Source organism: Pogoniulus pusillus, chromosome 15 (assembly GCF_015220805.1).
Source record: "Pogoniulus pusillus isolate bPogPus1 chromosome 15, bPogPus1.pri, whole genome shotgun sequence".
NCBI classification, from domain to species: Eukaryota; Metazoa; Chordata; class Aves; order Piciformes; family Lybiidae; genus Pogoniulus; species Pogoniulus pusillus.
In genome coordinates this window covers 1507529-1578047 of record NC_087278.1, presented here as the reverse complement: position 1 = coordinate 1578047, position 70519 = coordinate 1507529, and the positions used below count along the sequence as shown (strand labels likewise).

The 70519-nt window shown below is 48.1% G+C and overlaps 2 protein-coding genes across 2 annotated transcripts; both read right to left on the bottom strand.

The window, feature by feature from the left end:
* Positions 1-19538: 19538 nt before the first annotated feature.
* EPYC (epiphycan) lies at positions 19539-33365 on the bottom strand. The gene is made up of 6 exons (XM_064154770.1): positions 33198-33365; positions 25734-25887; positions 24145-24303; positions 22865-23067; positions 21110-21205; positions 19539-19763 (listed from the first exon to the last, which is right to left on the bottom strand). Exons 1-6 carry the CDS (start codon positions 33363-33365, stop codon positions 19593-19595), a joined length of 951 nt encoding a protein of 316 aa, XP_064010840.1. The 3' UTR covers positions 19539-19592.
* Positions 33366-51631: 18266 nt separating this feature from the next.
* Positions 51632-55073, bottom strand: KERA (keratocan). The gene is made up of 2 exons (XM_064154769.1): positions 54185-55073; positions 51632-52897 (listed from the first exon to the last, which is right to left on the bottom strand). The coding sequence occupies exons 1-2, from the start codon at positions 55071-55073 to the stop codon at positions 52725-52727; spliced, it is 1062 nt and encodes a 353-aa protein (XP_064010839.1). The 3' UTR covers positions 51632-52724.
* Between the last annotated feature and the right edge of the window lie 15446 nt (positions 55074-70519).

Genomic DNA, 70519 nt, shown 5'->3' with positions numbered 1-70519 from the left:
TCCTACCTAACTCCAGCTCCAGAAGCTCTGCTCTTTGAGGGTGAGCTTAGGAAGTTGCAAAACAAAATGGACAATCAAAACCTATCCTACCTAACTCCAGCTCCAGAAGCTCTGCTCTCTGAGGGCTGGTTAAGGAAGGGATGCTAGAACATAGACCAAGGAGGATTATTCATCTCTCTTTCTGGAAGACAAACACTTTGGAGATGAGAGAGTTAAAAGGTTTTTTTTTTAACCTTAAATAGTACTTTGATGAGGTTTACACTTCTTTTTCTTGGTTAACTCACAAAGTTCTCTTCCTAAGTCAAACACAGGCAAGGGAAAGGTCCTGCAACCTGGCCTGGGGCAATTCCAAGCACAAAAATAGGCTGGGTAAGGAGCAGCCTGGAGGAGAAGGGCTTGGGGGTGTCAGTTGGTGATAAACTCAACAGAAGGATGGGAACAGAGTGGCTGAGAGCAGACAGGCAGTGAGGGACCTGAGGGTTCAGGTCTCTGCTCACTGCTGCCTGGCACAGGACAAGCAGCAATGGATGGAAGCTGCATCACAGGAGGTTCCAGCTCAGCACAAGGGCAACTTCTTGCCTGGAAGGGTCCCAGAGCCCTGGCACAGGCTGCCCAGAGAGGCTGTGGAGTCTCCTTCTGTGGAGACTTCCCAGCCCTGTCTGGCTGTGTTGCTGTGTGCCCTGAGCTGGATTGTGTGGTCCTGCTGTGGCAGGGGGTTGGACTGGATGATCTCCTTGTGTCCCTTCCAACCCCTGACATCTGTGAGCCTGTGAATGAAGCTGAAGATGAAACAAGTTTTGCAGTAACCTTCAGATGAGTAGAAACTCTACTTTTTCAAGGTGAAACTTCCTCTATCTAGGTGTGGGGTGATAAGAAGCCTCTGACAATGGCAAACTAGACAATGCAGCCAGCCAGAAGCCCCTGTGAGTCCTGCACAGAACTCTTTCAGCCAAGGATTTTTAATATTGAACATAAAGGAGGACTTCCCAGCACTAATTTTCATTAGAGTGGATAATAGGAGCAAATCTAAGCTGGGGAAATGCACACTGACTTATTGCATTCAAAATCCAGCTGCATAAAGCAGCCCTGGAACCTATCAGCTGGAAATAGGTTTTCAGCATCAGATAAAATTTTCTTTAGCTGGAAATAATTCCTCTTTTTGAATTATATCTGTGTATGTATAGAGATATACAGACTTAAGTAGCATAGAATCACAGAATGCAGCAGGTTGGCAGAGAGCTCCAAGCTCAGCCAGCCCAACCTAGCACCCAGCCCTGCCCAACCAACCAGACCATGGCACTAAGGTTGTTTGGGGCTCTGAGCAATCTGCTCTAGTTGAGAATGTCTCAGCTGGCTCCAGGAGGGAGAGGCTGGCCTAGATGACCCTGAAAGATGCCTCCCAACCAAAGCCACTCCATGAGACTATGATGTAGCCAGGTGGGGTTGGGCTCTGCTGCCAGGCAGACAGCAACAGAAGAAAGGGACACAGCCTGAAGCTGTGCCAGGGCAGGTTCAGACTGGCTGTTTGGAGGAGGTTGTTGTCAGAGAGAGTGATTGGCATTGGAATGGGCTGCCCAGGGAGGTGGTGGAGTGGCTGTGGCTGGAGGTGTTGCAGCCAAGGCTGGCTGGGGCACTTAGTGCCATGGTCTGGTTGGTTGGGCAGGGCTGGGTGCTAGGTTGGGCTGGCTGAGCTTGGAGCTCTCTGCCAGCCTGCTGCATTCTGTGAGTCTGTGATGTTGTGAGTCTATGACTCTATCATTCTCTGACTCTATGACTCTGTGACTCTACAATTTTGGTGGCAACTGCACAAATTATGCCTAAGTTGGGCTGTGGGATGCTGTTAGGGAAAAGAAGGAGCAACATCAGAGGAGGCTGCTGCAGCTGTAGGTGCTGCCTGTTCAACTGGAAAGTGTAATGTGTTAAAGAGGGCTTATGAAAATCAGATTAAGAGGCTTTTGAAGTCAGGCAGCTTTCCAGAGGTGCAAAGAATCATGGCCCTCTGTGTGTCAAAGTAATCAGCTCTTGCTTACAGGGTCTGGTTACAGACTCTTGTAAGAAACATTCCACTTTGCTTCCCAACTCAGCTAATTACTTTAAAGCTCTAGATTAGTGGAAAATAATTATTCTAATCATAGGATCATACAATCAAGCAGGTTGGAAGAGAGCTCCAAGTTCATCCAGCCCAACCTAGCACCCAGCCCTGGACAACCAACCAGACCATGGCACTAAGTGCCCCAGCCAGGCTTGGCTGCAACACCTCCAGCCATGGACACTCCACCACCTCCCTGGGCAGCCCATTCCAATGCCAATCACTCTCTCTGACAAAAACTTCCTCCTGACATCCAGCCTAGACCTGCCCTGGCACAGCTTCAGGCTCTGTCCCCTTCTTCTGTCCCTATGTGCCTGGCAGCAGAGCCCAACCCCACCTGGCTACAGCCTCCCTGCAGGCAGCTGCAGGCAGCAATCAGCTCTGCCCTGAGCCTCCTCTGCTGCAGGCTGCACCCCCCCAGCTCCCTCAGCCTCTCCTCACAGGGCTGTGCTCCAGGCCCCTCATCAGCCTTGCTGCCCTTCTCCAAACACCTTCCAGCACCTCAGCATCTCTCTGCAATGGAGGAGCCCAGAACTGGACACAGCACTGCAGGGGTGGCCTGAGCAGTGCTGAGCACAGGGGCACAAGAACCTCCCTGCTCCTGCTGCCCACACTGCCCCTGAGCCAGCCCAGGATGCCATTGGCTCTGCTGCCCACCTGGGCACTGCTGCCTCCTCTGCAGCTCCTCTCTGCCAGCACCCCCAGCTCCCTCTCTGCCTGCCTGCTCTCAGCCACTCTGGCCCCAGCCTGCAGTGCTGCTTGGGGTTGTTGTGACCTTAGTGCTTGCTTGCTTGAGCTTTGCTGGAGGTGCAAAGCAGTCATCAATAGGGAATCGAATGCATTGTCAGGGTATGAAAACTCACTTAAGGAACCCCAAAATAACCAACCTCTGAAATAACCAAACAATGGGAGCAATGTGAAGCTGTTTGAAGTCCTGATAAAGCTCACATCTAATTCCAAGCAGATAAGATTTGAGGCCTGCAATCTTTCACAGTCAGGGGCTAGATAGGGAATGAAAAAGGTGTCAGCATCTCTGCAGATTAGTGCTGCAGGTCTCCTCTGGGCAGAATTCTGATCCCTGATTTAAGTGTTGAGGACACTTTATATTAAAAAGAGCAAAAGAATCAGGAGAGGTGGAAAAGAGTAAAAAGAGGAAAAGGATCAGGAGAGGTAGAGAAGAGTAAAAAGAACAAAAGGATCAGGAGAGGTAGAGAAGAGTAAGAAGAACAAAAGGATCAGGAGAGGTAGAGAAGAGTAAAAAGAGGAAAATAATCAGGAGAGGTAGAGAAGAGTAAAAAGAACAAAAGAATCAGGAGAGGTAGAGAAGAATAAAAAGAGGAAAAGAATCAGGAGAGGTAGAAAAGAGTAGAAAGAACAAAAGGATCAGGAGAGGTGGAAAAGAGCAGCCCAGGAGTCTTGTCCAGGGGAAAGGAATCCAAGCAGGGCAAAGCACTGGGGAATGCTGCCTGTGGCTGACATCTCTCCTGCTGCAGCTGAGGCAGAAGCAAAGCAAAATGCTGACTCCTGATGGGGATCCAAAGCCTAGCTTTTCCACCTCCTGTTTTCCTAGAGTCATAGAATGGTTTGGCTTGGAAGGGACCTTAAATATCATCCAGTTCAACCATCCCTAGCACAGGGACACTTTCCAGGTTGTTGAAGGTCTCATCCATCCTGGCCTTGAACACCTCCAGGGGTGGCACATCCACAGCCTCCCCGGGCAACCTGTGCCAGTGTCTCACCAGCCTCGCTGGGGAGAATCCTTTTCATTCCTTGCTGCCCAGGGAGACTGCCTGCAGAGCTGTCCTGTGGAGGGAGATAAAGCCAGGAGAGGCCAGAGGCAAGCACTGCTCCTGCTTCACAGCAAGAGTGATTGGCATTGGAATGGGCTGCCCAGGGGGCGGCGGAGTCCCCATCCCCGGAGGTGTTTAAGAGCAGGCTGCGTGGGGCACTCAGTGAAGGAGAAGGGTTAGGGGACTGGATGATCTTGGAGGTCTTTTCCAACCTGGTTAATTCTGTGACTGAGCTCATGCTAAAACAAAAAGCAGCTTGGATCAGTCCAAGTTTGTAGGAGTGATGCAAAGCAGCACCTTTACAGGGCAGTCTATGATGCTGCCTCCTCTCTGGGCAGTCTGGACTTGCTCTGAGCCCCTCAGCCAAGCATAACTTCTGCAGGACACTTCTCTAGGTCTCAGCTCAGCTCCTTCTTAAATCCTAGACTCTGTCACCTTCTGCTGCTGAAGCAGGAGACTAAATCCACTTTTTCAGTTCAGCTGAAGCTGGAAGAGAGCAAATTTAGACTGGAGATTAGGAGGAAACTCTTTCCAGTGAGGGTGTTGAGACACTGGAACTGGGAGGTCACTGCCAGGAGTGGGGGGGATGGAGCAGAGCTGGAGGTGGGGAGAGTGAGGCTGGAGGTGAGGAGGAAGTTGTTGAGCAGGAGAGTGGTGAGAGGCTGGAATGGGTTGCCCAGGGAGGTGGTTGAGGCCCCATGGCTGGAGGTGTTTGAGGCCAGGCTGGCTGAGGCTGTGTGCAGCCTGCTCTAGGGTAGGGTGTCCCTGGGCATGGCAGGGGGTTGGAACTGGCTGCTCCCTGTGGTTCCTCCCAGCCCTGACTGATTCTATCATTCTAGGTCATTGCTGCCTCCTCCCTGGAGATGTTCAAGGCCAGGTGAAGCAGCCTGGGCTAGTGGGAGGTGTCCCTGCTAGCTCCATGTGGGTTGAGACTAGATGATCTCCAAGATCTCTTCCAACCCAACCCAATCTCTGAATCTATGAGCTGCAAAATCATGCAGCACTGGGGGCACATAGTGAGATGTCTGCCAGGGCCATGGGATCACCTCCCAGAGCCTGAGCTTGCCTCTCTGCCTGGCTGGCTCATCTGGGCATGCAACTCTGGCACTTAGCTTCACCAGATCCCAAATACACATCCAGAGCAGAAAACACAGCTCTGCCTTAGGTGCAATCCTTGGACCCCCAAATCATCTTCCCAAGGGAGAAAGTGCTGATGAGCACTTCTGAAGTCTTAAAATAGGCCTGGTCAGGACACCAAAGGGTCCTGTGGTGGTGATTTCTTCTGCAGCTGAACCAAAGCCCAGCCTGTGGCTGTCAGGGAGGGAAGAAAGGGATAATTATTGCAGACAGACAATAACAGGGATGACATAAAGAGCTTTAAATACTCACAGTGCTTTTCTTGCTTTTATGGAGAAGAGGAGCCTGAGAGGTGACCTCAGCAATGCTTGAAAGAGAACAGTGCAGAGGCACAGAGATGCTGCAGGGAATGGAACAGCTCTGTGAGGAGCAGAGCCTGAGGGAGCTGGGGCTGGGAGCTGGGAGAGGAGGAGCTGAGAGGGGACCTCAGCAATGGTTATCAGTGTGTGCAGGTGAGTGCCAGGAGCTGGAGCCAGGCTCTGCTGGGTGATGCCAGTGCCAGGAGCTGGAGCCAAGCTCTGCTGGGTGATGCCCAATGCCAGGAGCTGGAGCCAGGCTCTGCTGGAGGATGCCAGTGCCAGGAGCTGCAGCCAGGCTCTGCTGGGGGATGCCAGTGCCAGGAGCTGGAGCCAGGCTCTGCTGGGGGATGCCAGTGCCAGCACAAGGGGCACTGGGTGGGAGCTGAGGCAGAGGAAGTCTCATGGAAACATGAGGAGGAATTTTTCCCTGTGAGGGTGCCAGAGCCCTGGCACAGGCTGCCCAGGGGGGCTGTGGAGTCTCCCTCTCTGCAGATATCCCAACCCCACCTGGCTGTGTTGCTGTGTGATCTGCTCTGGGTGCTCCTGCTCTGGCAGGGGGCTTGGACTGGCTGAGCTTTGGAGCTCCCTTCCAGCCCCTGACACTCTGTGGTTCTGTCTCCAGCTGTCCCCTACTTGTTCAGGATAAACACAACTCTGAAGTGCAGCTTTTAGTGGCTTGCTAGAACTGGAGGTCTTGGTGGCTCATGGGCACTGTGGTGCTAACTTGGACCTTGAACTAGCACTATTCATTTCATAGAGTCACAGAATCAGTCAGGGCTGGAAGGCACCACAAGGCTCAGCCAGTTCCAAGCCCCCTGCCATCCCCAGGGACACCTCACACCAGAGCAGGCTGCACACAGCCTCAGCCAGCCTGGCCTCAAACACCTCCAGGGATCAGGCTTCCACCACCTCCCTGGGCAGCCCCTGCCAGGCTCTCACCACCCTCATGCTGAACAACTTCTTCCTAACCTCCAGGCTGACTCTTCCCATTCCCAGCTTTGTTCCATTTCCCCACTCCTATCACTCCCTGACAGTCTCAGAAGTCCCTCCCCAGCTTTCTTGCAGCCCCCTTCAGATCCTGCAGAACCACCAGTTTTTACCTAACCACCCTAAGGACATCTCAAACTCTTTGTTCCTCTTCACAATGGCCTCTTGACAGCTCCTAAGCTAATTAGGCTGCAGCAAAAGCACAGCCAAAGGTGTTTTTGCTCAGCTTTACCTTGCTTTCTGCAGCCTCTCCCTCATTACTCCCTCCAGATTCAGGATGGTGCAGTGACATTAGCTTTGATTCCCTCGGATTTGTTTCTCCTTATACATTCCAATATTTGCTTAGCTTGTGCAAACAGCTCTGCTATTTGCCTCGAGCATTCCTCATCCTAAATGGAAATGGCCTGCTGCCTCTGTAGCCCACAGGCAAAGCTTTGCCAGGCGTTAGCTCCTGGGCCAGGCAAAGCCACGCAGCTGACCTGAGAGGTGACCTCAAGCCTTTCCTAGAGGGCAGAGCAACTTGTGTGGGTCTGGAGGTTTCGGTGCTTTGCCATTCAGGTGCTTTCTGCAGGGCTCTCTGCTTCTGGGGAAGAGCCATGGGCAGGCATGCAATGGAAATGATTCTGCCTCTGGGTTTGCTGAGCAGATGAAACCAGGAAAGAGCATCTGAAGGGGGCTGTGAGAAAGCTGGGGAGGGACTTTCTAGGCTGTCAGGGAGTGATAGGAGTTGGGGGAATGGAACAAAGCTGGAAATGGGGAGATTCAGACTGGATGTGAGGAAGAAGTTGTTCAGCAGGAGGGTGGTGAGAGCCTGGCAGGGGTTGCCCAGGGAGGTGGTGGAAGCCTGATCCCTGGAGGTGTTTCAGGCCAGGCTGGATGAGGCTGTGTGCAGCCTGCTCTAGTGTGAGGTGTCCCTGGGCATGGCAGGGGGCTTGGAACTGGCTGATCCTTGTGGTGCCTTCCAGCCCTGACTGATTCTATGACTCCATGAAACACAGGGGAAAGTCTGGTCCCATAAAGCCTCCAGCTGATCCTGGTCCAGAGGTGACCCTGGGCACGGCAGAGAGGGTGGAGGATGATCTCTGAGGTGTCCTGATCCAGGGTAGGATGTCCTGATCTAGTGTGAGGGGTTCCTGCCCATGGCAGGGGAGTTGGAACTAGATGATCCTTGTGGTCCCTTCCAACCCTCGCTGATTCTATGATTCCACTCTTTGACTCTATGATCTCTGAGTGTCCCTGGGCATGGCAGGGAGGATGGAGGAGATGATCTCTGAGTGTCTCTGGGCATGGCAGGGAGGATGGAGGAGATGATCTCTGAGTGTCTCTGGGCATGGCAGGGAGGATGGAGGAGATGATCTCTGAGGTGTCCCTGGGCATGGCAGGGAGGATGGAGGAGATGATCTCTGAGTGTCTCTAGGCATGGCAGGGAGGATGGAGGAGATGATCTCTGAGTGTCTCTGGGCATGGCAGGGAGGATGGAGGAGATGATCTCTGAGTGTCTCTAGGCATGGCAGGGAGGATGGAGGAGATGATCTCTGAGGTGTCCCTGGGCATGGCAGGGAGGATGGAGGAGATGATCTCTGAAGTGTCCCTGGGCATGGCTGGGAGGATGGAGGAGATGATCTCTGAGTGTCCCTGAGTCACGGCAGGGAGGATGGAGGAGATGATCTCTGAGGTGTCCCTGGGCATGGCAGGGAGGATGGAGGAGATGATCACTGAGTGTCTCTGGGCATGGCAGGGAGGAGATGATCCCTTCCAGCCTGAGCCATTCTTCCACTGTGTGTGTGTTTGCTGCTCTGTGCTCTTGCTCTGGCTGTGGAGATGGTAGTGGAAACCGCAGAGCCCCTTGACCCAGACTTCAATTACTCTGCCTCCTCGCAGGGGCACTTTGTAAATCACAGCGATCACAGGGCTGGACTTCTGGAAAATGAGTGTCCTCAGGGGATATGTCTGGAAGAGAGACATTAGTCCTGGGAGCTTGGCAGGGAGATTAGAGATTCCTAATCCTCAGGGCTGATGTTAAACAGAGGACCTTCAAGACACCATCTATCTATCTACAAAAGCCCAAAGACAGGCTCAGCGATTGGACTTCAGGCTCCCAAAGCTTAAAACCTCCATCTGCACTGGAAGGGGAGGGGGAGGCAGCCAAAAGGCAACCTCCTGAGCGCTCATTAAAGGCTGCTGAGGCACAAAGAATGCAGTCAGATAGCTTTAAGGCAAAGCACAACAACAGAAACATTATTTTAGGGTGAAAGGCAGCAGCTTAGGCTAAGACAAAGCAACAAAGCCTTTAAGCTTTGGGCAGACACAGATGATCCCTGATTCATTTTGGGGCTGTCTGCCCTTTTTTGTTTGTTCCAGTTATAAACTGGGCTGTCTTCTTCTTACTCCATTTCAGGCCAGGGGAATCATTCCCTCACGCAGAGCTTTTCCTGCTGTCTGGTTGGGGGGTTTTGTTTTGCTCCCCCTCTTTCCCTGTCTGCAGAAAGCTCTGATGAAGTCATCATGTAAAACAAAGCAGCAAACCCTCAGATCGAGTCCCCTAATCACCAGCTCATAAAGAATTGCATTTTCACTGCCAGACACTCCCTTCTTTTGTGACATTCCCTTTTTTCCCCACCCCATCTCCCTGCCCATCGTTTGTCAGGGTCAGCTGCAGTCGAGATACGAAGTGGTGCAAAGCAGTGGAGCTGAAAGCTCTTAATTGCAAATGGGATGAAACAAGGGAGGGGGTTAAGCAGTGGTGGCTGCTGCCATTTCTCTCCTGTGTCACTGTGAGAGCTCTTGGTTGTACGGTGAGGTGCAGGAGCTGGGTCTGGGCAGGCACACTGATGGGTCAAACACTGGATCACAGAATCACAGTCACAGAGTCACAGAATCACAGTCACAGAGTGTCAGGGGCTGGAAGGGAGCTCCAAAGCTCAGCCAGTCCAAGCCCCCTGCCAGAGCAGGAGCACCCAGAGCAGATCACACAGCAACACAGCCAGGGGGGGTTGGGATATCTGCAGAGAGGGAGACTCCACAGCCCCCCTGGGCAGCCTGTGCCAGGGCTCTGGCACCCTCACAGGGAAAAATTCCTCCTCATGTTTCCATGCAACTTCCTCTGCCTCAGCTCCCACCCAGTGCCCCTTGTGCTGGCACTGGCATCACCCAGCAGAGCCTGGCTCCAGCTCCTGGCACTGGCATCACCCAGCAGAGCCTGGCTCCAGCTCCTGGCACTGGCATCACCCAGCAGAGCCTGGCTCCAGCTCCTGCCACTCACCTGCACACATTGAGAGCCATTGCTGAGGTCCCCTCTCAGCTCCTCCTCTCCCAGCACACAGCCCCAGCTCCCTCAGGCTCTGCTCCTAACAGAGCTGTGCCATTCCCTGCAGCATCTCTGTGGTTCTTTGCCAAGACATCTGAGATGTACAAGTTCAGTCTTTCCTGCCCTTATCTGTTCCCTTATTCTCCCTTCTTGTCATCAGTGACCTTTCAGTCTCTCTGAAGTGGCTGTGAAGCCTCCTTCCTTTCATGTGAGGTTTTCAGATAGGTCTGATCAATCTCAGCAGCTGATCCAAATGCAGGACTGCTTTGTCTTGTTTGGCTCCTTCCTTCCCACACAGACTGGAGAGCCTGTGCCTCTCCTCACAGGGCTGTGCTCCAGGCCCCTCCCCACCCTTGCTGCCCTGCTCCAAACACCTTCCAGCACCTCAGCATCTCTCTGCAATGGAGGAGCCCAGAACTGGACACAGCACTGCAGGGGTGGCCTGAGCAGTGCTGAGCACAGGGGCACAAGAACCTCCCTGCTCCTGCTGCCCACACTGCTGCTGAGCCAGCCCAGGATGCCATTGGCTCTGCTGCCCACCTGGGCACTGCTGCCTCCTCTGCAGCTCCTCTCTGCCAGCACCCCCAGCCCCCTCTCTGCCACTCTGGCCCCAAGAAATTCATGCAGAGAGTGGTCAGGGACTGGAATGAGCTGCCCAAGGAGGTAGTGAAGTCACCTACCCTGGCTGTGTTTCAGGGTGGTTTGGATGTGGTGCTCAGGGCTATGGTCAAGGTGAATCTTGCAGAGTAGGGTTCTAGGTTGGGCTTGGTGATCCTGAGGGGCTTTGGCAGCCTGCATGGGTCTGTGAGTCTGTCAGCATTGTGCTTTCTTAGCAGGCAGCTGCTTTATCTGCCTTGTTGCCACAATTTGAAGGCCTTTTTCCACGAAAAACCCAACCCAACCCAAGCATTTTTTCCCCTCATTGTCCATCCACAGTCCAACTTTCAACCTTGGCTGGTTTTTTCCCTTACTGTTTCAAGCTGCACATTCCAGTGGCAGCTGGGATTTTATTCCTTGATGCAGGCAGGTGAAGCAAGCAAAACCTGTGGCACAACAGCACATAAATAACCTGGAGAGGTGCTTCAGAGGTCTCTGAAGGCATGGTGGAACTAATGAGCTACTAATGCTCTCTGCTTTGCTGAGGCCTCTGTATCTGTCTCAGGGATCAATACACCACAGCAACAAGAAAAAGGAAGAAGGAATCTTAATGATGAGACCAAAAATCAATTGCTTCTCTCTCAGGCTTGGTCTGTAGCAGGGAGATCAATGGAGATGCTCCAAAAGGTAGACAGGGGAACTCTGAAAGAAAGCATAGCCAAAACAAAGCACTCAACACTCACTTTGCTTCTTGCCTGGAGGGTCCCAGAGCCCTGGCACAGGCTGCCCAGGGAGGTTGTGGAGTCTCCTTCTCTGGAGCCTCTCAAGGCTGTCTGGATGTGTTCCTCTGTGACCTGAGCTAGATTGTGTGGTCCTGCTCTGGTGGGGGGCGGGGTGGCGGGGGGGGGTGTTGGACTTGAGGATCTCCTTGGGTCTCTCTCAATCCAGCTCAGGGCACACAGCAACACATCCAGACAGGCCTGCAAAGACTCCAGAGAAGGAGACTCCACAGCCTCTCTGGGCAACCTGTGCCAGGGCTCTGGGACCCTTCCAGTCAAGTTCCCCTTGTGCTGAGCTGGAACCTCCTGTGCTGCAGCTTCCATCCACTGCTGCTTGTCCTGTGCCAGGCAGCAGTGAGCAGAGAATGTCCCCCCCTTCTCCTGACCCCTACAATCTTGAGCCAGATTGTATGGTCCTGCTCTGGCAGGGAGGTTAGACTTGATGAGCTCTTAGTGCCATGGTCTGGTTGGTTGGCCAGGGCTGGGTGCTAGGTTGGACTGGATGAGCTTGGAGCTCTCTTCTGATCTGATTGATTCTATTCTGTTCTGTTCTGTTTATTCTATTCTATACTATTCTGTTCTACTCTATTCTATTCTATTCTATTCTATTCTATTCTATTCTATTCTACTCTACTCTATTCTATTCCATTCCTTTCTATTCTATTTTATTCTATTCTCATAGAATCATAGAATCAAGCAGGTTGGCAGAGAGCTCCAAGCTCAGCCAACCCAACCTAGCACCCAGCCCTGCCCAACCAACCAGACCATGGCACTCAGTGCCCCAGCCAGGCTTGGCTGCAACACCTCCAGGGATGCTGACTCCACCACCTCTATTCCATTCCATTCCATTCCATTCCATTCCATTCCATTCCATTCCATTCCATTCCATTCCATTCCATTCCACCCAGGGTTAGGCTCCTCAGCACCACACAGATCTAACTTCAGCGCCAGGGTTTGCTCTCAGGCGCTGCTGTGCACTGACACACGATGGCAGCAAAGGTCTGTGAGCTGCTCAACTCCACAGCCAGCAGAAACCCCAAACTTCTCTCAATTCATTGCTTCTATCTCGAGATAAGCTGCGCTTCTGCATCAGGAAGCGAGGCAGCTCTGGAGCTCAGCTCCACAGAGCAATGAGAGAGGCATGGCCGCTCCAGGGGGGTGTGACCTGGATCCTCTCAATTCTGGTCCTTAGCCTATGCAACTGCAACAGTTTGTGCAGCTGTAAATATGTGAAGGGGAAAAGTATTTTTGTCCCCCACTTCTGGTGGGGGGACTGAAGCTGAGGATTTCTCAAGCCAGCTGAGGTTTTTGTTAGTCAGATCATCAGGCAGGCAAGTTTCTCAGGGGTGCAGAGCACTCCTTTGGGTCTTGCCAGCATGGCAAAGAACAATTACTGCTGCAAGAGTATAAATAGAAGCATAGAATCCAGCAGGTTGGCAGAGAGCTCCAAGCTCATCCAGCCCAACCTAGCACCCAGCCCTGCCCAACCAACCAGACCATGGCACTAAGTGCCCCAGCCAGGCTTGGCTGCAACATCTCCAGGCACAGCAACTCCACCACCTCCCTGGGCAGTTTTGGTGTGATTTGATTTAACTTCAAGCTCTCTATTTCATGGTTGATTCAAGGACAGATTCTGCTTGCTAAAGAAAATGTTTTGTTTGGGTTTAATATTCCTATTAGTTTCCCAAAATCCAGAGAATTGACTAAAAAAAATAGGAAAGGGGGGGGGGGGGGGAAGTAGGGAAAAGAATAAAAATGAAGAGAAAAGGGGAAAATAGGGAATAGGGGAAAATGTAGGGAAAAGGAAATAAAGTAGGGAAAAGGGGGGAAATAGTAGGGAAAAGGAAAAAGATGTAGAGAAAAGGGGGGGGAGAGAAGTAGGGAAAAGGAAAAGATGTAGAGAAAAGGAAATAAAGTAGGAGAAAGGATAAAAAAATAGGGAAAAGGAACAAAAATGAAAAGAAAAGGAAAATGTAGGGGAAAGGGAAAAAAAAGTAGAGAAATTGAAAGATGTAGAGAAAAGCATAAAAAGCAGGGAAAAGGAACAAAAACGTAGGGAAAAGGGAAAAAAGGGAAAAGGAACAAAAATGTAAGGAAAAGGAAAAAATAGGGAAAAGGAAAAAATGTAGGGAAAAGGGAAAAAGGTAGAGAAGGAAAAAAGGTAGGGAAAAGGGAAAAAGTAGGGGAAAGAATAAAAATGTAGGGAAAAGGAACAAAAATGTAAGGAAAATGAATAAAAATGCAGAGAAAAGGGGGGAAAGGGAAAAGAAAAAAGTAGGGAAATGGGGGGAAATGTAGATAAAAGGAAATAAAGTAGGGAAAATGATAAAAAAGTAGGGGAAAGGAACAAAAATGTAGGGAAAGGGGAAAAAACAGGGAAAAGCAACAAAAATATAAGGAAAAGGGGAAAAAGTAGGAAAAAAGGAAAACTGTAAGGAAAAGGGGGGGAAAGTAGGGAAAAGGGGAAAAAAGTAGGAAAAAGGAAAAAAATGTAGGGGAAAGGGGAAAAAATATGGGGGAAAGGGTAAAAACAGTAGAGAAAACCAAAAAAAAAAGTATGGAAAAGGGAAAAAATTTAGGGAAAAGGAAAGCAGTAGGGAAAAGTTTAAAAAGTAGAGGAGGAAAAAAAGGTAGGAAAAAGGGAAAAAAGTAGAGGAAAGGGAAAAAAGTAGGGGAAAGAATAAAAATGTAGGGAAAAGGATAAAAAATTAAAGAAAAGGAAAAAGAAGTAGAGAAAAGGGGAAAAAAGGTAGAGAAAATGGGGAAAAAGGTAGAGAAAAGAGAAAAAAGTAGGTTAAAGGGAAAAAAGTAGGAAAAAGAAAAAAGTAGGAAAAAGGAAAAAGTAGAAAAAAGGAAAATAATGTAGGGAAAAGGAAAAAAATGTAGGGAAAGGGAAAAAATGTAGGGAAAAGGAAAAAAACACAGAGAAAAGGAAAAAATATAGGGAAAAGGAAAAAATGTAGGGAAAAGGAAAAAAAGTAAAGGAAAAAGGGGAAAAGAAGAAAAAAGGGAAAAGGGAAAAATGTAAGAAAAAAAAACAGGAAAAAGGAAATAAAATAGGGGAAAAAAGGTAGGAAAAAGCTGTGCCTCTGAGCTCAAAACAATTAAACAGAAGAGGATAAATATTGAATTGTGGCCATGAGGTTTCTTTTCCTTTACTGTGTTATGGTTTTATTCACCATATAACTTTAGAATTCATATATTGGACTTCAATAACAACATCAAAAGGAGGAGAAATATTCATTACTGGACACATTTTGTGGGCATTTATTGTGTTTTAACACCTAAAATCATTTTGCTTTAGAATTCATACATGAGACTTCAATAACTGAATTAAAAGGAGGGTAAATATTCCACAGTGGGCACATTTTATGGCTATTTATTGTGTTTTAACACCTAAAATCCTTTCACTTTAGAATTCATGCATGAGACCTGAATAACTAAATTAAAAGGAGGGTAAATATTCCATAGTGGGCACATTTTAAGCCTATTTATTGTGTTTCAACACCTAAAATCATTTCAATTTAGAATTCATACATTAGACCTGGATAACTACATTTAAAGGGGGATAAATGTTCAACAGTGGACACATTTTATTGGTATTTGTTGTGTTTTAACACCTAAAATCCTTTCCCTGTAGAATTCATGCATCAGATCTAAGGAATAGGTGGAAAAGGGATGAAAGAGTCAACAGTGGACCCATTTTATTGGCATTTATTGTGTTTTAGCACATCAAATCACTGCAATTTAGAATTCACACATGGGACCTCAATAGCAGAATAAGAAGGGGATAAATATCCAGTGGTGGACACATTTTATTTGTGTTTCCTGTGTTCTTGCTTATAGAACCATTTTACTTTGGCATTGATACTTTAGGCTTCAACAACACAATTGAAAGGAGGATAAATATTCAGTTGTGGACACATCTTCATTTTTATTCACTATGTTCTAGTGTCATTTCACATACAAAGCTCACAGGATGTTAGGGGTTGGAAGGGACCCAAGGAGATCACCCAGTCCAACCCCCAACTTCTTTCACTTTAGATTTAATATATCACACCTGAAGGACTAAATTAAAAGGGGATAAATATTCAGTTGTGGACACATCTTTCATTTTTCTTTCCTATATGATAGTGTTATGGAACATCTACAATTATTTCACTTCAGTATTCATCCCTTAGACCTGAATAACAACATCCAAAGGGGATAAATATTCCAGTTGTGGACACCTTTTATTTCTATTTACTGTGTTCTGATGTATAAAATCATTTTTCATAGAATCATAGAATCAACCAGGTTGGAAGAGACCTCCAAGATCATCCAGCCCAACCTAGCACCCAGCTCTATTCAGTCAACCAGACCATGGCATTTTACTGTAGAATTGATGCCTTAGACTTCAATAACACAATTAAAAGGGACTAAATATTCCATTATAGACACATCTCTCAATTTTATTTACTGTATTATAGTGCTTCTTAACATAGAAAATCATTTCACTGCAGAATTCAAACCTGAGACCTGAATAACTGAATTAAAAGGGGATAAATATTCAACAGTGGACACATTTATTGTGTTTTAACACCTAAAATCATTGCACTTTAGAATTCATACATCAGACCTAAGGAATAGGTGAAAAGGGGAATAAATATTCAGTAGTGGACACATTTTATTGGCATTTATTGTGTTTTAACACCTAAAATCCTTGCACTGCAGAATTCATACATGAGGCCTGAATAACTCAGTTAAAAGGGGGATAAATACTCAGTGTGGGCACATCTTTCATTTTTACTTGCTGAATTGAGGTGCTATGGAACCTATAAAATTATTTCACCTCATTATTCATCCCTTAGACCTGAATAACAACATCCAAAGGGGATTAATATTCAGTTGTGGACAACTTTTATCTATTTATTCTATTTATTTCTATTTATTCTATCAGAGAAAATAATTTCACTGCAGAATTCATACATCAGACCTGAATATCAAGATGCAAAGGGCATAAATAGTCCAATTGTGGACACATTTTGGTTGCATTTAATATGTTATAGGCTTATTTAATATGTCAGAGCTTTATTTTAGCATATAAAATCATTTCACTGCAGAATTCATACAGGAGACCTGAATATCAAGATGCAAAGGGCATAAATAGTCCAATTGTGGACACATTTTGGTTGCATTTAATATGTTATAGGCTTATTTAATATGTCAGAGCTTTATTTTAGCACATAAAATCATTTCACTGCAGAATTCATACATCAGACCTGAATATCAAGATGCAAAGGGGACAAATAGTCCAATTGTGGACACATTTTAGTTGCATTTAATATTCTAGAGCTTTATTTTAGCACATAAAATCATTTCACTGTAGAATTTATACAGGAGACCTGAATATCAAGATGCAAAGGGGATAATTAGTTAATTGTGGACACATTTTAGTTGCATTTAATATGATAGAGCTTTATTTTAGCACATAAAATCATTTCACTGTAGAATTCATACATCAGACCTGAATATCAAGATGCAAAGGGGACAAATAGTTAATTGTGGACACATTTTAGTTGCATTTAATATGATAGAGCTTTATTTTAGCATATAAAATCATTTCACTGTAGAACTCATACATCAGACCTGAATATCAAGATGCAAAGGGCATAAATAGTCCAATTGTGGACACATTTTAGCTGCATTTAATATGATAGAGCTTTATTTTAGCATATAAAATCATTTCACTGTAGAACTCATACATCAGACCTGAATATCAAGATGCAAAGGGCATAAATAGTCCAATTGTGGACACATTTTAGCTGCATTTAATATGTTAGAGCTTTATTTTAACATAGAAAATCATTTCACTGTAGAATTCATACATCAGACCTGAATATCAAGATGCAAAGGGGACAAATAGTCCAATTGTGGACACATTTTAGTTGCATTTAATATGATAGAGCTTTATTTTAGCACATAAAATCATTTCACTGTAGAATTTATACAGGAGACCTGAATATCAAGATGCAAAGGGGACAAATAGTTAATTATGGACACATTTTACTTGCATTTAATATGTTAGAGCTTTATTTTAGCATATAAAATCATTTCACTGTAGAATTCATACATCAGACCTGAATATCAAGATGCAAAGGGCATAAATAGTCCAATTGTGGACACATTTTAGCTGCATTTAATATGTTAGAGCTTTATTTTAACATAGAAAATCATTTCACTGTAGAATTCATACATCAGACCTGAATATCAAGATGCAAAGGGGACAAATAGTCCAATTGTGGACACATTTTAGCTGCATTTAATATGTTAGAGCTTTATTTTAGCACATAAAATCATTTCACTGTAGAATTCATACAGGAGATCTGAATATCAAGATGCAAAGGGCATAATTAGTTAATTGTGGACACATTTTAGTTGCATTTAATATGATAGAGCTTTATTTTAGCACATAAAATCATTTCGCTGTAGAATTCATACAGGAGACCTGAATATCAAGATGCAAAGGGGACAAATAGTCCAATTGTGGACACATTTTAGTTGCATTTAATATGATAGAGCTTTATTTTAGCACATAAAATCATTTCACTGTAGAATTCATACATCAGACCTGAATATCAAGATGCAAAGGGCATAAATAGTCCAATTGTGGACACATTTTAGTTGCATTTAATATGATAGAGCTTTATTTTAGCACATAAAATCATTTCACTGTAGAATTTATACAGGAGACCTGAATATCAAGATGCAAAGGGGACAAATAGTTAATTATGGACACATTTTACTTGCATTTAATATGTTAGAGCTTTATTTTAGCATATAAAATCATTTCACTGTAGAATTCATACATCAGACCTGAATATCAAGATGCAAAGGGCATAAATAGTCCAATTGTGGACACATTTTAGTTGCATTTAATATCTTATAGGCTTATTTAATATGTCATAGCTTTATTTTAACATAGAAAATCATTTCCCTTTGGAATTCATGGGCACTGTGGTAAAGGGTTGGACTTGATGATCTGTGAGGTCTCTTCCAACCTTGGTGATACTGTGATACTGTAATATCAAAATGCAAAGGGGATAAATAGTCAATTGTGGACACATTTTAGTTGCATTTAATATTTTACAGGCTTATGAAATATGTTATAGCTTTATTTTAACATAGAAAATCACTTCACTGAAGAATTACTCCATCAGACCTGACCAGCCAAACCAAAAGGGGATAAATATTGTAATGGTGAAGGCATCTTTCATTTTTATTGACTCTCTTATAGTTTTCTTTACCATGGAGAGTTATTTCACTCTAGAATTCCTTAGATCTGACTAATTCAGCTCAAAATTTGGCAGTAGCTTCAATCATTTAAAGCCCTCAGCACAGCTTATACAGCAAAATATTTCCCTTGGTAACCTCTGTGTGGCTTGGCGCAGGGTAAGAGGCTGGAGATGGCTTTCAGCATCTCCTTTCATGTTCTCCATGATCAGCTTCAGTATAGAACCATAGAATCACAGACTGGTTTAGGTTGGAAGGGACCTGGTCTGGTTGACTGGCTAGGGCTGGGTGCTAGGTCGGACTGGATGAGCTTGGAGGTCTCTTCCAACCTGGTTGTTTCTATGATTCTATGACCTCAAAGCTCAGCCAGTTCCAAGCCCTCTGCCATAGACAGGGACACTTCCCACTAGAACAGGCTGCTCAAGGCATCATTCAACCTATTGATAAATCCATTTCATCATTACTAAAAATACTTCCCAAATTAATAAGATTTGAAGGGGAAAGGGCGGGGGGGAGAAATCCCTTCAGTGTAGCAGGGAGTTCACCTGGCAATGCGTGCTTGTAGCCCAGACACAACCCTGTGCTGGGCTGCAGAAAGAGCAGTGTGGGCATAGGGCAAGGGAGGGGTTTCTGCCTCTTGGCTCTGCTCTCCTCAGACCCCACTTGCAGTCCTGGGGGCAGTTCTGGAGCCCCCAGCGCAAGCAGGACATGGAAGTGTTGGAGGCAGTGCAGAGGAGGCCACCAAGATGCTGAGAGGGCTGCAGCAGCTCTGCTGTGAGCACAGGCTGAGAGAGTTGGGGCTGTGCAGCCTGGAGAGGAGAAGGCTTCCAGGAGAGCTTGGAGTGGCCTTGCAGGGTCTGCAGGGGTCTGAAGGAGGGCTGGGGAGGGACTATTGACAAGGTCTGGTGATGAGAGGAGGAGGAGGAGGAATGGGTTTGAAGTGGCAGAGAGGAGATTGAAAGTGGATGTTAGGAAGAAGTTGTTTGCAGTGAGGGTGGTGAGAGACTGGCACAGGTTAAGGGTGCTGAGATCCTGCCGCAGGTTGAGGGTGGTGAGACACTGGCACAGATTGCCCAAGGAGGTTGTGGAACACAGAAGCACAGAATGTGATCAAAGATCACATTGGGTGCTTCTGTGCTCCACAACCTCCCTGGAGGTGTTCAGGACCAGGCTGGATGAAGCCTTAAGCAACCTGTTCTAGTGGGAGGTGTCCCTGCCTATGGCAGAGGGCTGGAACTGGTTGAGCTTTGATGTCCCTTCCAACCTAAACCATTCTCTTCTGTTCTATTCTACTTCTCTGGAAGGACTCTTCCAAGTGTTGTCTTCTGTGGAAGCTCAGCTGAGGTTGCCAACTGGCAGGCGAGGCAGACACATGTATGCATAGGGTGTGCTGCTCAGGTTGATGGGGTTGCCATCCAGCCTGATGTCTTCCAGAGCCCTACGGATGTAAGTCAAGTCCTTCCTTCTGCAGAAGGTGTCCTCATGCATCCTGTGGATGTTGTTGTTCTGAAAAGCAAGACCAAAGCTGTCAGAAGTGTTGCCAGAAGTCATTGGGTTTGTGGGTGTTATCCTCAGTGCCCAGTGAGGTGCTTGGTGCTGATCCAAGCTTAGAAACAGGGAAGGTTGGGAGACATCTCAGAGGTAGGATAGAATAGGTTGGAAGAATCATGGAATCACAGAATGGTTTAGGTTGGAAGGGACCTCAAGGCTCAGCCAGTTGCAAACCCCTGCTGTAGGCAGGGACACCTCCTACTAGAACAGGTCGCTCAGGGCCTCATCCAACCTGGCCTTGAACACCTCCAGGGAGGTTGTGGAGCACAGAAGCACCCAATGTGATCAAAGAACTGGAAGCTGTGTTTCTGAGTGTGATATTTGTTCTATAAAGATAAATTAAGCCAAGCCTTAGGTATAGAGTCATAGAATCAGTCAGAGTTGGAAGGGACCACAAGGACCAGGCAGTTCCAGGTGGGGGCCTCACCAGGGCAGAGTAGAGGAGGAGGAGAAGCTTCCATCCACTAGGAGCCCCCGGATCCATTTCCTCCTCTCTGCTCTCCAGCAACTCAGTTCTCAGGAAGAAAGAAGCCTGAGGGTGCTGGCAGAGAGGAGCTGCAGAGGAGGCAGCAGTGCCCAGGTGGGCAGCAGAGACAATGGCATCCTGGGCTGGCTCAGGAGCAGTGTGGGCAGCAGGACAAGGGAGGTTCTTGTGCCCCTGTGCTCAGCACTGCTCAGGACACCCCTGCAGTGCTGTGTCCAGTTCTGGGCTCCTGAATTGCAGAGAGATGCTGAGGTGCTGGAAGGTGTTTGGAGAAGGGCAGCAAGGCTGGGGAGGGGCCTGGAGCACAGCCCTGTGAGGAGAGGCTGAGGGAGCTGGGGGGGTGCAGGAGCCTGCAGCAGAGGAGGCTGTAGCCAGGTGGGGTTGGGCTCTGCTGCCAGGCAGCCAGCAACAGAAGAAGGGGACACAGCCTGAAGTTGTGGCAGGGCAAGTCTAGGCTGGATGTTAGGAGGAAGTTGTTGTCAGAGAGAGTGATTGGCATTGGAATGGGCTGCCCAGGGGAGGTGGTGCAGTGCCCATGGCTGGAGGTGTTGCAGCCAAGGCTGGCTGGGGCACTTAGTGCCATGGTCTGGTTGGTTGGGCAGGGCTGGGTGCTAGGTTGGGCTGGCTGAGCTTGGAGCTCTCTGCCAGCCTGCTGCATTCTGTGATTCTAGGATTCTAATCTCCACTTGAGCCTCCACCAGACAAAAGTGAGGACACTTCTGGAGAAGCAGAAGACACAAACCAAGAGAATAATTGACCCTTTCCAGTTTGGCTTCCTATGGAGTAAGATAAACAGAGCTGTTCCTTTGCAGCCTACCTGAAGGTGCAGAGCTTGGAGGCTTTCAGGGAGCGGCAGTGGAATGTGGTCCAGGTTGTTGTCAGTAATGTAGAGGTGCTGCAGGTGATGCAGATCCTAGAGGATGAAGGAAGAAGAAAAAAACAAGGCAGGGAAAATAGACCTTTTGGAACTCTTTAGCACTTCAGATTGAAATGTGGAACTGCAGCAAGGACCAGTGGATGCTAACACATTTTATATAGGATTAGTTTGGTTGGATATGACCTCATGGAGTCCAACCTACAACCCCAGCCCACCATGGCCATTAAACCATGCTCCAGAGTGCATGGCCACAGGTTTCTTGAACACTTCCAGGGATGGGGACTCCACCACCTCCCTGGGCAGCCTCTTCCAAACCCTAACCACTCTTGCACCAAAAGAATTTTCCCTCATCTCCAACCTAACCCTCCCCGGCACAATTTTGGCCCATTTGCTCTTGTTCTGTCATCTGCTAGTGGGGAGAAGAGCCCAATTCAATTCAAGAGAGATGTTCAGGTGCTGGAAGGTGTTTGGAGAAGGGCAGCAAGGCTGGGGAGGGGCCTGGAGCACAGCCCTGTGAGGAGAGGCTGAGGGAGCTGGGGGTGTGCAGCCTGCAGCAGAGGAGGCTCAGGGCAGAGCTCATTGCTGCCTGCAGCTGCCTGCAGGGAGGCTGTAGCCAGGTGGGGTTGGGCTCTGCTGCCAGGCAGCCAGGGACAGAAGAAGGGGGCACAGCCTCAAGCTGTGCCAGGGCAGGTCCAGGTTGGCTGTGAGGAGGAAGTTGTTGTCAGAGAGAGTGATTGGCATTGGAATGGGCTGCCCAGGGAGGTGGTGGAGTGCACATGGCTGGAGGTGTTGCAGCCAAGCCTGGCTGGGGCACTTAGTGCCATGGTCTGTTTGGTTGGGCAGGGCTGGGTGCTAGATTGGGCTGCCAACCTGCTGCATTCTATGATTCTATGAACCTCCACCTCACTGCAACCACCTCTTGAGGCATCCTGGTCCAGGGCTCTGTCACTCTTAAATTACAGATGTTCCTCCTCACATTGAGATGGAACTTCTGAGGTCCAGGTTTGTGCCTGTTCCCTGTGGTTTTAGACCACCCAACAGCCAGCACAGACATGATTCCTGTGATCTCAACTCCTGTAATGGATGAGCAGAGGACTGAAGCTGCTCTGCTGTGAGGAGAGACTGAAAGAGTTGGGGTTGTGCAGTCTAGGAGGAAAAGGCTCCCAGGTGACCTTATTGATGCCTCTCAGCATCTGAAGGAGGCTACAAGAAAGCTGAGGAGGAACTATTTAGGCTGTCAGGGAGTGATAGGAGTGGGGGGAATGGAACAAAGCTGGAAATGGGGAGAGTCAGATTGGGTGTTAGGAAGAAGTTGTTCAGCAGGAGAGTGGTGAGAGCCTGGCGGGGGTTGCCCAGGGAGGTGGTGGAAGCCTGATCCCTGGAGGTGTTTGAGGCCAGGCTGGCTGAGGCTGTGCACAGCCTGCTCTGGTGTGAGGTGTCCCTGGGCATGCCAGGGGGGTTGGAACTGGCTGAGCCTTTTGGTCCCTTCCAGCCCTGACTGGTTCTGTGATTCTGAGTCTGTGATTCATAGACTCATAGAATCAACCAGGTTGGAAGAGACCTCCAAGATCATCCAGTCCAACCAATTCTATGATTCCATGATTCTACTGCTTTAAAGGTCCTCTTGGGCTGCTCTTCTAAACCACATCCTTTGGAGGTAGGTTGAAAATCTTTTCCCACCAAACCCAGACTTACCTTAAATGCCTCATTAGGGATTCCTTTGTGCCCAAGCCTGTTCTTACTGACATCAATGAATTTTAAGGTGGGTGGTAGCTCAGGGAGCTGCCTTATCCTGTTGTCACGAAGCACCAGCTCCTCAAGTTGGGGCAGTCTCCAGAAGGCATCTTCATGGATCTCTGATATAAAGTTTGCAGTCAAATCAATCCTCTTCAAGTTGCCTGGCAGAGAAAGAAGATGCAGCAAGTGTGTGAGAATGTATTTCCTGAGGGGGTTAAAAGAAGAAAGAAGCCAATACGTGATTTAAATTCCAAGTGGAGTGTCTGGAGTGTGACCCAGTCCTGAGCCATGAGGTGGCAGCTCTGTGTGGGTAGGCAGCACAATAATCCATACTCACACACACAGAATGCCTCAGGTTGGAAGGGAACCTGAGACCAGCTCCTTCTCCTCTGGAGAGTGCACTCATCAAATGCAAACCTCTCCACTTTGGAGTGAAGGATGGTGTCGGGCACTGTGTCAAAGACCTCACCAAAGACCAGAAAGATGACATTTCTTGGTCCTCCCTTGTCTACTGATGTAGTCACACTGCTGTAGGCAGCTGCTCTGTTGGTCAGGCAGGAACATCACTTCCCTACTCCTGCTGGCCACAACATTGCTGATCCAAGATCACAGCATCACAGAATCAGTCAGGGTTGGAAGGCACCACAAGGATCAGCCAGTTCCAACCCCCCTGCCATGCCCAGGGGCACCCTACCCTAGAGCAGGCTGCACACAGCCTCAGCCAGCCTGGCCTCAAACACCTCCAGCCATGGGGCCTCAACCACCTCCCTGGGCAACCCATTCCAGCCTCTCACCACTCTCCTGCTCAACAACTTCCTCCTCACCTCCAGCCTCACTCTCCCCACCTCCACCTTTGCTCCATTCTCCCCACTCCTATCACTCCCTCACAGCCTCAAAAGTCCCTCCCCAGCTTTCTTGTAGCCCACTTCAGATCCTGGGAGGCCACAAGAAGGTCACCTGGGAGCCTCCTCTGCTCCAGCCTGCACAGCCCCAACTCTTTCAGGCTGTGCTCACAGCAGAGCTGCTGCAGCCTCTGAGCATCCTCCTGGCCCTGCTCTGGACACTCTCCAGCATCTCCACAGCCCTCTTGTCCCAGGGGCTCCAGCACTGGACGCAGTACTCCACTTCCCCTAGGTGGAGCCATGCTGCCTGTCTTCAACCACCTCCCTGTCCTCCAACCTCTTTGAGCTAGAAGTAAGAGCAACCACAGGTAAGAGCAATAGCATTGCTCTCCATACTTAAGTGAGCAAAGTCATTTCTGTTGATCTTCTTGATTCTGTTGTAGCGGGAGTAGAAGTAGGTGGTTCTCCCAGGCAGGGGTGGAACAGCATTCAGCTCATGGTCATCACAGTAGACTGTGGTCCCCAGGCACGTACACAAAAGGCAAGTAGGAAGGCCTAGCAAAGAGTTGAAAGGAAAACAGCTTATTACCAAATAGCAGCACCAAAATGACCCCAAGGACTTCAGTGATGTGCTCTTCTAAGCAGGGTGGTGACATTTGTCAGTGAGACTGTTCATAGAATCATAGAACCAAACAAGTTGGAAGAAACCTCCAAGATCACCCAGGCCAACCTCTCACTGTATTCTGACTTGATCACCACACCAGGCACTGAAACAGGCTGCCCAGGGAGGTGGTGGAGTCACTGTCCCTGGAGGTGTTCCAGAAATGTGGCCATGGCACTCTGGGACATGGTTTAATAGCTGTGGTGGACGTGAGTTGATGGTTGACCTTGATGACCTTTGTCTTTCCCAACCCAAACAATTCTATGAGTCTATGATCATATAATACACAGATGGCATTGGGTTGGAAAGGATCCTCAAAGGGCATCTTGTCCAAAGCCTCTGCACTCAGTAGGGACTCCTCTGACTAGAACACACTGCCCTGGCCCACATGAAGTCTGATCTTGAATGTCTTTAGGGAAGGGGCCTCAACCACATCCCTGAGGAACCTGTTCCAACATCTCATCACTCTCCCTGTGCAGAACTTCCTCCTGATGTCCAACCTAAATTTACTCTGCTGCTCTTTGAAACCACTACCCTCATTCCAAGCCCTTCTGAACAGCCCCTGCCCAGGTTTCCTGGAGGTCTCCTTCAGATACTAGCAGGCTGCTCTAAGGTGTCCCCAGAGCCTTCTCTTCTCCAGGCTGAACAACCCCTACTCTCTCAGCCTGTCCCCATAGCAGAGGTTCTCCAGCCCTCTGACCATTTTTGTGATCTCCTCTGGACCCACTCCAGCATGTCCATGCCTCTCTTGTGTTGAAGGCTGAACACAGCACTCCAGGTGAGGTCTCAACAGAGCAGAGCAGGGGGACAGAATCACCTCTGCTGCCAATCTGCTGGCCAGACTTTTTTGGATGCAGCCCAGGATGCAGTTTGGTTCTTTGGACTGCACTCTATGATATGTACTATTTATTATATGATACATCTTGTATGCAAATCATGCATAGCAACTTGCATCCTGGGCATGCAGCACATGGACCAGCTGGAATCATAGAATCAAGCAGCTTGGAAGAGACCTCCAAGCTCATCCAATCCATGAATCATAGAATCATAGAATCAAGCAGCTTGGAAGAGGCCTCCAAGCTCATCCAGCCCAACCTAGCACCCAGCCCTAACCAGTCAACCAGTCCATGGCACTAAGTGCCTCATCCAGTCTTTTCTTGAACACCTCCAGGGATGATAACTCCACCACCTCCCTGAGCAGCCCATGAAGACGATCAGAAGGCTGGAGAAGTTCTCCTACAAAGACAGGCTGAGAGCAGAATGAGCTTTCCTCAAAAGCAAAGCCACTCACACAACCCTCATGCCTTTTTGCTCCCCTACTAACCATCTTGAGTTTGGGGTCCCAGAACCCCAGAGCCCTGTGCTGCAGACCCGTCAATTAATTTTGGCGTCGATGCTTCCTCCTCAGGCTCTTCTGTCAAGGGTGCAGAAGAATAACTCTCTTGAATTGCAGAAGGCAGGGCTGTGCCAATCTCTGTCTAGGGAAGAGCAAAAAGGGAGCAGGAAAGGTTAACTGTTCACTTCCACTGGCAGCTGCTTCTCTTCCAGCTGCTCCTCTTCTCCCACTAGAGGTCACAGACGGGCTGAGGTTGAGCGCTTGAGCTGCCTGTTCTTTGGCAGCTCTAATCCACCCTGATGGTGCTGAAACTCCAGCACCCAACGTTCACTTTTTTTCTCTCGGTGTTTTCATTTCTTTGGATCACAGACAGAATTAACCTGGTTGGAAAAGACCTTTGAGATCATCGAGTCCAACCTATCACCAAGCCTGGATGTGCTGGAGGCTCGTTTGGATGCGGTGCTTAGGGATATGCTCTAAGGTGAAGGGTGCAGAATCATAGAATGGTTCAGGTTGGGAGGGACCTCAAAGCTCAGCCAGTTCCAACCCCCTGCCACAGGCAGGGACACCTCCCACTAGAACAGGTTGCTCAAGGATTCATCCAACCTGGCCTTGGACACCTCCAGGGAGGTTGGGGAGCACAGAAGCACCCAATGTGATCAAAGATCACATTGGGTGCTTCTGTGCTCCCCAACCTCCCTGGGAAACCTGTGCCAGTGTCTCACCACCCTCAACCTTTTCTTTCTCTCTTTTCCTTTCTGTACTCATCTGTTAGAATGGATGCAGGGAAAAAAAAGCTTTTAGCCTTGCAAGACTTGGCCAAAGAGGATATCCACAGGAAGAGAAGCTATGAGCAGCAAGGAAGAGGTACAAGAGCTCTGTGGCTGTTACTCTGGAAACTCAGCACCTTGGTTTTGGCAAGAGCCATGTGTAGGTTTCTGCCTTCATTGCTGTCTCCCAGGTTGGCAGGATGTGAGGGGTTGGAAGGGATCCCCATAGATCATTGAGTCCAACCCTCTCTGCCAGAGCAGGACCATAGGATCTAGTGCAGGTCAGACAGGAACACAGAATGTGATCTAAAATAGTAGAACAAGGAGCAATGGACACAAACTGGAGCACAGAAAGTTCCACCTATACATGAGTTAAAACTTCCTTTCCTTCATTGCTGTCTACAACTACCTGCAGGGAGGCTGTAGCCAGGTGGGGTTGGGCTCTGCTGCCAGGCAGCCAGCAACAGAACAAGGGGACACAGCCTCAAGCTGTGCCAGGGCAGGTTCAGGCTGGATGTTGTTAGGAAGTTGTTGTCAGAGAGAGTGATTGGCATTGGAATGGGCTGCCCAGGGAGGTGGTGGAGTGGCTGTGGCTGGAGGTGTTGAAGCCAAGCCTGGCTGGGGCACTTAGTGCCATGGTCTGGTTGGTTGGGCAGGGCTGGGTGCTAGGTTGGTCTGGCTGAGCTTGGAGCTCTCTTCCAACCTGCTTGATTCTGTGATTTTATGATTCCTGTGAGGGTGCTGAGCCCTGCAGCAGGCTGTGTCCAGAGAGGCTGTGCAGTCTCCTTCTCTGGAGACTTTCAAAACCCATCTGGATCTGTTCCTGTGTGACCTGTCCTGAGTGATCCTGCTTTAGCAGAGGGTTTGGACTCCAAAGGTCCCTTCCAACCTTCTGCAGTTCTGTGCAATATTTCTCATCAATCAGATTCCCTGAAGACCACAGATACAGAAGCAGTGGAACACCACCAAACCCTGAACCTTGCAGATCCAGATTTTGCCTGATTCTCTGTATAATCTGGAGGTATTCCCCAGTAAGCCACAGTTAATATTGATAAGTAGGGTTTATGAATGGGAAAAAATGCCATGAAAAAGTCACCACCATCCCTGCAGGTGTCCAAGAAAGGTGTGGATGTAGCACCTGGGGACACGATTTGATGGCCACAGTGGTGTTGGGTTGATGGTTGGACTGGATAAGATGAAAGGGCTTTTCCAACCCAAAAAAATCAATGATTCTGTAGTCCATGGCAGTGAACTTTAGCTGAACTATGGCTGTCTAACCTGTTGGTGTTACAAGGGTGCACCTTGTAGCTTCATGCAGGCAAATAGCCAAAGCTCCCATCTGCAGCACTGACACTGAGACAGCTTAACCAGGAATGGAGCTGGGGACAAATCAAACAGGACTTTGGGAACAAAGGAAATGGGGCAGATGTTCTCTGGACTGAGGAAGCCCAGAGGGAAAAAGGCATTCCAGGCTTTTATTGACCCCGGGTAGTGCTGCACTAAAGTGCTTGCACATGCTGCCTGCTGCTCCTGCAGTGCTGTGCAAAGCAGAGCAGAGTCCCTGTCCTGAGCTTTGATCAGAATCACAGAGTGTCAGGGGCTGGAAGGGACCTTCGAAGCTCAGCCAGTCCAATCTCCCTGCCAGAGCAGGATCTCCTACACCAGATCACACAGGAACACATCCAAGTGGGGTTTGAATGTCTGCAGAGAGGGAGACTCCACAACCCCCCTGGGCAGCCTGTGCCAGGGCTCTGGCACTCTCACAGGGAAAAATCCTCCTCATGTTTCCATGCAACTTCCTCTGCCTCAGCTCCCATCCAGTGCCCCTTGGCCTGACACTGAGCATCACCCAGCAGAGCCTGGCTCCAGCTCCTGGCACTGGCATCCCCCAGCAGAGCCTGGCTCCAGCTCCTGGCACTGGCATCCCCCAGCAGAGCCTGGCTCCAGCTCCTGGCACTGGCATCCCCCAGCAGAGCCTGGCTCCAGCTCCTGGCACTCACCTGCACACATTGAGAACCATTGCTGAGGTCCCCTCTCAGCTGCTCCTCTCCCAGCACACAGCCCCAGCTCCCTCAGGCTCTGCTCCTCACAGAGCTGTTCCATTCCCTGCAGCATCTCTGTGGCTCTGTGCTGGGCTCTCTCCAGCAGTTCTGTGTCCCTCTTGAACTGGAGGGCCCAGAACTGGACACAGCAACCAAATGCTGCCTCACCAGGGCAGGGTGAAGGAGCAGGAGAACCTCTCTCAACCTACTACCCACAGTCCAAGTCTGCTTCCCATTATTGCCTCATCTGATCCCTGCAGGTGGATAACTTTTCCATGTCTGATAAATGATCCACAACTGTAACAAGGCAAAGATGTTGCTTGGACTCTATTTTGTATTAAATTAATCCTTCAGCTTCCAGATGTTTGTTTGGTTTTGGCCACATGCACTTGAGTGAAAAAAAAGGAAGAAACAGAACTGATTCTCCCTCACTTCATACAATTATTCTCCCTAGGGATTTGCTGGGGGGGTGAGGATGGGGCTGCATTTCCTTTCCTCCTCTAAGTAATATTCCTTCTGTAAAAAGAAAAAGATCACAAAGGAGGAGGAATGTTGCAGAGAAGCACAACAAGGAGTGGTTCTCTCTGCCAAGAGTTGCAACTCTTCAAATCATAAACAGCCTCCCAAGGCAGATTTAATACCTGGCATAAGAAAACATTGAAGGAAAAACCATTGGTGGAGGAGAAGCTCAGCAGGAGCCAGCAGTGTGCACTTGCAGCCCAGAAAGCCAAGCAGAGCCTGGGCTGCAGCAGCAGCAGTGTGGCCAGCAGGGCCAGGGAGGGGATTCTCCCCCTCTGCTCTGCTCTGCTCAGACCCCACCTGGAGTCCTGCATCCAGCTCTGGAGCCCCTGGGACAAGAGGGCTGTGGAGATGCTGGAGAGTGTCCAGAGCAGGGCCAGGAGGATGCTCAGAGGCTGCAGCAGCTCTGCTGTGAGCATAGACTGGTCTAGTTGATTAGCTAGGGCTGGGTGCTGGGTTGGACTGGATGAAGGTCTCTTCCAACCTGGTTGAATCTATGATTCTATGATCTAGGTTATCCTGCCCTGGCAGGACCAGGATCCTGCTTCTGGCCCAGAAGACCTTTCAAGGTCCCTTCCAGGCACTGACATTCTCTGATTCACTCTCTGATTCTCTGTTGAGGTGGAACTTCCTTTGTCAAAGTACTGAAATACAGGAAACAAAGAGCTAAGTGGCAAGGCTGGAGCCTGCCAGGTTAATTCCAGGGGCAGCTCTATTGTCTATTTCATGCCTCTGTCTTTTAGGATCAAAGCTGATCTGGTACATGCAGTGAGTTTAAATCTGCAGGATTTGTGTCCCCTTGCAGTGCTGCTTTTACTGCAGAAACCATGCTTAAAGGTCTGGATCTTAAAGAGACCTCACAAGCTCAAAGGGCAGTGGCACCACACTCTGACCCATCAGAAAGGGACAGAAACTACCAAAGGCTCCCATGAAAATACCTAATTCTGGTGGAGGTTTTGGGGTTCTTTTGCCTTTCCCAAAGTGCCTCATGCTTGTTTCTCCCACCTTTTGCATTTAACTTCCTTTGCTCTCCCACTGCTTCATCTCGAAAATGAACAGATCTGTGAGCCACTGCACAGCCATGCAGCAGCTGCTCAGGCTGTAGAGGATCACAGGCTCACAGGTTGTCACAGATTGGAGGGGACCCAAAGAGCTCATCCAGTCCAGCCCCCCTGCCAGAGCAGGACCACACAATCCAGCTCAGGGCACACAGCAACACATCCAGACAGGCCTGGGAAGGCTCCACACAAGGAGACTCCACAGCCTCTCTGGGCAGCCTGTGCCAGGGCTCTGGGACCCTTCCAGGCAAGAAGTTGCCCTTGTGCTGAGCTGGAGCCTCCTGTGCTGCAGCTTCCATCCATTGCTGCTTGTCCTGTGCCAGGCAGCAGTGAGCAGAGCCTGTCCCCCCCTCCTGACCCCCAGCCCTCAGAGATTTAGAGACATTGATTCAATCCCCTCTCAGTCTTCTCTTCTCCAGACTGAGCAGCCCCAGGGCCCTCAGCCTCTCCTCACCAGGCACTGCTCCAGGCCCCTCAGCATCCTCTCTGCTGGACCTCCTCCAGCAGATCCCTGTCGCTCTTCAACTGGGGGGGCCAAAACTGAAGGCAGCTCAGACCAAAGGGCATTTGCTGCTGCATAAATAAGTTGAGTAGAGAAAGGAGGCTGCTAAAACTCTCTGGCATCTCCTTTTGATTGGAGAGGACCTCTAAACAGCTAAGTCCAACCATCAACCTGAGACAACCCCCAGGTGCCATGGCCACAGGCTTCTTGATCACCTCCAGGCAAGGGCACTCCACCACCTCCCTGGGCAGCCTCTTGCAATCCCTGATCACTCTTGCAGCAAAGAATTTTCCTCATCTCCAACCTACCTCTGCCCTGGCAAAATTTCAGGCCATTTCCTCTTCTTCTATCTCCTGAAATGAGGGAGCAGAGCTCAACCCTCACCTCCTTGAAGCCTCCTGTCAGGGAGCTCTGGAAAGCAATGAGGTCTCCCCTCAGCCTCTTCTTCTCCAGGCTAAACAGCCTCAGTTCCCTCAGCTGCTCCTCCCCAGCCCTGTTCTCCAGACCCTTTCCCAGCTTGGATCCCTTTCTCTGCACCTGCTCCAGAACCCAAATGTCCTTCTTGGAGTGAGGGACCCAAAACTGAACCCACTACTTGAAGTGTGGCCTCAGCAGTGCCCAGTATGGGGCATGACCACTCCTCTGCTCCTGCTGGCCACACCATTGCTGATCCAAGCCAGGATGCTGCTGTCCCCCTTGGCCACCTGTGCACACTGCTGGCTCATCTTCAGCTGCCTGCCAAGCATCACCCTCAAGACCTTTTCTGCTGGGCAAGTTTTCCAGCCACTCTGCCCCAAGCCTGTAGCATTGCCTGGGGTTATTGTGACCCAAGTGCAGGACCTGGCACTTGGCTCTCGTTCAACCTCACACAATTGTCCTATATTTTCATTCTTGATTCTTTTAATAGGAGGTTTCCTACCTGAAGGCCAATGGAGTGGTGGTGTGGACACAGGCACTGAAGCCAGGAGTTTGCAGTGTGGTTTTCTTAGCCATCAGAGCTTGATTTACATAAGAATCTCTCCACAAGTTGCTTTTTCTCACTCATTATCCAAACAAAGCTTCACTTTCAAAGAGCCTTCTGTTTTAGCCAGGGAGAAGCTAACAAAGGATGCCTGTGAGAGCCTGGCTTGATGCTATCCACTTTCAGTGAGGAAATCTGCCTTTGTATACCTTTGCAGAGCAGTTGGGACAATACAGACCAAGTGCTGGCTGAGGCCTCTGGACCCTACTGTGGTATAAATATTCATCGAGAGCAATAATGAAGGAAGAGGCAGCAGATGTCTGTCTGAGGATGCAGAACCATTGAGTCATAGAATCAGTCAGGGTTGGAAGGGACCACAAGGAGCAGCCAGTGCCAACCCCCTGCCATGCCCAGGGACACCCTACCCTAGAGCAGGCTGCACACAGCCTCAGCCAGCCTGGCCTCAAACACCTCCAGGGATCAGGCTTCCACCACCTCCCTGGGCAACCCATTCCAGCCTCTCACCACTCTCCTGCTCAACAACTTCCTCCTCACCTCCAGCCTCACTCTCCCCAGCTTCAGCTTTGCTCCATTCCCCCCAGTCCTGCCACTCCCTCACAGCCTCAAAAGTCCCTCCCCAGCTTTTTTGTAGTCCCCTTCAGATGCTGGGAGGCCACAAGAAGGTCCCCTGGGAGCCTCCTCTGCTCCAGCCTGCACAGCCCCAACTCTTTCAGGCTGTGCTCACAGCAGAGCTGCTGCAGCCTCTCAGCATCCTCCTGGCCCTGCTCTGGACACTCTCCAGCATCTCCACAGCCCTCTTGTCCCAGGGGCTCCAGCACTGGATGCAGGAGTCCAGGTGGGGTCTGTGCAGAGCATAGCAGAGGGGGAGAATCCCCTCCTTGGCCCTGCTGGCCACACTGCTGCTGCTGCAGCCCAGGCTCTGCAACTGTGGAAGAGTTGATCCTGTTGTCTCCAAAGCCTCTATCCACATTTTATTTCTGAGTAGGCTCACAGATGTGAGAGGTTGGAAGGGGTCCAAAGAGATCATCAAGTCCACGCTCCCTGCCACAGCAGGACCACACACCCTAGCTCAGGGCACACAGGAACACAGCCTGGAAAAGGCTCCAGAGAAGGAGACTCCACAGCCTCTCTGGGCAACCTGTGCCAGTCAAGAAGTTGCTCTTGTGTTGAGCTGGAACCTCCTCTGCTGCAGCTTCCATCCATTGCTGCTTGTCCTGTGCCAGGCAGCAGTGAGCAGAGCCTGTCCCCCCCTCCTGACCCCCAGCCCTCAGAGATTTAGAGACATTGATTCAATCCCCTCTCAGTCTTCTCTTCTCCAGACTAAGCATCCCCAGGGCCCTCAGCCTCTCCTCACCAGGCACTGCTCCAGTCCCCTCAGCATCCTCACTCCCCTCCCTTGGATTCAAAGCTCTTCAGAAATCCTTTCCCACCCCTAACATCCTCTGTCCCTGTGACCTTGGCTGTGCTCTCAGCGCAGGAAAGTTGATCAATCAAATGGAACAGCAGCCAAACGGTGCAGATCTGTCTGGAAAACATTTAAAAGGCCCTTGGAAGAGAGAGAAGTCAGTGAAGTTCTTACCTCCAGCTGCTCAGCCTGCTTGTTTTCATCGTAGTCAGTTGGGGGAGAGAGCTCTCCAAGCAGCATGTCATAGAAGCCAGAGTCGTAAATCACAGCCTCCCTGAGGGGCACAGCTCCAACAGCCCCGAGGAGAAAGGACCCCAGGAAAACATTTATAAGAGGCTGCATCCTGCTCTCCTTCCTGAAAGAGAAGAGCAAGAACACAACCTGGGTAGTTTGGTGTCTGCAAGGGGATTGCACCTTAGCATCACAGAATCACAGAACTAAGCAGGTTGGAAAAGACCTTGGAGACCATTGAGCCACCTAACACCTTCTAACAACCAACCCATGGCACTAAGTGCCTCATGCAGCCTCCTCTGAAACACCTCCAGGGATGAGGTCAGTGAGTCCTACCTATCACCTAACCCTTCTCTCTAATCAACTAACCCATGGCACTAAGAGCCTCATGCAGCTGCGCTTCAACACCTCCAGCCATGGGCACTCCACCACCTCCCTGGGCAGCCCATTCCAATGCCAGTCACTCTCTCTGGCAACAACTTCCTCCTAACAGCCAGCCTGAACCTGCCCTGGCACAACTTCAGGCTGTGTCCCCTTCTTCTGTTGCTGGCTGCCTGGCAGCAGAGCCCAACCCCACCTGGCTACAGCCTCCCTGCAGGCAGCTGCAGGCAGCAATGAGCTCTGCCCTGAGCCTCCTCTGCTGCAGGCTGCACCCCCCCAGCTCCCTCAGCCTCTCCTCTCAGGGCTCTGCTCCAGGCCCCTCATCAGCCTTGCTGCCCTTCTCCAAACACCTTCCAGCACCTCAGCATCCTTCTTAAATTGAGGGGCCCAGAACTGGACACAGTACTCCAGGTGTGGCCTGAGCAGAAATGCAGCATTGATGCAAATGTCCCCTTATAAATGCAGCATTTGTCTACAGGGGAGAGGATTCCAGAGGGAGAGCTCATGTTTTATTCAGGAGGACTCAGTGGTTTGTTCTGCTCTGCTTATTTCAGAGTCTCCAGATCTGAATATTTCTGCAGGCTGCTTCGGTTACACTAACATGAAGAGCATTTAGGAAAGAGCTTGATTTAAGAAGTTATTATTGTTATAACTATTACTACTATTATTATTGTTGTTAATATTAATAATATTAACAATAATTGTAGTCATTAATAATATTATTAATAATATTGTTAATAATAATAATTCTATTCATTATCATAGAATAGAATCACAGAATCAAGCAGGTTGGAAGAGGCCTCCAAGCTCATCCAGTCCAATCTAGCACCCAGCCCTGGCCATTATCATCATTATCATTCTTATCATTATTAATATAAGATTGTAGTGTTGTAACATAATAAATAATAAAGAGATAAAGATAAATCTATTATTCATATATATTAATTAGATTATAATAGAAATACTTTATAAATAGCCTGCAGCAGAGGAGGCTGAGGGCAGAGCTCATTGCTGCCTGCAGCTGCCTGCAGGGAGGCTGTAGCCAGGTGGGGTTGGGCTCTGCTGCCAGGCAGCCAGCAACAGAACACGGGGACAGAGTCTCAACCTGTGCCAGGGCAGGTCTAGGCTGGATGTTAGGAGGAAGTTGTTGTCAGAGAGAGTGATTGGCATTGGAATGGGCTGCCCAGGGAGGTGGTGGAGTGCCCATGGCTGGAGATGTTGAAGCCAAGCCTGGCTGGGGCACTTAGTGCCATGGTCTGGTTGGTTGGGCAGGGCTGGGTGCTAGGTTGGGCTGGCTGAGCTTGGAGCTCTCTCCCAACCTGCTTGATTCCATGATTCTATGATAATATCAATATATAACATGAATATATTACTACACCTATAATTAATACTATATTTATAATATCAATACAGAGAATATAAAGAATTAATAATTAAAACAATTAATAATGTTTTAAAATATGCTTATAATATAAATACCAAGGACAATTAATTACTGATTATAGTAGCAAATAACAGTAATAAGTATTAATATTAAATGTTATTCAAATTAGCAATGTGTTTATAATATGAACATATGAAATAGTAAGATAGTATAAATACATAAAATGCTATTTATTGTATTATAAGAAATGTATATTATGTCATCAGTATAAATGAGATGCATCTTATGGCATCATAAATATTTTATCATAGATTGGGATAAATAATGAAGTATTATTATTATTTTTATTATTATTATTAATATACTCTGTGTGAGATTACATACTTATAATAAATTATAATGAGATTATGATAATGATAATTATGATAATATTGATGATGATAATAATGATTATTATAATAATTATGATTATAATATAATGATGGTAATAATAATAATAATAATAGTAATAATAATAATAGTCTGTTTGTATTTGTTCATAATAAAACTCTTTCCCCTCCACCATTAAAAAAGAAAGGGGCAAATAAAATTACAAAGCATCAGGGATGTTTGTATTTGTTATCTCTGGAGGAGAGTAACCAAAGCACTTCTCATCCCCCTGGTTGTTTTGCCAGGACCTCGTTTTTATTGGCTGAATGTTGAGCTGTGTTTGGATCTTCGCTTGCAAAGGTCTGAGGAGCAAAAATAAAAGCAGCACTGTACAGTTCTCTCCAGCCCTGTGTCTGTTAACCACAGAATCACAGAATCCAGCAGGTTGGAAGAGAGCTCCAGGCTCAGCCAGCCCAGCCTAGCACCCAGCCCTGCCCAACCAACCAGACCATGGCACTAAGTGCCCCAGCCAGGCTTGGCTGCAACACCTCCAGCCACAGCCACTCCACCACCTCCCTGGGCAGCCCATTCCAAAGCCAATCACTCTCTCTGCCAGGAACTTCCTCCTAACATCCAGTCTAGACCTGCCCTGACACAGCTTCAGGCTGTGTCCCCTTCTGTTGCTGCTTGCCTGGCAGCAGAGCCCAACCCCACCTGGCTACAGCCTCCCTGCAGGCAGCTGCAGGCAGCAATGAGCTGTGCCCTGAGCCTCCTCTGCTGCAGGCTGCACCCCCCCAGCTCCCTCAGCCTCTCCTCACAGGGCTGTGCTCCAGGCCTCTCACCAACTTTATTGCCCTTGTCCAGTCCCTGGGCACCATTGAACAAAGCCTGGACCCATCCTCCTGACACCCCCCTTGAAGCAGAATCATAGAATCAGTCAGGGTTGGAAGAAACCACAAGGATCAGCCAGTTCCAACCCCCTGCCACAGGCAGGGACACCCTACCCTAGAGCAGGCTGCCCACAACCTCATCCACCTTGGTCTAAAACACCTGCAGCATTGATCAGCATTGATGAGATCTCCCCTCAGGCTGCTCTCCTGCAGACCAAGCACCCCCAGCTCTCTGTCTTTCCTCATCATTGAGCTGTTCCCAGTCCCCTCCACTCTAGCCCTTTGCTGTGCCCTCTGCAGCAAGTCCCTATCCTTGTTGAACTCGGGGAGCCCAGAACTTGTCCTCAAAGCTACCTGTCCCAGCTCTCCATTTAGCTTCTCTTCACACCTGGATTTAGCTGCAGCTCCCAGAAAGCACAGATAGAGCTAACGAGCAGCATCTGAGCCTAATGAGCTGTGCTCTTGCTGTGATGCCACAGGACATCTATTACAGATAGGAATATTACATAATAGAGCAATTCTCTTTGCTAGGAATATGGAACATTTGATTATCCCTTAGAAGAGACTCACTTAAAGCTCTCATTTTTAACCTGCAGCTCTCTAACAGAGATGGAGCCTGAAACATCCACCAGGCACCTTTTTTTTCACTGAACCTGTGTGCTGAGGAGTGTTTTAGCTGCATGAAAAGAGGTCTTTATGAAGCCAGTTGAGCCGTTGAGGATACAAAAATCCCCCTGGGGGATGGCCAGCAAGACAAGGGCTTCATTTTCCCCTTCATTTCCTTGCCTTCAAAAAGGGCTTTTCAGCTGCTCCTGGGCGAAGCTGATGGCTTGGGCTTGCCTTTGAGAAGGTTTGGTTGAATTGCACCTTTCAGTTCCAGCTTCCACAGATATTCCCTAATCCTTACCCCCCAAAATGAAATGAAACAAGGGAAAAAGGCAACAATAACCTGAAGTGTGCTGTAGCTTCACTTTTTCCCCCCTCCTCCCTCCCTGTCCTTGTATTTTATTTTTGAGATGATTGTTATTGGTCTTGATTTCCTTTTGCATCTCACTCAGGCCAAGTAATTCAGGCTAAAGAATGTGGGAGGTATCCCTGCCTACGGTGGGGGTGTGGGGAGGTTGGAACTGGATGATCTTTGAGGTAGCTTCCAAGCTAAGCCATTCTGTGATTCTATTAATATTACTAAAGCAACAAAAAGTGATTCTGCTATCAAGGAAAAATGGTTCATCTGTCAGGGAGGTTATCAATTAACCCCAAAACCACCAAAGACAAATGGTTCATCTGTCAGGGAGGTTATCAATTAACCCCAAAACCACCAAAGACAAATGGTTCATCTGTCAGGGAGGTCATCAATTAACCCCAAAACCACCAAAGACAAATGGTTCATCTGTCAGGGTGGTTATCAATTAACCCCAAACCCACCAAAGATAAATGGTTCATCTGTCAGGGTGGTTATCAACTAACCCCAAAACCACCAAAGATAAATGGTTCATCTGTCAAGGATGTTATCAACTAACTCCAAAATCACTAAAGAGAAAAGAAATGGTCCAGCCCTAAAGGTTATTATCAACTAACCCCAAAATCACTATAGAAAATAATGGTTCATCTGTTAAGGATGTTATCAGCTAACCCCAAAATCATTGAAGAAAGAAATGGTTCATCTGTCAAGGATGTTATCAACTAACCCCAAAATTACTAAAGAGAGAAAAAAATGGTTCAGCCATAAATGATGTTATAAATTTAACCCTAAAACCTATGAAATAAAACCACAAACTCAGCCATAAAGGATGTTATCAACTAACCCTGAAATCACTAAAGAGAAGAAAGATGATCCAGCCATAAAGGATGCTATCAACTAGCCCCAAAATCACTAAAGAGGAGAGAAAATGATCCAGCCATAAAGGATGCTATCAACTAACCCCAAAACTGTGAAATAAAAGGATCGACTCAGCCATAAGGGATGTTATCAATTAACCCCAAAATCACTAAAGAGAACAAAAATGATGCAGCCATAAAGGATGTTATCAACTAACTCCAAAATGACTAAAGAGAATGAAAATGATCCAACCACAAAGGATGCTATCAGTTAACCTCAAAACCTATGAAATCAAAGGAACAACTCAGCCATAAAGGATCCTATCAATTTAACCCCCGAAACTATGAAGTAAAAACAACAGCTCTGCCATAACCCCAAAATCACTAAAGAGAACAAAACTGATGCAGCCATAAAGGATGTTATCAGCTAGCTCCAAAATGACTAAAGAGAACAAAAATGATTCAGCCATAAAGGATGCTATAAATTTCACCCCCAAAACCTGTGAAATAAAAAGTACAACTCACCCATAAAGGATGTTATCAACTAACCCCAAAATCACTAGAGGGGAGAAAAATGACCCAGCCATAAAGGATGTTATCAACCCCAAAACTAAGAAATAAAAGGAACAACTCAGCCATAAAGGATGCTATTGACTAACCCCAAGATCACTAAAGAGAACAAAAATGATGCAGCCATAAAGGATGTCATCAACTAACTCCAAAATGACTAAAGAGAACAAAAATGATCCAGCCATAAGTGATGCTATCAACCCCAAAACTATGAAATAAAAGGAACAACTCAGCCATAAGGGATGTTATCAATTAACCCTAAAATCTCTAAAGAGAACAAAAATGATGCAGCCATAAAGGATGTTATCAACTAGCCCCAAAATGACTGAGAACAAGAATGATGCAGCCATAAATGATGCTATCAACCCCAAAACTATGAAATAAAAGGAACAACTCAGTCATAAAGGTTACTATCAATTTAACCCCCTGAAACTATGAAGTAAAACCACCTACTCAGCCATAAAGGATGTTATCAATTAACCTTAAAATCTCTAAAGAGAACAAAAATGATGCAGCCATAAAGGGTGTTATCAACTAACCCCAAAATCACTAAAGAGGAAAACAAAAAGGTTCAGCCATAAAGGATGTTATAAATTTAACCCCCAAAACCTATGAAATAAAAAGAACAACTCAGCCATAAAGAATGTTATCAATTAACCCCAAAATCACTAAAGAGGAGAAAAATGATGCAGCCATAAAGGATGTTATCAACTAACCCCAAAATCACTAAAGAGGAGAAAAATGATGCAGCCATAAAGGATGTTATCAACTAACCCCAAAATCACTAAAGAGGAGAAAAATGATCCCAACATAAAGGATGTTATCAAATAACCCCAAAATCACTGAAGAGGAGAAAAATGATCCCAACATAAAGGATGTTATCAACTAACCCCAAAATCACTAAAGAGGAGAAAACTGATTCAGCCATCAAGGCTTCTATCACTTAACCCTACAAGCTAGGAAATAAAAGCACCAACTCAGCCATAAAGGATGTTATCAATTAACCCTCCCCCAAAAAAAACTTACTGCAGAAAAAGAAAACCAACTCCTCCTTATCCCAAATCATTTTCGTTTCACCTCGCCTGGAAAAAACCTGTTTGGAAAGGGTTTAAGGCTGGCTGAATGTTTCAGTTTGTACAGAGGGGGGGAACTGCAAGAGCTGTAATGATAAGCTGTGTGAAAATCAGTTATTTACCTAAGGCTATGAGATCTGCACTGCTCTGCAGAGGTTGCATGGCTCTGGGCTTCCTTTATGTGTAATACACTGGACCAGACTCTAATGCTGTTGGCATCTGCAGGAGCTGTTAGGATCAAATGTTTTGATGAAGATTAAGTACTCTTCTCACAGGAAGGAACTAAAAAATAGCCAAGGGGTAAAAAAAAAACCAACCCAGACAAGCCAAGGAATAGTGTCCTCAATCTGCAGCCTTTGAACCAGTGCTAAGCATGATAAAATGAAACAAATCCTCCCCAAATCTTTCCAGCTTTAAAAATCCAAGGAACTGTTCGAAGAGAGAAGTGCCCAAACTTACCTTTAGCTTCCAGGCTCTGGAGTGGGATGGAGGTACTCAGGTTGCAGAGCCACTGGTATTAGACCCCGACCAATGGCAGTGGCATGCAGGGGCTGGCTGGGGGGAGGTGGTGCAGCTCCTACCCTCAACTGGAGACCTCAGACCAGGAAGTTTCTTGCACTTCAAACAGTTTGTGCTCGGTTTTTGCTGAATTGAATTTGTGCAGAGTCAAAACAAAGGTTGGTGGTAAGCAGAGGGCTTTTATTTCATCTCATGGCTTCTTACACCTACCCCTTCGAGCTCTCACTCACAGAATCACAGAGTGATAGGGCTCTGAAGGGACCTCTGGAGATCACCAAGTGCAGCTCTGCCCACCAAGACAACAGTAACAGGCACACCCTGCACACACTCCTCTGAGTGCCCTGCTAATCTAGATGTGCTTTTTGGCCAACATCCCTGATTCTATGGCACATGCACAGGGACATACCTTAGTTGATTCTGGAATTTGTGGTTGGCATTTCCTTCCAGCTTGGATGCTGGAAAGTCTGATTCTAGCAACCCTGCACTAGCTGGAAACTTTAGAGACCCAACATCACAGACTCACAGAACCATGCAGATTGGCAAAGCCCCTCAGGGTCACCAAATCCAACCTAGAACCCTACTCTACAAGATGTACCTTAAACCAAATCCAACCTAGAACCCTACTCTACAAGATGTACCTTAAACCAAGTCCAACCTAGAACCCTACTCTACAAGATGTACCTTAAACCAAGTTTAACCTAGAACCCTATGCCTCAAGATTCACTTTAAACCAAGTCCCACCTAGAACTCTACTCTACAAGATCCATCTTAAACCATAGCCCTAAGCACCACATCCAAACCACCCTGAAACACAGCCAGGCTGGGGGACTCCACCACCTCCCTGGGCAGCTCATTCCACTCCCTGACCACTCTCTCCATGAAAAACCTCTTCCTAATGTCCAATCTAAACCTCCCCAGCCTCAGCTTGAGGCCATTCCCCCTTGTTCTGGCTGCAGTTCCCTGTGAGCAGAACCCAGCAGCAGCCTCTGCACAATGTCCCTTCAGGTAGCTGAAGACAGCAATGAGGTCTGCCCTCAGCCTCCTCTTCCTCACACTGCCCATCCCCAGCTCCCTCAGTCGAAGCAGTCTGAGAATATTCAGCCTTTAAAATCAAAGCCTAAAGGAGAAGGAAGTCTACTTATAGCCCTTGTGGTGTTGCTGAGCAGAAAGGCAAGGTTCTAAAATGGCTCAGAGAAAATCCCTACTTGAGCTAGGAATGGACTCAAATCACTGCCTTCTGGTTCCTGTGTCCTGTTATCAGAGGAGATAATGAAATTCCTCAATCCAACCAAAGGACTTTTGGGAGTGAGCTTTTCATGTCCTCTAATTAGTTCCTTCTGTGACACTTGGGTTTGTTCCAGTTCCTCTGGCTTTCTGAAGTTTAATTTACTATCTTGCAAACTTCCTCAGCTGTCTCTGGCTCTTGCTGCCTGCCTCACTAACCTGGGGTTGATTCAAAGCTCACCCAAGCTAATGGAGAGTTCTAACTCATCCAGTGGGGCTGGCAATAGAATCAGAGAAGCAGTTAGGGTTGGAAGGGACCACAAGGAGCAGCCAGTTCCAACCCCCTGCCATGCCCAGGAACACCCTACCCTAGAGCAGGCTGCACACAGCCTCAGCCAGCCTGGCCTCAAACACCTCCAGCCATGGGGCCTCAACCACCTCCCTGGGCAACCCATTCCAGCCTCTCACCACTCTCCTGCTCAACAACTTCCTCCTCACCTCCAGCCTCACTCTCCCCACCTCCAGCTTTGCTCCATACCCCCACTCCTGCCACTCCCTCCCAGCCTCAAAAGTCCCTCCCCAGTTTTTTTGGAGCCCCCTTCAGATGCTGGAAGGCCACAAGAAGGTCCCCTGGGAGCCTCCTCTGCTCCAGCCTGCACAGCCCCAACTCTTTCAGGCTGTGCTCACAGCAGAGCTGCTGCAGCCTCTGAGCATCCTCCTGGCCCTGCTCTGGACACTCTCCAGCATCTCCACAGCCCTCTTGTCCCAGGGGCTCCAGAGCTGGATGCAGGACTCCAGGTGGGGTCTGAGCAGAGCAGAGCAGAGGGGGAGAATCCCCTCCCTGGCCCTGCTGGCCACACTGCTGCTGCTGCAGCCCAGGCTCTGCTTGGCTTTCTGGGCTGTAAGTGCACACTGCCTGTGGTTGAGGCCCCATGGCTGGAGGTGTTTCAGGCCAGGCTGGCTGAGGCTGTGGGCAGCCTGCTCCAGGTGTCCCTGGGCATGGCAGGGGGTTGGAACTGGCTGATCCTTATGGTCCCTTCCAACCCTGACTATGATTCCATGATTCTATGAGTAGGGGAGGAAAAGAAAAGCCTAGAGAGCAGCAAAAGAACTGTCTCAGCGAGAAGGAGAAAGGAAGGAACTCTGCCTGTGTCTGCAGAAGGGATTAGCATTTTCATTTTGCTCATCAAAGTTAGACAAATACAAAAGGAGGATTTAGAGTGTGCCAACTGATGGTGCACATCACCATAAACAGGAGGGGGAAAAGAGAGTTAAACAGGAAAGATGAGACAGCTACAACTGCTTCCACCAGCACAGCCTTGTTTGGGCTTCATTATTTCTGCACAAATAGAGAATGCAAGGAGTAAAGAAGAGCTTTTTAACGAGGCACAGACATAACTAAGAGGTCCTTGTGTGCGGAGCAGCTCAAGTGCCTCATTTCTCACCTCAGTTTGTCTGACTGTTTTCTTCAGGACAGATTGTCTTTCAATTGCCATCCCCTTAGAGGTTGTTATTCTTTTCCTTCCAAGGACACAGAGCTGTTGGAATTAGTCCAGAGGAGGCCACAAGGATGATCCAAAGGCTGGAGCAGCTCTGCTGGGAAGATAGGCTGAGGGAGCTGAGGGTGTGCAGCCTGGAGAAGATGCTGAGGGGAGATCTCATTGCTCTTTACAGCTCCCTGACAAGAGGTTCTAGGGAGGTGAGGGTTGAGCTCTTCTCCTTAGTATCAAGTGATAGAAAGAGAGGAAATGGCCTGAAATTGTGCCAGGGGAGGGTGAGGTTGGAGAGGAGGAAAAGTGTCTTTGCTGCAAGTGTGGCCAGGGATTGGAAGAGGCTGCCCAGGGAGGTGGTGGAGTGCCCATGCCTGGAGATGTGCAAGAAACCTGTGGACAGAGCATGAGAAGGAACTTCTGTAGTTTAGGGAGACCTTGGAGCAGCCTTCCAGTACCTGAAGGGAGGTACATCAGAGCTGGGAAAGGACTTTTCACAAGGGTTTATTGTGATAGAATCAGACTCACAGAACCAACCAAATTGGCAAAGCCCCTCAGGATCATCAAGTCCCACCTAGAACCCTACTCTACAAGATTCACCTTAAACCAAGTCCAACCTAGAACCCTACTCTACAAGATTCACCTTAAATCAAGTCCGACCTAGAACGCTACTCTACAAGATTCACCTTAAACCAAGTCCAACCTAGAACCCTACTCTACAAGATTCACCTTAAACCAAGTCCAACCTAGAACCTTACTCCACAAGATTCACCTTAAATCAAGTCAGACCTAGAACGCTACTCTACAAGATTCACCTTAAACCAAGTCCAACCTAGAACCCTACTCTACAAGATTCACCTTAAACCAAGTCCCACTTAGAACCCTACTCTACAAGATTCACCTTAAACCAAGTCCCACCTAGAACCCTACTCTGCAAGAGTCACCTTAAACCAAGTCCAACCTATAAGCCTACTCTACAAGATCCATCTTAAACCATAGCCCTAAGCACCACATCCAAACCACTCTTAAACACATCCAGGGTCAGTGACTCAACCCCTGGGCAGCTCATTCCACTCCCTGACCACTGTCTCCCTGAAAAAAATGCTTCCTAATGTCCAATCTAAACCTCCCCAACCTCAGCTTGAGGCCATTCCCATTTCTCTCTGCAATTCCCTGTGAGTAGAGCCCAGCAGCAGCCTCTCCACAGGTAGCAGCAGTGAGGTCTAATCTTTCCATACCTTTGAACTGGAGAGAGGGACAAGAAATGTGCATGTTGTGCTGCCTTGGTGTGCACACACAGGGAGCTGCCCAGGTTGTGCTGTGGCTTGTGCACGAAGGCAGCCTCAGGAATTCCCACCGAGGCCAAGGGTGGGAGGCAGAGCTTTGGGCTCACATAGCTTGGCTTCCACTCCCCTCTCCTTAGCCAGCCTGCCACTCATCTGAAACCAAATGCACAGTTTGGAGGGGGGGGATAATTTGCATCAGGATGAGCAGGAGCTGGAGCAGGGGGGGGAAACCTCTGTCCCTTCTTTAATCATAGCTGAACAGAAGAGAGCCCTGCTGAGTGCGCAGGAATGCGGTGCCATGGAATGGCTTTTACCACCGACCCACAGCTATTGTCTGCTGCTCCAGCCCAGCCTGGGGACTGGTGGTGTTAGATCCTGTCAGGAAAATGCAGTTGCTGGCCTCAGAGATGGGAAAGTTCAGAATGTTAGGGGTTCATTTTGCTTAGCTAAACAAGTCCAGTTCAGAGCTGGGTTAGCATATTTGTCACTAAAGGCTCGCAGGACGTTAGGGGTTGGAAGGGACCCAAGGAGATCATCCAGCCCAACCCCCTGCCAGAGCAGGGCCACACAATCTAGAACAGGTCACACAGGAACACATCCAGACAGGCCTTGAAAGGCTTCATAGAAGGAGACTCCACAACCTTTCTGGGAAGCCTATTCCAGTGCTCTGTGAGCCTTACAGTAAAGAAGTTCCCCTTGTGCTGAGCTGGAACCTCCTGTGCTGCAGCTTCCATTCATTGCTGCTTGTCCTATCCCAGGGAGCAGTGAGCAGAGCCTGTCCCCCACCTCCTGGCATCCTTCAGATACTTATAAACATTTATCAACCCCTCTCTAAGTCTTCTCTTCTCCACACTGAGCAGCCCCAGGGCCCTCAGCCTCTCCTCATCAGCCATGCTCTCCTGTCCCCGCAGCATCCTCGCATGTCTGATGTTTAGCTTGGGATGGAAAAGCAAAGCAAAGCTGAAGCAGACAAGGCTTGGAAATCCACCAGAGCACAGGCTTTGCACTGGGTACTGTGTGATGACATGGCCATTTATTCCACAGAACTGGTGAAGATTATGATAGTCTGCTCATTTCATGGATAGAGACTGTAAAGGATGCTATGTAGTATGATGAGAGCCATAATACCCTCAATATCCTGAGTCAATTTGCAACTGAGGGCAGGAAATCAAGTTGCTTTTCTTGCTAGCCTAAAGGTTAACCAGTTTGCTTTGCTGTTTGAGGAGGAAATTGCATTGGGTGTGCTTAGACTTACATTGGGTACCCTCTGCATATGCTTCCAAAATGCTCCAGCAAATGCTTGGAAAGAAGAGAACCTCACTGCTGGTGTTTGAGTGCCCTCATGGAGTCAGAGAATGGTTTAGGTTGGAAGGGATCTCAAAGCTCAGACATTTCCAACCCCTCTGACATGGGCAGGGACACCTCCCACTAGAACAGGTTGCTCAATACCTCATCCAACCTGGCCTTGAACACCTCCAGGGAGGTTGTGGAGCACAGGATCTTTGATCACATTGGGTGCTTCTGTGCTCCACAACCTCCCTGGGAAACCTGTGCCAGTGTCTCAGCACCCTCACTGCAAACAACTTCTTCCTCACATCCAGTTTCAGTCTCCCCTCTGCCACTTTGAACCCATTCCTCCTCCTCCTCTCATTACCAGACCTTGTCAGCAGTCCTTCCCCAGCCCTCCTTTAGCCCCCTTCAGATCCTGGAGTGTCAGAGACTGGCACAAGCTGCCCAGGGAGGTGGTAAGTCCCTGTTCCTGGAGGTGTTGAAGAAACATGTGGCCATGGCACTTTGGGACATGGTTTGATGGCCATGGTGGTGTTGAGTTGCAGGTTGGGCTCAATGACATTCAAATCCTCTTCCAACTGAGGAGAGGCTGAGGGAGCTGGGGGTGTGCAGCCTGCAGCAGAGGAGGCTCAGGGCAGAGCTCATTGCTGCCTGCAGCTGCCTGCAGGGAGGCTGTAGCCAGGTGGGGTTGGGCTCTGCTGCCAGGCAGCCAGCAACAGAAGAAGGGGACCCAGCCTGAAGCTGTGCCAGGGCAGGTCTAGGCTGGATGTTAGGAGGAAGTTGCTGTCAGAGAGAGTGATTGGCATTGGAATGGGCTGCCCAGGGAGGTGGTGGAGTGCCCATGGCTGAAGGTGTTGCAGCCAAGCCTGGCTGGGGCACTTAGTGCCATGGTCTGGTTGGTTGGGCAGGGCTGGGTGCTAGGTTGGGCTGGCTGAGCTTGGAGCTCTCTTCCAACCTGGCTGATTCTCTGATTCTAATTCTGTGATTATAGAATCACAGAATGGGTTAGGTTGGAAGGGACCTCCAAGCTCATCCAGTTCCAACCCACCCCATAGTCAGGGTCACCTCCCACTGGAACAGGTCACTCAATGCTATAAGCATTAAAAAGACTCCTGCTGAGGGACTTGCCTGCGGTGATGCCTCCTGTGTGGTGCCAATGACTGTCCCTGCAGCTCCCAGAGAGAAAAGTTTGTTCCTGTAGGACTTAACTGGGAAGGAGTTTGCAGTGGCTTGGTTTGAACCACTCTGGGTCCTTCAGCTGCAACTTTAGCTCAGTGAATAAAGATAAGGAAAGGGAAGCAGAGGAGAACTCCCCAAGGTATTGTCTGAGAAGAAGAATAACCAAAGGCAACACAAACTTTCCCTCTGGCAGTTATTTTTTGCCCCTTTCTTTCTCCATGAAACATGAGAAGTTTTATTATGTAAAACTCTGCTTTCTTGGGCTTTTTCCCCTTTGCCTTGGCAGTGAGAGACGATGATTTAATTCTTTCCAGATATTCCCTTGATTCAGTATAACCTCTCTCATCTGGAACAGGCTGGGATAAGTGGGAACAGCTCCTAGCATCTCTGCTCTCCTTCCCCCCCCCCTACTTTTCCTTAAGGGTACATTGTATGGAAGCACAACCCTTTGAGGCATTCAGTTCTTGCCCTCCTTCCACCCTCCTGTGGCATCTTGTCCTGTATGCTTCACCCTAGAGTCCTCTGTCTGAGTGCACAGAGCTGTATCCTTGCTGTGAGAACACCCTTTAAGCAGACAGATGTGAATCACAAATCCCTTTGCCCAGGTTCTCCAGACACAGCTGTCACTAGAGCAAAGCCAGAAGCTCTCCTGTACATCATTCTCATCTCATTTCTCTTGGCTGCTTTCCAGAGCAGCTCAAAGCATTGATTATGGCCAAAAGCTTCATTTTTTTCTCTTCTTTTTTCTTCCCACCCCCCCTAACTCAAACCAGTCTCATTTCATAATGTCTTTTATTCACTTTTGAGCCTCTTCCTCCTCCCCTTCTATGCATTTATGCAGTGGTTTGTAAGTGTGCAGTGTGCCAGGCATGCGTTTAATCAGCAGACAGCGCCCTGAAGCGTGCCCACGTAGCACTCCAACGTGTGCTGTTGACACAAAGAACAACCCTACCACTGTGAGGTTCTGGCAGGAAGATGAGGAGAGGGAATGTAAGAGCCAAAATAGCACTGACTTCTCTTTTTCCCTCTTAACTAGATTATGTATTGAAATAAAAATGCTCTCAAGGCTGAGCCAGAAAAGCTCCGCTCTGGATTAGAAGGGTTTGATGGGAGGCTTGGTGAGCCCTTGCTTCTGAGCTCTCTGTCCCCTGCTTCTCACTGAGACCCTAGCAGGACAAGGGAGGTTCTTCTGCTCCTGTGCTCAGCACTGCTCAGGACACACCTGCAGTGCTGTGTCCAGTTCTGGGCCCTTCAATTCAAGGGAGATGTTGAGGTGCTGGAAGGTGTTGAGAGAAGGGCAATGAAGCTGGGGAGGGGCCTGGAACACAAACCCTATGAGGAGAGGCTGAGGGAGCTGGGGGGGTGCAGCCTGCAGCAGAGGAGTCTCAGGGCAGAGCTCATTGCTGTCTGCAGCTCCCTGAAGGGAGGCTGTAGCCAGGTGGGGTTGGGCTCTGCTGCCAGGCAGCCAGCAGCAGAACAAGGGGACACAGCCTGAAGCTGTGCCAGGGCAGATTCAGGCTGGATGTGAGGAGGAAGTTGTTGTCAGAGAGAGTGATTGGCATTGGAATGGGCTGCCCAGGGAGGTGGTGGAGCTGTTGTCCCTGGAGGTGTTCAAGAAAGGACTGTATGAGGCACTTAGTGCCATGGCCTGGTTGGTTGGGCAGGGCTGGGTGCAAGGTGGACTGGCTGAGCTTGGAGCTCTCTGCCAACCTGCTTGATTCTAGGATTCTGTGATTCTATGATTTGTGCAAGATGTGATTTCTTTCTTCACCAATGTTCTTCCCAAAAACTACTGAGAGGAGAGAAGAAACCTTGGAAAAAGAGTTTGTTTTTTTTTCCCCTGATATATCCTCTCCACATGACTAGCTTTAGGAGGAGGAGGAGGTGTGAGTGGTGTGAGCATGATGTTCTGCTGTGCTACGTGTGCAGCGGTCAGGACAGAGCTTCCCCTAGAGAACCCCCAGCTGCAGCTGAACGGCCAAGGGAAGGGCTGAAATCAGCATGAATTGAGATGCTTGAGCTAAAAAAGAAACACACTGGGGAGGCAAGAATTAAATCAAGCTGTTAAGGCTGGGCAAAAATCATACACTGCAGACACCCAGGCAGAAGTCATAGAACCAGAGAACTGAATCATAGCTCCACAGAATGGTTTGGGTTGGAAGGGAGCTTAAATATCATCTAGTTCCAACCCCCCTGCTGTGGGCAAGGGCACCTTACACTAGATCAGGTTGCTCAAAGCTTCATCCAGCCTGGTCTGGAACACCTCCAGGGAGGTTGTGGAGCACAGAAGGACCCAATGTGATCAAAGATCACATTGGGTCCTTCTGTGCTCCACAACCTCCCTGGGAAACCTGTGCCAGTGTCTCAGAACCTTCGACCTCTGCCAGTGTCTCCCTACCCTCTCCACTCCACAAAGAAAGAGTTTCTTCCTCATTTCCACTTTAAATCTCTCCTCTTCCAGCTTCACTCCACTGCCTCTTGCCCTGCCAACACAAGCCCTGCCCAGCTCTCCTGTAGCCCCCTTTAAGTACTGGAAGGATGCTCTAAGGTCTCCCTGGAGCCTTGTCCTCTCCAGGGTGAAGAGCCCCAGCTCTCAGCCTGTCCCCCCAGGCAGGTCCTGTTCACCTTTTAGTCCTCTTCTGGAGGCTCTCCAGTTCTGTGTCCTTTTTTTGGAGGCTCTGTAGCAGGACACAGTACTCCAGGTGAGGTCTCAGCAGAGCAGAGCAGAGCAGAGAAGAGGGGCAGAATCAGCTTCCTTGACCTTCTGGGCACACACAGAGCCACAAAGGTGCTGAAGAGAATGGAGCAGCTCTGTTAAGAGGAGACCCTGAGGGAGCTGGGGCTGTGCTGTTGGGAGAAGAGGAGGAGCTGAGAGGTGACCTCAGCAATGGTTCTCAATGTGTGCAGTTGAGTGGCAGGAGCTGGAGCCAGGCTCTGCTGGGTGATGCCAGTGCCAGGAGCTGGAGCCAGGCTCTGCTGGGGGATGCCAGTGCCAGCACAAGGGGCACTGGGTGGGAGCTGAGGCAGAGGAAGTTGCATGGAAACATGAGGAGGAATTTTTCCCTGTGAGGGTGCCAGAGCCCAGGCACAGGCTGCCCAGGGGGGCTGTGGAGTCTCCCTCTCTGCAGATATTCCAACCTCACCTGGATGTGTTCCTTTGTGATCTGGCATAGGAGATCCTGCTCTGACAGGGGGCTTGGACTGGCTGAGCTCTGGAGGTCCCTTCCAGCGCTTGGCATTCTCTGATTCTATGATTCACACCATTTGATGCAGCCCAGGACATGTCTGGCTTTTGGGCTGCCTGCACACATTGCCACTCTCAACCCAACAGACACTCTCAATGCAACAACCATTCTCAATCCAAGAGACACTCTCAACCCAACAGCCACTCCAAACACAACAGCCACATTCAACCCAACAGCCACTTTCAACCCAAGAGATACTCTCAACCCAATAGAAACTCTCAACCCAACAGCCACTCTCAACCCAACAGAAACTCTCAACCCAACAGACATTCTCATCCCAACAAACATTCTCAACCCAACAGACACTCTCAACCCAACAGACACTCTTAACCCAACAGACACTCTCAACCCAACAAACACTCTCAACCCAACAGACACTCTTAACCCAACAGAAACTCTTAACCCAACAGCCACTCTCAACACAACAGCCACTCTCAACCTAACAGCCACTTTCAACCCAAAAGCCACTCTCAACCCAACAGCCACTCTCAACCCAACAGCCAATCTCAACCTAACAGCCACTTTCAACCCAAAAGCCACACTCAACCCAACAGCCACTCTCAACCCAACAGCCACTCTCAACCCAACAGCCACTCTCACCCCAACAGCCACATTCAACCCAACAGCCAATCTCAACCCAAGAGACACTCTCACCCCAACAGCCACTCTCACCCCAACAGCCACTCTCACCCCAACAGCCACTCTCTGCTGCCCTTTGTTGAAAGCAGAAATGAATTTCCAAGTGCACACACATCACCACTGTTATAATTTAATGAACAATAATGTCATTTAATTCATAGGTTTTGGTTTCCTTTCAAGAAAAAAATAAATTATGATGCCATGATTGAATAAAAGGCATAGATAAACATGCATACATATTGTAGAGACTTTTAAAACCTGTGGGGTTTGTCTTTATAGATAGATATATATATATATGGTGAACACAGTGACCAAGAAGATATTTTGCTAGAAGGGCAGGAGTTCCTCAGCAAAAATGAACAAACAAACAAAAAAGAGCTGCAAAAATAAAAATTGAGTTTGGGTTTTGCCTTTCAAGGTTTTTTTTTAGTGTTAGGATTTCCTGAATGGGTTACACTTATGCTGGCTGCGTTTGCACAAATGGACTGGAGCAGATTTTCAGAGGAAAAGAGGTTGTATCAGGAAGAGTGTGGCCAGCAGGACAAGGGAGGTTCTTCTGGCCCTGTGCTCAGCACTGCTCAGGCCACCCCTGCAGTGCTGTGTCCACTTCTGGGCTCCTCCATTGCAGAGAGATGCTGTTGAGGTGCTGGAAGGTGTTTGGAGAAGGGCAGCAAGGCTGGGGAGGGGCCTAGAGCACAGCCCTGTGAGGAGAGGCTGAGGGAGCTGGGGGGGTGCAGCCTGCAGCAGAGGAGGCTCAGGGCAGAGCTCATTGCTGCCTGCAGCTGCCTGCAGGGAGGCTGTAGCCAGGTGGGGTTGGGCTCTGCTGCCAGGCAAGCAGCATCAGAAGAAGGGGACCCAGCCTCAAGTAGTGCCAGAGGAGGCCTAGACTGGCTGTTAGGAGGAAGTTGTTGTCAGGGAGAATGATTGGCATTGGAATGGGCTGCCCAGGGAGGTGGTGGAGTGCCCATGGCTGGAGGTGTTGCAGCCAAGCCTGGCTGGGGCACTTAGTGCCATGGTCTGGTTGGTTGGGCAGGGCTGGGTGCTAGTTTGGGCTGGGTGAGCTTGGAGCTCTCTTCCAGCCTGGTTGATTCTATGAGTCTAAGAAAAAAGTCCCCACTGGGGTGTTAGGAACGTGGGAATGTGCTGTGTGCTAAAAAGGTGGGCTTCACTGCAATGCAGTGGCCTCATGTGTCACCAGACACAGCTAAATACTGCTCTCAGTGGGCTGGATTTGTTTAAATCTCCAGCTGCTACAATTCCTGGGCAATTCCTTGGCTAGGTTAGTAAATGTTTGGAATGGGAGGAAGCTTTTATTGTCTTCATTGGCTCTTCAGCAGTCCATTAACTGAGCATTGAGGTTTGTGTGAAATACCTAGCCTGGAAATGCACAGTAGCTGTTGATCTTGGGTTTATCTCCCTGTAGATTCATAGATTCACACAATGGGTTGGATTGGGTTGGTAGGGACCTTGAAGCTTATCTAGTTCCAGTCCCCCTGCAATGGCCAGGGACACCTCCCACTAGACCATGTCAATAGGTTTAAACTGGCAGAGGGGAGATTTAAACTGGATGTTGGGAAGAAGAGGGTGGTGAGGCACTGGCCCAGGTTGCCACAGTCATGCAACTCATCATGTTTCTAGCATATATATTTAATAAGTGCACCCAAAATCGTTTATGTTAGTTACAATGCAACAAAAATAATGACATATAATTTGCCTGAAATGATCCTGTTAACAGGGGAGGCATTGGACAAGAAGGGAAATAAGGGCATATAATTTGCCTGAAATGATGCTGTTAACAGGGGAGGCATTGGACAACAGAGACAAAGCAGACAAGAACCTGCTGTGGGATATCTGAGACCTTACACAGATGAATTTCACCATACTTGTGTTAGGAATCTGTAGGTGAAGTGTTAAGCACAAGTTTCATGTCCATCCAAAACGTTCTCTGAGAGAGGAATGATCTTTTCAGCTGCAGAAAAGGTGGAAGCAAAGAGAATAAAAAGGAGTCAAAGTAAAAAGCTTTTACTTCTTGGTTTATGAGTTAGGACAAGCTTCAGCCCAGCAAAGCTTGTATCTTAGCACCCTTGACAGCAAGGGTGATGCTGTAGGGTCTTTAGATGACAACAGCTTGGAGCAATCTGAAGCAGACCATGACATCCAGTGGGATGGGAGGTTGGATTTCGTTTCCATCCAGGCGCAGGTACCGGAGGCGAGGGACGTTGCCATGATACCCATAGTCTTCTGCTAGGGCAATTGAGACTGGGCATATCTGAGTGCCATTGACACCTGGAAGAGTAGAGCAACGTGTTAGGTCATTCCTGTGGGGAAGGTTCATGTTAGGTCACTGATCAGGCCACACTTTGAGAGCTGTGTCCAGTTCTGGCCTCCTGAAGCCCTTATCAAAGCTTTCCAATTCTGCTGACCAGCCAAAGGTGTGTAGTGATTGCTCTGACTGAATGAGGACCACACTGACCTCCAAAAGAGTGCTGGTGGAATGCAGAATGTGTCTGGGGACAGAGTGGCTGAGAGCAGCCAGGAAGAAAGGGACCTGGGGTGACTGGTAGATATTAGGCTGCAGAGGAGGCAGCAGTGTGCCTAGGTGGGCAGCAGAGCCAATGGCATCCTGGGCTGGCTCAGGAGCAGTGTGGGCAGCAGGACAAGGGAGCTGCTTCTGCCCCTATGCTCAGCACTGCTCAGGCCACCCCTGGAGTGCTGTGTCCAGTTCTGGGATCCTCAATTCCAGAGAGATGCTGAGGTGCTGGAAGGTGTTTGGAGAAGGGCAGCAAGGCTGGGGAGGGGCCTGGAGCACAGCCCTGTGAGGAGAGGCTGAGGGAGCTGGGAGGGTGCAGCCTGCAGAAGAGGAGGCTCAGAGGTGAACTCATTGCTGTCTACAACTACCTGAAGGGAGGCTGTAGCCCATATTGGGTGCTTCTGTGCTCCACAACCTCCATGGAGATGTCCAAGTCCAGGTTGGATCAAAGATCACATTCTGTGGTTCTGTGCTCCACCACCTCCCTGGGCAACCTGTGCCTGTGTCTCCTCATCATCACTCTCTGTACTCCACAACCTTCCTGTGCCAGTGTCTCACCACCCTCAACCTCTGCCAGTGTCTCACCACCCTCACTGCAAACAATTTCTTCCTCACATCCACTTCCAATCTCCCCTCTGCCACATCAAACCCATTCCTCCTCCTCCTCCTCTCATTACAAGACCTTATCAATAGTCCCTCACCAGCCCTCCTGCAGCCCACTTCAGATCCTGGAAGGCCACTCCAAGGTCTCCTCAAAGACTTCTCTTCTCCAGGTTGAAGAGCCCCAACTCTTGTAGCCTTTTCTCATAGCAGAGGAAAATTTGACTTAAAAACTGGCCTGTGGGAGGGCCTCTGCCTGATCCCCTTAAAACCTACAGCACATTTTTACTCTCTTTAGTTCAAAGAGATTTGAAATAAAGAGAGGAGAGGAGCATTTGAAATAAAGAGGGGGATGAGGGGAGAGGAAGGGAGTAAAGAAGTAGTCATTTAAAAAGGAAACAACTGCTTCTTGGTAGGAATCCACATTGACAATGCACACTTACTTTTGATTTTGTTGTGGTCAAGGTGCAGGTGCTCCAGGTGAGCATTGATGGGTGGGATTTTAGTGAGCTGGTTGTGAGACAGCTGCAGGTCTAGGATGGATGAAACATTAAACCCATTTGGGGGAATGCCATGGTCAGAGAGTTTGTTGTAGTTCAGCCTAAGGAAAGTCACTTTGGGTATGGCGCTGAAGTAGTTCTCTGGGATCACCTCGATGGAGTTGTTGTCCAAGAAGAGCTGCAGTGTGTTTGCTGGGATGCTCAAAGGCATTTTCTTGAGGGAGTTCTTTGCTATGTTGAGCTGCATGAGGTTGATGAGCCCTCGGAAGGTGTCGCTTTGGAGAGCGCTGTCCAGCAGGCTGTTCTGGTGCAGGTCTAGCATGGTAAGGTTTGCCAGGTTGCTGAAGGCTCCTTCTGGGATCCTGGAGATTTTGTTTCTAGCCAGCCTTAGCTGTTCCAGGCCCACTGGTAATGGGGCAGGTACCTCTTCCAACTGGTTGTCTTCGAGGAATAAGTAAAGCAACCTTTTCAGCTTGCTCAGGGCACCGCTCTCAATTCCGCCGTTGGTGATCTTATTCTTGTTCAGATTGATCCACCTCAGGTGAGTGGCATTGACAAAAGGCTTCTCTGAAATGGTTTCAATGAGGTTGTTTTGAAGGTAAAGGTACCAAATTCTTGCTGGGATTGGAGGTATTTCCTTAAGTCCTTTGTTGTCACAGTATAAGGCATTAGGGAAGCTAGGAGGGCAGAAGCACTCTCGTGGGCACTCAGAGGTGTAGTGAGACCAGTGCTCAGGATCCAGCTCGTCATAAACTTGCCTCACAGTTCGAGTCCACACAGAGTTGACCACCAAGAGCGAGAGCAAAAGGCTTGTGTAGACTTTTAGAGTCATTGTGTGCCTTGGAAGGGGAGAAAAACAATTAGCTGCTTGTCAGCAGAGCAACTCTAACAGTGCTAGGTTAGCAAAGCAGTGCTGCAGAGCTTCCCAAGCAGCCACATCCTGGCTTCTGTCATAGTTCCTATGGAATGTCCAGGAAGAACTGAACAGTAACCCAGAAAGCTTTATGTGTGCTATATGCTGAATAACATTTTCCTGCTTCAACTTAGCCTCCTCATTAGCTGCAAGTTTAGCTGCTGTTCAAGTTAAAGAACCTGGGATCCTGCAGCAATTTGCTGCCATTAAACCCATGCTCTTTATAAACTTGTTTATGCCTTCCAATCAAGAGCTATAAACTACTTTATGTAATGTGCTAACTTCAGGAAAGCTCTCATGATGATATAAATGCTGTTTCACTCAGCCTCCCTCCTCCTGACATCAATCATGCCCTCTTTTCTGGTTTCCCTCTCTCTGAAATGATTATTATGGCATCTGGATCAGATTTTCCAGGGTCTTTTCTCATCAGAGAAGAGTGAAAGATCAAAGAGTGTTTTAACAGCTGTTTGGTGGGCATGTTCTTAAAGAGCTTGGAGGGAATATGTTTGAGTAATCCCTTCCCCTCTCTCGTTCACTCTCTTGTAGCCAAATTTATCGATTCCCTTCTCTGCAAGCAAAGTAAAAACCTCACAAAGCAAACCAAGAGCCTGAATTAAACGGTGTGAGAAATGAAACCTAACCAAACTGCATCACATACACTCTGTTATCTGTTTTACCTGAGTACTCCTTTGCTTTGTTCAGCCTCTTCCCCTGTTAAATAGTGAATCAAAGGGTCAATGATTCATTCCAAAGGGCAGCGTTTGTCTAGTGCAAAGTGAGTGCTTCACAAACCCTGGGATCTCAGTTGCTTCCTGATGAAGGTTAGCAAACATTGTGCAATGCAGAGGCAAGAGACTCACAGCTGAGATTTCTGGCCACGAAGAGGAGGTTAGTTTGGGCCAGCAGGAGAAATAATAGTAATAGTAATAATAATAATAATTATTATTATTATTATTATTATTATTATTATTATTATTAGAAGAAGAAGAAGGAGGAGGAGGAGGAGGAGGAGGAGGAGGTGGAGGAGGAGGAAGGAGAAGAAGAAAAATAATAATAAGAAGAAGAACTAAAGAGAAAGAAGACAAAGGTGAAGAAGAAAAGGAGAAAAGATAAAGACAATGGAAGAAGAAGAAAGAAGAAAGAAGAAAGAAGAAGAAGAAGAAGAAGAAGAAGAAGAAGAAGAAGAAGAAGAAGAAGAAGAAGAAGAAGAAGAAGAAGAAGAAGAAGAAGAAGAAGAAGAAGAAGAAGAAGAAGAAGAAGAAGAAGAAGAAGAAGAAGAAGAAGAAGAAGAAGAGAAAAAGGAGAAAAGACAAAGACAAAGACAGGAGGAGGAGGAGAAAGAGGAGGAGGAGGAGGAGGAGGAGGAGGAGAAAGAGGAGGAGGAGGAGGAGGAGGAGGAGGAGGAGGAGGAGGAGGAGGAGGAGGAGGAGGAGGAGGAGGAGGAGGAAGAAAGAAGACAAAGATGATGAAGAAGAAGAGGAGGAGGAAGAAGAGGAAGAGAGAGAAGAAGAGGAAGAGAGAGAAGAAGAAGGAGAAGAAGAGGAAGAGGAAAAGAGAGAAGAAGAAGAGGAAGAAGAGGAGAAGAAGAGGAAGAGAGAGAAGAAGAAGAGGAAGAAGAGGAGGAGGAAGAAGAGGAAGAGAGAGAAGAAGAAGAGGAAGAAGAGGAGGAGGAAGAAGAGGAAGAGAGAGAAGAAGACAAAGAAGAAAAAGAAGAGGAGGAGGAAGAAGAAGAAGCATCATCTAAATAAAAAGCCAATTGCCTCTTGGAGCTAATCCACCAGTAAGACTCAGTGAAGTTGTTACTACGAGATGCAGGCATTTAATAGTTACGTTGCTGCCTGGGAGCTGTAGGCACTGAATAGTTTTCGACACAGCTCTGAGCAACAGCAAGTACAGAATCCTACAGATCCTCCAGCCTCGGGAGCTGCTGCCTGAAAGCATTCCAAAAGGAAAAAAATAAAGGACCAATAAAAAAACCTCTGCAGAATGAGATCTGTCACTTAGTGACACCTTCTCCCTCTGGAAACGTTCATCACTGCAATAGCTGGAAGTCATAACCTGAACAACTTCAGCTCACCCTGTTAATAACTTCATTTTGCAGCATTCATGACTGAAATTGATACTCTTAGTAAGTTCAGCTCATCAGATTAATGATTTCGTGGGGTAATGTTAATAAGTCCATTAATAATTCCATTTCACAGCATGACTTCATGTAACAGTAGTAATAATTTCATGTAACAGTAGTAATAATTCCATCTAACAATACTGATAATTCCATTTCACACTATGAATAACTTCATTTAACAGTAGTGATAATTCCAGGTAACAGTAGCAATAATTCCATGTAACAATACTAATAATTCCATTTAAACCTATTAATAATTTCCCTAACAGTAGTAATAATTCCATGTAACAATAGCAATAATTCCATGTAACAGTACTAATAATTCCATTTAAACCTATTAATAACTTCATTTAACAGTAGTAATAATTCCATGTAACAATAGCAATAATTCCATGTAACAGTACTAATAATTCAATTTAAACCTATTAATAACTTCATTTAACAGTAGTAATAATTCCATGTAACAATAGCAGCAATTCCATGTAACTATACCAATAATTCCATTTAACAATACTAATAATTCCATTTAACAGTAGTAATAATTCCATTTAAACCTATTAATAACTTCATTTAACAGTAGTAATAATTCCATGTAACAATAGCAATAATTCCATGTAACAATACTAATATTTCCATTTAACAATGCTAACAATTCCATTTAACAGTACTAATAATTCCATTTAAACCTATTAATAACTTCATTTAACAGTAGTAATAATTCCATGTAACAGCAGCAATAACTCCATGTAGCAATACTAATAATTCCATGTAGCAATACTAATAATTCCATTTAACAATACTAATAATTCCATTTAACAGTACTAATAATTCCATTCAGCACTATTAATAAGTTCATTTAACAGTAGTAATAACTCCATGTAACAATAGCAGCAATTCCATGTAGCAATAGCAATCATTCCATGTATCCATAGCAATAATTCCATTTAACAGTAGTAATAATTCCATGTCACAATATTAATAACCTAAGTTCACCATTTTAAGTGAACCAAGTTCATAATTTAAATGTGATATCATTTAAATCCATGATTTAAATTCATAATCTCAGCAACTTTTGCTCATCACATTAATACTTTCAGTTAATCACATGAATAAGCTCAGTTCATGAAACTCAGTTAATAGCATGAATAAGCTCAGGTCATAATAACACGAATAAGCTCAGGTCATAAAAGCAGTGATTTAATTTCATAACATTCACTATTTAAATTCATAAGCTTAATGACTTCTGTTCACTAAATTAATGTTCACCACATTAATCACTATTAATATTATTAATATCATTTAATAATATGAATAAGTCCAGCTCATAACAGCAATTACTTAGTTTCATAATATGTGTAACTGCATAATCTTAATAGCTTTAGTTCATGATAGGAATAACTCAGCTTCATGATAGGAATAACTCAGCTTCATGATAGGAATAACTCAGCTTCATTATATGAACAACTCAGCTTTGTTTTATGAGCAACTTAGCTTCATTCTAAGAACAAATCAGCTTCATTATGTGAACAACTTAGCTTCAGAGTATGAAAACCTTAGCTTTTTTGTATGAACAACTTAGCTTCATTATAAGAACAAATCAGCTTCTTTATATGAACAACTTAGCTGCAGAATATGAGCAACTTAGCTTCAGTATAAGAACAAATCAGCTTCATTTTATGAACAACTTAGCTTCAGAGTATGAAAACCTTAGCTTCATTATAAGAACAACTTAGCTTCATTCTAAGAACAAATCAGCTTCATTGTATGAATAACTTAGCTTCAGAGTATGAAAACCTTAGCTTCATTATAAGAGCAACTTAGCTTCATTCTAAGAACAAATCAGCTTCATTGTATGAATAACTTTGCTTCAGAGTATGAAAACCTTAGCTTCATTATAAGAACAACTTAGCTTCATTATAAGAACAAATCAGCTTCATTGTATGAATAACTTTGCTTCAGAGTATGAAAACCTTAGCTTCATTATAAGAACAACTTAGCTTCATTATAAGAACAAATCAGCTTCATTGTATGAATAACTTAGCTTCAGAGTATGAAAACCTTAGCTTCATTATATGGACAACAGCTTCATTATAAGAACATCTTAGCTTCATTATGAGAACAAATCAGCTTTGTTATAAGAACAAATCAGCTTCATTGTATGAACAACTTAGCTGCAGAATATGAACATCTTAGCTTTCAGAATATGAGCATCTTAGCTTCAGAATACGAAGGAGTTCAATGAATAATAGTAGTAACTGGAACAAAACGAAGAGAGAAAGGAATTTACCTTCTTAGTCAGGTTCCTGGAGCTATCTGAAGCCAGAAATCAGTGCAAATTCCCAGCTTTTGGCTGCTAACCCCTGGGTTTGCTTCCTGTCCTCCTAAGAATTCATAGCATAGAAAACTGGAAGCCCATGCTAGCATTCCCAGATGTGTTACCCTGCACCTTACTAGCTATTGTTTTTAATTTGCCATTGCTTCAGAGCCTGGGCTTACCTCAGCTGCCTTAGCTCCTCTTCTCTTTCTATTGGCCACTGGTGTTAGACTGCAAGAGCTTGAGACAGGCTCCAAGCTGTGTTCTATGAATACAACCTAATATATACGCACCACTGGCTACAGCTTTTAACCCCTCAAGCAGCTAAGGCACCTCAGCACCTAGGGAGCAGAAGGCAGCAAATCCTGGCTGTAACATCAAAGCAGCCACGGAGCTGAAGGCATTCCACTGTTGTTTATCTTTTATTGTGCTATGGATGAAACAGGTAACCCTAAATATGCACCTTTGGCCAGGGCTTTTGCCAGCAGATACCTTGCCATGCAAAGCTCCCTTTGCATCATTCATTCACCCTCGTAAATACCCACACCGGTGCCAGCTGCTGCTACGGAAAGAGCTGATTGGATTTATATCAACTGCAGATGCTGCCATGCCACAAAGGCATCGTTGCAGAGGAGGAAGAGGAGGAGGAGGAGGAGGCAGCAAAAGCATTTGCTAAGAATTTTTTAATAAAGGGATTTCTTCTTTTCATCTCTTGAAGGATTTAAGCCCTACCTTTCCCCCTTCTTATTTACATACACTGCTACAAAACTCTCATAGGCTCCACTGCCTCCTAGCAGTGAGGTCTGCTTTTAATTACTGAGGCACCAACTAGTTAAGTTGGGTTATCATTGAGCTTTCCAGCCAGCTTGCTATTCCAGAGCATAGATGCATATTTCTCACATTAAGTCTTTCTGAGGAGCTTTGTTTGCTTTTTTTTTTTTTAAGTCCAAGATGGAAATAACAACTTCATATCAGGCAAACTCACTGCTCTCATGGCATCATGGAATGGTTTAGGTTGGAAGGGACCTCAAAGCTCAGCCAGTTCCAACTCCCTGCCATGGGCAGGGACATCTCCCACTGGAACAGGTTGCTCAGGGACTCATTCAGCCTGGTCCTGAACACCTCCAGGGAGGTTGTGGAGCACAGAAGCACCCAATGTGATCTTTGATCACATTGGGTGCTTCTGTGCTCCACAACCTCCCTGGGAAACCTGTGCCTGTGTCTCACCACCTTCAACCTGTGCCAGTGTCTCACCACCCTCAACCTCTGCCAGTGTCTCACCACCCTCACTGCAAACAACTTCTTCCTCACATCCACTTCCAATCTCCCCTCTGCCAATTCGAACCCATTCCTCCTCCTCCTCCTCCTCTCATTACCAGACCTTGTCAATAGTCCCTCCCCAGCCCTCCTTGAGACCCTTCAGATCCTGCAAGGCCACTCCAAGCTCTCCTGGAAGCCTTCTCCTCTCCAGGCTGCACAGCCCCAACTCTCTCAGCCTGTGCTCAGAGCAGAGCTGCTGCAGCCCTCTCAGCATCTTGGTGGCCTCCTCTGCACTGCCTCCAACAGATACTGGAAGGGCACTCCAAGGTCTCCTGGAAGCTTTCTCTTCTCCAGGCTTCTACTGACTTCAGAAAGGTTAATGTTAAACATGTCAGAATCATTTTTCCCCCTAAGTCATAGAATCATAGAATCAGGCAGGGTTGGAAGGGGCCACAAGGAGCAGCCAGTGCCAAACCCCTGCCATGCCCAGGGACACCCTACCCTAGAGCAGGCTGCACACAGCCTCAGCCAGCCTGGCCTCAAACACCTCCAGCCATGGGGCCTCAACCACCTCCCTGGGCAACCCCTGCCAGCCTCTCACCACTCTCCTGCTCAACAACTTCCTCCTCACCTCCAGCCTCACTCTCCCCACCTCCAGCTTTGCTCCATTCTCCCTGGTCCTGGCACTCCCTGACAGCCTCAAAATTATTTGTTTGTACTACTTGTTTTTTTTTTTCTGGAAGGGAAAAAAAATCCATCCCTGCCACCAGTAGTCTTTGCATGGCTTAAATATGTGCTTAAAAATCAATACTGGAACTCCAGGTATAAAGCTGATCCCTTCATGCATGATGAGCTGAATCCTTCAAGAGAGGAAATAGATTTCCATCAGTACCTGACCATGAAGGTTCCAGCAGATGTTTGAATTGCAAGCACTAAAATTCCATGTAACAGCTTCACCTTTGTGCTGGGAGTCTGCCTTTCAATGCCTGAGCCTTCCAACTGCTCCTTTGACCTCCCCCAGCAGAAGTTAACATCACAGACGTAGAAGGAGGAGGATTATCAACTGGAGGCCACATAAGACAGGTGAGGAGAGGCCAAGGCACTGCTCTGTGAAGGTAACAGTAGTTGTGTGTTCAGTTGTGAGTGACTTCAAGGGATGAGTGGCCATGGCACTTGGGGACATGGTTTGATGGCCATGATGGTGTTAGGTTGATGATCTTAGAAGACTTTTCCAACCCAAACAGTTCTATGATTCTTTGACTCTTCAGTTTCCCTCTTTGCTTCTTTGGTCACCTCCTTGTACTCCTTTCCAGTCTCAGTCTGGAGAGGAGAAGGCTCTCAGGTGACCTTATTGTGGCCTTTCAGCATCTTCAGGGAGCCTACAAGAAAGCTGGGGAGGGATTTTTTAGGCTGTCAGGGAGGGATAGGAGTAGGGAGATGGAGCAAAGCTGGAAATGGGGACAGTCAGCCTGGATGTTAGGAAGAAGTTGTTCTGCATGAGGGTGGTGAGAGCCTGGCAGGGGTTGCCCAAGGAGGCGGTGGAAGCCTGATCCCTGGAGGTGTTTGAGGCCAGGCTGGCTGAGGCTGTGTGCAGCCTGCTCTAGGGTGAGGTGTCCCTGGGCATGGCAGGGGGTTGGAATTGGATGATCCTCGTGGTGCCTTCACAGACTCCAGATGTCAGGGGTTGGAAGGGACCCGAAGAGCTCATCCAGTCCAAGCTCCCTGCCAGAGCAGGACCACACAATCCAGCTCAGGGCACACAGCAACACATCCAGACAGGCCTGCAAAAGCTCCACAGAAGGAGACTCCACAACCTCTCTGGGCAGCCTGTGCCAGGGCTCTGGGACCCTTCCAGGCAAGAAGTTGCCCTTGTGCTGAGCTGCAACCTCCTGTGCTGCAGTTTCCAACCCTCTCTGATTCCATGGTTCTATGGTTCTTTGATTTCAGGAGACTTCACCAGCAAAAGCACCTCTATTATTCCTCTAAAAGCACCACAAAAGTGGTTTGCATTTGTGCTAAACCTTCACAGGGTGTGTAGAGAGGGACACAGAGACACTGGGGCCTGGTTGCCATGAAGAGAAAAGCCAAGACCTTCACTAACATTATGCTGAAGCTTTCAACACAATGGGTCCAGGTGGTAGGTAGCTGCTATGACACACCAGATGCTGCACATTTAACTATCATCAAGACTGCTTCATTTTACGCCTCTTGGGGGTCTGGATTTCCCCTTTAACCTGCTGATGGTATACAGATGCTCACTGTATTGCCAGAGCAGTCACTGGAAGGTGGCCAGGAGAGCCAATGGCATCCTGGGCTGGCTCAGGAGCAGTGTGGGCAGCAGGACAAGGGAGGTTCTTCTGCCCCTGTGCTCAGCACTGCTCAGGCCACCCCTGCAGTGCTGTGTCCAGTTCTGGGCTCCTCCATTGCAGAGAGATGTTGAGGTGCTGGAAGGTGTTTGGAGAAGGGCAGCAAGGCTGGGGAGGGGCCTGGAGCACAGCCCTGTGAGGAGAGGCTGAGGGAGCTGGGGGTGTGCAGCCTGCAGCAGAGGAGGCTCAGGGCAGAGCTCATTGCTGCCTGCAGCTGCCTGCAGGGAGGCTGTAGCCAGGTGGGGTTGGGCTCTGCTGCCAGGCAGCCAGGGACAGAAGAAGGGGACACAGCCTCAGGCTGTGGCAGGGCAGGTTGTGGGTGGATGTTAGGAGGAAGTTGTTGCCAGAGAGAGTGATTGGCATTGGAATGGGCTGCCCAGGGAGGTGGTGGAGTGCCCATGGCTGGAGGTGCTTAAGAGCAGGCTGCATGAGGCTCCTCTTGGGGATTTTTTCCAACCCAAACAATTCTATGATTCTCTGATCAGTGAAGCCCAAACTGCTCCTGGGAACATGACCAACCTCCACTAAACACAACAGTGTGCAAGTTATTTGCATGCCAGTGAAGGGAAAGGGGGGAAAACCATTGCAGTAAAAGTGTTGTGATTGTTTGGAGACCTTTTAAAAGCTACCCCTGGGTCTAATTCAGCTGGAGGAAGGTCTCTGAGCCTGCTGCAGGGTTTCTGCTCCACAGCTCTCCTGGCAGTCCTGACTCATCAATAAGAGGATCTGCTTTCCACAAGACCAGCGAGGAGCACTAAGGGCTGCAGCGAGTGGTAACATCTCCTTGGCCAGAGCAATGTGCATCCTTGAGAGCAGAGCAGCCAACAAGCTGGAGAAAGACTAGGGAGGCTAAAAATACAGACTGGAGAGGCCCACTGGGAGGAGATATGGATGACTGGGAGTGCTGTAAGAGCTGTTGATCTGTCTCAGCATCAGACATGCTGACAGAGAGAAAACTGCATTGCTTCAGTGATGGCTGCCATCTGCCTCAGAAGTAACACACAGCGAGATCTGGTCACCAGCAGGCATGTGTCCAGCTCAGCACCAGCACACCCAGGAGGACACTGCTAGCAGAGAGAGCTCAGCAGCCCTCTGGATTGCTCCACTTAGCAAAGGCTGTGATGCTGTGTGCTTAATTTTTTTACTGCCTTGTTAAATTGCTGGGTGTCTTGCTCCAAAAGACAGCCATGTGCCTCTGTGGCCAAAAAGGCCAAAGGTGTCCTGGGGTGCATTCAGAAGAGTGTGGCCAGCAGGGCAAGGGAGGTTCTCCTGTCCCTCTGCTCTGCCCTGGTGAGAGCACATCTGGAGCACTGCATCCAGGTCTGGGCTCCCCAGTTCAAGAGGGACAGGGAGAATGTCCAAGGGAGGCCACAAGGATGCTGAAGGGACTGGGATATGTGTCTGATAAGGAAAGGCTGAGAGACCTGGGGCTGGCTAGCCTGGAGAAGGCTAAGAGAGGATCTGATCGTGCAGGGGTTGGGCTGGATGACCTTTGGAGGTCCCTTCCAACCCAGACCATTCTATGTTTCTATGATTCCATGGTTCTGTGTTTCTATGATTCCATGGTTCTGTGTGTCCATGGTTCTATGATTCCATGCTCCTATGTTTCTATGATTCCATGGTTCCATGGTTCTATGTTTCTATGACTCCATGGTTCTGAGATTCTGTGACTCCATGGTTCTATGAAACACCTGGAGGTGGTTGTGAAATAGGCAGAAGTCACTGAGGTCTGTGCTCTTCATCTGCAGTGCCAATCATAGAATCATAGAATGGGTTAGGTTGGAAGGGAGCTTCAAGATCATCCAGTTTCAACTCCCCTGCCATGGGCAGGGATACCTCCCATTAGCCCAGGTTCCTCAAGGCTTCATCCAGCCTGGCTTGAACACCTCTATGGAGGAGGCATCCACAGCCTGCCTGGGCAACCTGTGCCAGTGTAAAGAATTTCTTCCTAACCACAGAATCACAGAACCACCCAGGCTGGCAAAGCCCCTCAGGAGCACCAAGCCCAACCTAGAACCCTACTCTACAAGAGTCACCTTAAGCCATCTCCCTAAGTACCACTTGGAAACCACCCTGAAACACAGCCAGGGTTATCAGCAAGTCCAACCTAGAGCCCTGCTCTGCAAGACTCACCTTAAACCATAACCCTGAGCACCACATCCAAACCACCCTGAAACACAGCCAGGCTGGGGGACTCCACCACCTCCCTGGGCAGCTCATCCCAGTCCCTGACCACTCTCTGAATGAAAATCTTCTTCCTAAGGTCCAATCTAAACCTCCCCAGCCTCAGCTTGAGGCTATCCCCCCTTGTTCTATCTCCAGTTACCTGTGAGCAGAGCCCAGCAGCAGCCTCTCCACGATGTCCCTTCAGGTAGGTGTAGACAGCAATGAGGTCTGCCCTCAGCCTCCTCTTCCTCTAACTAAACAGGCCCAGCTGTAATCTCCAGCCTAAATCTTCCTTCTTCCAGCTTCAATCCATTCCACCTTGTCCTGTCACTACAAGCCCTTGGAAAAAGTGCCCCCCCCCCTAGTTCATCATCACCCACTCTGCTGTTAACTCCTTCCAGCCATGCAGACCACTTAGGTGTTTACTTTTCCTCTGGGTTCAATCTGCCTCCTTCACTCCTGAAGACTTGCATGTGGTGAGGATCTTCCTCTCTTTCTCACGTTGCTGCTTGAAACAGAGTAGGAAGCTGTGAGATTTATTCAGTCAGAAAGACAAAGCTTCTAATTCCAAACAGTTCCCTGATTCCCTGCAGAAAGGAGCCCTGAAAGGTCAGCAAGAATAAAGAGTCTGAATTAAAGCAGATGAGTGAACCCTTCAGGCTAGCCCAAGGGACAGTGAAGAGAGATCAAAGAGGCCAGAACAGATGTTCCAGACCCTGCTGGTATGGATATATTTTACCTAATATCATTCTAAGGGGAAAAGAAAAACAAAGAGAAAAAAAACCCAAACCAACAAAAAAACCAAACCAGACCAAACAACCAAAAGAAAGAAGCAAAAATCAGCAAGCAAAGGAAAGAAGGAAAAATGAACAAATAAAAGAAAGAAGCAAAAATCAGCAACCAAAGATATAAAAAAGAACAAATAAAAGAATGAAATAAAAATGAACAAATAAAAGAATGAAACAAAAATCAGCAACCCAAAGAAAGAAGGAAAAGTCAACAAACAAAAGAAACAGAAATCAAGGAAAAAATGAATGAAACAAAAAATCAGCAAACAAAAGAAAGAAACAAAAAACACAAAATAAAGACATAAAAAAAAGGAAACAAAAATCAACAAACAAAAGAAAGAAACAAAAATCAGCAAATAAAAGAAAGAGGTCTGGGCTCCTCCATTGCAGAGAGATGCTGAGGTGCTGGAAGGTGTTTGGAGAAGGGCAGCAAGGCTGGGGAGGGGCCTGGAGCACAGCCCTGTGAGGAGAGGCTGAGGGAGCTGGGGGGGTGCAGCCTGCAGCAGAAGAGGCTCAGGGCAGAGCTCATTGCTGCCTGCAGCTGCCTGCAGGGAGGCTGTAGCCAGGTGGGGTTGGGCTCTGCTGCCAGGCAGCCAGGGACAGAACAAGGGGACACAGCCTGAAGCTGTGCCAGGGCAGGTCTAGGCTGGATGTGAGGAGGAAGTTGTTGTCAGAGAGAGTGATTGGCATTGGAATGGGCTGCCCAGGGAGGTGGTGGAGTGCCCATGGCTGGAGGTGTTGAAGAAAGGACTGTATGAGGCATTTAATACCATGGTCTAGATGTCTGGCTAGGGCTGGGTGCTAGGTTGGACTGGATGATCTTGGAGCTCTCTTCAAGCCTGCTTGATTCTATGATTCTAGTTTGACTGGATGAGCTTGGAAATCTCTTCCATCCTGCTTTATTCTATGATTCTATCCCTGGAGGTGCTCAAGATAAGCCTGGATGGAGCACTTAGTGCCATGGTCTGGTTGATTGGGTGGTGCTGGGTGCTAGGTTGGGCTGGATGAGCTTGGAGGTCTCTCCCAACCTGCTTGATTCCATGACTCTATGTCACACAAGAGGAGTGTCACAGAGCTCAATATAAAGAATTATTTCAGCCCCTTTATAAGAAAGCTCTGCTAGAGTGATTATGCCAGAGGAGAAACTCAAGGTTTAGGTGCTTCTATAACATTCCAGAAAGCAAAGCCAAATGGCAAGAAGCAGCTTAAATAAAAACCAAACCCAGCCCTTAGTTTAATTTTTTCCACTAATTTGAGGGTTGTGTGTGTTAATTTTTAATGCAGATATTCTTGGGGGGAAAAATGGAATGAAACAAATAAAACTATGTGGTTTGGGGTTTGTTGGGGGGTTTTTTGTCTCTTTAAGTGTCCTGTTGGTTGTAATTTCCCAGAGCTGACGTTTCCCAAAGCACTGAAGTTTTTCTTCCAGCTAGGATCTCACACACAATGAATTCTGCAGTCATTAATTGCCCTTTCAGATGGAACATGTTAAAACTGTGGGATTTATGCAATGAGTTCCCCAAAGCTCAGTGCTTTGCTTCCAACTGACACCACCTTTGCTTTCAGGACTTCTTTGGAACCCAGCTCCATGAGAATTCACACATCCATCCCTATCCAGTGGGATGCAGCACTCCAGAGGCCCTGAAGAGTTGTGCTCCAGCATTGCCTGCTCTTCAGGGAGTCACAGGATGGTAGAGGCTGGAAAATCACAGAGTCACAGAATGGTAGAGGCTGGAATCACAGCCACAGAATCAAGCAGGTTTGGAAAAGACCTTTGGATCATCAAGTCCAAGCAATCACCTAACACCTTCCAATGAACTAAGCCATGGCACCAAGTGCCTCAGGCAGCCTCCTTTTAAACACCTCCAGGGATGGGGACTCCACCACCTCCCTGGGCAGCCCATTCCAGTGCCAATCACTCTTGCTGTAAAGAACTTCTTCCTAACATCCAGTCTGAACCTGCCCTGGCACAGCTTGAGGCTGTGTCCTCTTGTTCTCTCCCTGGCAGCAGAGCCCAACCCCACCTGGCTACAGCCTCCCTTCAGGTAGCTGCAGACAGCAATGAGCTCTGCCCTGAGCCTCCTCTTCTGCAGAGGAAGGGACCTCTGAAGATCATTGAGTCCAACCCCCCTGTCAGAGCAGAATCACCTGAAGCAGATCACACAGGAACAAACCCAGGTGGGCTTTGAAAGTCTCCAGAGATGGAGAATCCACAACCTCTCTGGGCAGCCTGCTCCAGTGCTCTGCCACCCTCCAACTGAAGAAGTACCTTCTCATGTTTAGATGCTGTGCCCACAGATTTCTTGCACTTCTCCAGACATGGGCACTCCACCACCTCCCTGGGCAGCCTCTTCCAATCCCTGACCACTCTTGCAGCTAAGACACTTTTCCTCCTCTCCACCCTCGCCCTCCCCTGGCACAATTTCAGGCCATTTCCTCTCTTTCTATCACTTGATACTAAGGAGCAGAGCCCAACCCTCACCTCCCTGCAACCTTCTTTCAGGGAGCTGTAGAGAGCAATGAGGTCTGCCCTCAGCCTCCTCCTCTCCAGGCTGCACTCCCCAAGCTTCCTCAGCCTATCTTCCCAGCAGAGCTGCTCCAGCCTTTATGGCTTCCTTTGGACTCTCTCTAGCAGCTCTGTGTCCTTTTTCTGCTGGGGACAGCAGCACTGGAGGCAGGATTGGAGGTGAGGACTGAGCAGAGCAGAGCCAAGGGGTAGAATCCCTTCTCTTGCCCTGCTGCCCACACTCTTCTTGCTGCAGCCAAAGGTCTTCCCTCAACTTATGCTTCTTTTCTCTCTCTCTTGAACTGTTCCCAGTAAGTGGAAAAGATTTAAGAGATCTTTATCCACAAAGGGTTTACAGCCTACTGATTTGGTAATTTCCTTACAGGCTGAGTGTCTTTTCTCCAGCATCTCTATCTGCACAAGGTCCTGATCCAGAATGCCCACCATGAACTTGAATGTGATGGGAGCTCAAGGATTGTCTTCCCTCATTCCATGTAGACATCTAAGCCTCTCTGCCAGTGTTGTCCCACATGGAAGGGTTAATCAGGATGGGTCTCATTGGCAGCACTCAGCAGCTCCCAAGCACCAGAATGGGAGCAGATTTGCAGCAGTCAGAGGTAGACTTCATGGCACTGAAGAGAAGTTTCCATCATTTTTACCTGTGGAATCTCTATTCAAATGTTGGCTGGGTTATGGCTTTGTGAGTGTCATGGGAGTCTGAATTATGGGCTGGAACCTGAAACACTCAATGTTCCATGTGAATTCAATGCAAAAACTGCCAACTAGCTTCAAACCAGCACAAGCTGGAAGCTGCTTATCAGAATTTATGTAGTCCCCTGCTGGTTCCCAGGATCCTTAGAACAGCAGATTCACAGAAAGCATAAGTAAGGTTGGGGGAACATCTGAAGGTCACTGAGTGCAAGCTCCTTGTGAAAAGAAGGTTAACTTCAAAGCCAGCTCAGTTCCACCCAGCACTGCCTGTGGAGCAGGGTGGTTCCACGGCCTCCATAGGCAATCTGTGCCAGTACTTCCCATGGCATTTCCTCCCCTGCTATCACCTGATGTTAGGGAGCAGAGCCCAACCCCCACCTCACTGCAGAGAGCAACGAGCTCTACCCTCAGCCTCCTCTTCTCCACACTAACCAAGCCATGAGCTCTACCCTCAGCCTCCTCTTCTCCACACTAACCAAGGCATGAGCTCTACTCTCAGCCTCCTCTTCTCCACACTAACCAAGCCATGAGCTCTACTCTCAGCCTCCTCTTCTCCACACTAACCAAGCAATGAGCTCTACCCTCAGCCTCCTCTTCTCCACACTAACCTAGCAATGAGCTCTACCCTCAGCCTCTTCTCCACACTAACCTAGCAATGAGCTCTACCCTCAGCCTCCTCTTCTCCACACTAACCTAGCAATGAGCTCTACCCTCAGCCTCTTCTCCACACTAACCTAGCAATGAGCTCTACCCTCAGCCTCCTCTTCTCCACACTAACCTAGCAATGAGCTCTACCCTCAGCCTCTTCTCCACACTAACCTAGCAATGAGCTCTACCCTCAGCCTCTTCTCCACACTAACCAAGCCATGAGCTCTACTCTCAGCCTCCTCTTCTCCACACTAACCAAGCAATGAGCTCTACCCTCAGCCTCCTCCACACTAACCAAGCCATGAGCTCTACCCTCAGCCTCCTCTTCTCCACACTGCACACCCCCAGTTCCCTCAGCTGCTCCTGCCCAGCCCTGTTCTCTAAACCCTTCCCCAGCTTTGTTGCCCTTCTCTGGACAAACTCCATCCCCTCAATGTCCTTCTTGGAGTGAGGGGCCCAAACCTGATCCCAGGATTCAAGG

Coding starts and splice junctions, on each gene's coding strand:
- EPYC (XM_064154770.1), bottom strand. CDS start 33,365: ATGCAGCCTCTTATAAATGTTTTCCTGGGGTCCTTTCTCCTCGGGGCT. Junction 24,304..25,733: donor GGGACCCCAAACTCAAGATG/GTTAGTAGGGGA, acceptor ACTCTTTGCTAG/GCCTTCCTACTTGCCTTTTG. Junction 21,206..22,864: donor TCCCTAATGAGGCATTTAAG/GTAAGTCTGGGT, acceptor TTCATCCTCTAG/GATCTGCATCACCTGCAGCA.
- KERA (XM_064154769.1), bottom strand. CDS start 55,073: ATGACTCTAAAAGTCTACACAAGCCTTTTGCTCTCGCTCTTGGTGGTC. Junction 52,898..54,184: donor TGACCACAACAAAATCAAAA/GTAAGTGTGCAT, acceptor CTACTCTTCCAG/GTGTCAATGGCACTCAGATA.